Raw genomic sequence first — 70,544 nt, 5'->3', positions numbered from 1 at the left:
ATCTCCTTTCCTCAGGCACCAGTCCTTCTCCCTTGCTAGTCAGGGAGAGACTGCCTTCTCCTTTGCTAGGCAGCCTTTATATAGGACCCAGCACGACCCTGATTGGCTGCCTCTTCCTTGGCCCTGATTGGCTCTCCACAGGTCTTCACTGATTGGCTGCTGGTTTGTGCAGCCTCTCTGGCCTGTCCCAGCCCTTTTCCTCATGGAGTGGGGCAGGCGCCCCACTACAGATTAAAACTGCGATTAATTTTTAAATTGTGATTAACTTTTTTGTGTTGATCGCGTGAGTTAACTGCGATTAATCAACAGCCCTAGTTTGAAATAAAATGTTTCAGGTATTCCGCACATTCTGAGAATGTCATTTCCTCGAACCTCCTCTAGCCTTTCTGTTTCTGGTGTTGACGCTCACTTACCTCCTCACTGCTGGAGAAACACAGGCCCAGCACCAGACACCACCCGTAACTGCCGACAGTGGGCAGGGGGCGGGAATGAACATGCTAGCTATAAGCCAAGCAGCAGCTCGGGGGTGGGGATGGGGGGCATATGACCCTGCACCCAGATGGATCAAGTATCATGGGGTAGCTGTGTTAGTCTGTATCCTCAAAAAAAACAAGGAATCGGGTGGCACATTAACCCCTAAAATATTTTTTGGGGCATAAAAAAATTATCACAAAATAAATCTTTTTTTCTTTACGGTGCCACCAGACTCCAGACTGAGTTAACTGTGATTAATTGACAGCCCTAGTGGGGAGTGAACCCCTAACGGGCAGTTGCAGAGGTTATTCAGACCTGTCATTGGGAGGCACTACATTCCCCAGTGTCAATAGTGATCAGATGCACAGGAATCTCCCTGAGTGTTTATTCCCTTTGGGCTTTGCAGATTCTGGGATCTCAGAAGTGGCTCAGCTCCGACTGGTGAATGGCCTGAGTCGCTGCGCTGGGAGAGTCGAGGTGCTTCACAACCAGCAGTGGGGAACCGTGAGTGATCACGACTGGGACTTACAGGATGCTGGAGTCGTGTGCAGGCAGCTGGGCTGCGGGTCAGTGTTATCAGCCCCAGGAGGGTCTCAGTTTGGGCGAGGATCTGATCCCATCTGGCTGGCTGATGTGCACTGCACAGGGACAGAAGCTGCCCTCTCCGAATGCAGGGCTCAGCCTTGGGGAGAGAATAATTGTAACCACAGAGAAGATGCCAGTGTTGTGTGTTCAGGTAACTTGCATCCATCATGTCGCTGTGGGTGGTGCTGGGAAGCTTTCAGCACAGACCCAGCTCTCCTGTCTGAGCTGACCCCATTTCCCCACCACAGTTCTACAGGCCTGTGCTACAAGGAGCAGGCTGAGGGTTCAGTAGGGCGCTCTCCTCTCGCAGTCAGTGCAGGCCTCAGTGCCCCACGACACCACTTAGGGCCTGCGCCGCGGGAGCAGTGCGTGCGCCTCAGTGAGAGACCCTCCCGTCACTGATTGCTCTGATCCTCCTGCCCCACTACAGCACAATGGGGCGGAGGGTAACTGTAGATCCCATTTGTGGGATTTAGGGTCAAATGGAGCCTGCAGCTGCTCGAGGGCAGTAGAAACCTGGGATCCCTTTATGAAGTGTGGGGCTCCTACCCCCGTCACTCCAGGTGATTTCCAACTCAGCTAATTACCCCTGAACCTGTAAGATCCCCCACTGCTGTGACTGGAGACAGGGTTCTTCCTCATTTCCTCTCCTACACTCATGAGTTTCTGTGCCTGGTTTCTCAGCTGCCCTGTTCCACTCTAGAGGTGGCTGCATGTCAGTTGTGGGGAGTAAACAGGCAGTTGCAGAGGCTGTTCAGACCTCTCAATGGGAGCCGCTACATTCCCCATGGTCACTAGTGATCAGATGCACAGGAATCTCCCTAAGTGTTTATTCCCTTGGGGCATTTGCAGACTCAGACATTCCAGAGTTGACTCCGCTCCGACTGGTGAATGGCCCGAGTCGCTGTGCTGGGATGGTCGAGGTGCTTCACAACCAGCTCTGGGGAACCGTGTGTGATGACAGCTGGGACTTACAGGATGCCAGAGTCGTGTGCAGGCAGCTGGGCTGTGGGACGGCGTTATCAGCCCCAGGTGGAGCTCGATTTGGGCAAGGGTCAGACCGAATCTGGCTGGATGATGTTCACTGCACAGGGACAGAAGCTGACCTCACTGAGTGCAGGGCTCGGCCTTGGGGAGACAATAACTGTAACCACGGAGAAGATGCCAGTGTTGTGTGCTCAGGTAACTCTCCATGATGTCACTGTGGCTGGTGCAGGGATCGGGCTGGGAATCTTTCAGCACAGATCCAGCTCTTCTGTCTGATCCAGTGCTGTGCAGTTGCTGTGCGGAACCCATTCAGACCCCTCAGTGGAAGGCGCTATGTTCCCCAGCATCTCTAGCAACCAGAGGCACAGGAACCTCCCTGAGTGTTTATTCCCTTGGGTGTTTGAAGGCTCAGGCATCTCAGAAGTGTCTTTGCTCCAGCAAGTGAATGGCCACAATCGCTGCGTTGGGAGAGTTGAGGTGTTTCATAACCAGTAGTGGGGAACTGGGTGTGATGGCAACTGGGTCTTACATGATGCTGGAGTTGTGTGCTTGGCTGTGGGACAGCATTATCAGCGCCACATGGGGCTTGGTTTGGACGAGGATCTGACAATCCCTGGCTGGCTGATATTAACTGTAGAGGGGCAGAAGCTGCTGTCTCCAAATGCAGGGCTAGGCCTTGGGAGACCATAACAACAATTATGCGGAAGATGCCGGTGTTGTGTGCTCAGGTAACTCCAACCTCCATTACACTGTTGATGCTGCAGAGATCCTGTCGATAAGCTCCACAGAGCATGCTTTCCTGTCTAAGGCCTGGTCGGCGAGGTCGATGTAAGATCGCAACTTCAGCTACAGGAATAGCGTAGCTGAAGTCGATGTATCTTATTTCGACTGACCTCCCGTCCTCACGCGCGGGATCGGCGGCCGTGGCTCCCCTGTCAACCGCTACCGCTGCTTGCCCTGGTGGAGTTCGGTCGGCGGAGCACGTTCGGGGATCGATCTATCGCGTCTAGATGAGACGTGATAGATCGATCCCCAATAAACCGATCGCTACCCGCCGATCCGGCGGGAAATGTAGAAATACCCTAAGTTAGTGCTGACCCCAGCGCCTCATCACTGTGCTATGGGTCTCTACTGCAGAGAGGGGTATGTGTGCTGTGGTGAGAGGCCTTAATCTGTGCTTGATTGTTCTAGTTTTTAGAAAATTGATAAGGGAAGCAAAGGGACACAATAAGAACTCTATGGCCAGCAAAGTTAATGGCAACAAGAAGGAGTTTTTAAATTATATTAAGATCCAAAAGTATCCTGACAATGATATCGGTCCATGCTTGGATGGAAATGGTAGAAATATCAATAACAATGTAGGAAGAGCAGAAGTGTTTAATAAATATTTTTGTTTTGTATTTGGGAAAAACAGATCATATAGTCTCACCCTATGGTGATGGTAACACTCTGTTCATTCCTCTAGTGTATCAGGAGGATGTTAAACAAAAGCTACGGAAGTTAGATCCTTTAAAATCAGCAGGTCCAGATAACTTGTATCCAAGGATTTTAAAGCAGCCATGTAAGGAGCATGCTGGACCATTAATGTTGATTTTCAATAACTCTTGGAGCGCTAGGAAAGTCCTAGCAGCCTGGAAGAAAGCTCATGTTGTGCCAATTTTTAAAAAGGGTAAAAGGGATAACTCGGGTAATTACAGCTAATTACAAGCCTGTCAGCCTGACACAGGGGCAGCTCCAGGCCCCAGCACGCCAAGCGCGTGCTTGGGGCAGCAAGCTGCAGGGGGCGCTCTGCCGGCGCCGCGAGGGCAGCAGGCAGGCTGCCTTCGGCGGTTTGCCTGCGGAGGGTCCGCTGGTCCCGCGGCTTCGGGGGACCTCCCACAGGCGTGCCTGTGGGAGGTCCCCGAGCCAGCGGGACCCCTCGCAGGCAAGCCGCCAAAGGAGCCTGCCTGCCGTGCTTGGGGTGGCAAAATTCCTAGAGCCGCCCCTGGCCTGACATTAATCCCAGGCAAGACAATGGGCGACTGATATGGGAGTCGATCAATAAAGAATTAAAGGAGGATAATGTAATTGAACATGGGTTTATAGAAATTATTTACAATTATTTTTGCTGTCTGTTGGCCACTTTTTAATCCATTGGATCTGGGCTATGTTGGTTCTATGCAGTGTTAATGTTTCTTATCAGAATTTCAATCTCCTTACAGAGTCTAAGTATGTGCAATCTTCTGGCAGGTGGAGCCGGCAGCAAGGGTCAGGGTCCATACAAAACAGAAGAAACACAATACAAAACAGAACCAGGCTCGAGCCCCACAGATTGGGAAAATTAAACACCACCCGGGCACCTTGCAAAGGCAATATTTGCCAACTTGCAAGCATTGACTCTGCCTATAGCAAAGGAAATATCTAATAAAAGGCAAAAGGATCCTCGTTAATTTGGGAAAACACTACAACCACCATTCGCAAGCATATGTCCACAAGCAAATACCACCCCAGAGTATGTTGGGCAAGTGTCCTTTGCCTCATTCAGGTTGTGCTTATGTATAGTACATAAATACTGTTATATTTATCCACCTAATCTGTAATCCTGCTTCTTCCCAAAGGCAAAACAGAAATATTCATCTCCCATGTCTGCCTTTTTGCATCCTTACTGACAATTTTAGGCCATTCCTAGGATTTCTGTTTGTTCCTGATACATTACAAATACTACTTTTACCGTAGTCACTCCTTTTGATCTGAGCCGTTAGCTAATTTTCAGGGTCAAGTGGATTGCTTCTGTTCAATGGAGAGATTGAAGATTCTGTAGCTAAGTGGGCAAACGTGATCCTGCGATGTATACATGGGGAATATCAAATGGAGGGAGACAGTTATGGACATTGCTGGATTTCGGCAACACAGTCCTGGTTATTTACAAAGCATGTCCAAAGTCCCGTCTGGCTGAACACAGCAGAAATCAAACAAAAGGAGAGTGTTTCGTTGCTCACAGTTCAAACTCTCTTTCAGCCCATCCTGACCCCAAAGCGCTTAGCATTTTTCCGAAGGTCACATGATCAGCGATTCTCTGGCTGTGTCTGGGCTTCTTTGCTCCTTCTCTGAATCATTCTCTGTAGCTTAAGACTAAGATAAAGATTCAGCATCAGCTGCATCTGTTTGTATTGGTGCTGTCTGCACTGATCACTAGAGCTTTCACCTCCCCCATGCCAGTTAAATGAGAATTTAAAACAATAACTTCCTAGGAACCCAAGTACTCTGCCATCCAGACAGGTTTCCTTGTCACTCTGCATGCTCGAGTCCTATATTCACTCATGGAGACATCAGTCATAGTTGGATCTAGATTATCAGTGAGTTCAGGGTTCATGCCCTGTTGGTGAGGCCTATCTGTTGTGGACAGGCTGTCTGTAGAAGATGGCAATGTGCTGAGGTAAGCTGCATGCACTTGCTTTTGGTATCAGCAAGGATAAGTTGTTCAGCTTTTAATAACCATGTAAAGTCCCCTCCAAAAAGGAGTAAGTTTGGGATTCTTTTCCAGGATGCTTTTTCCAGTTGTGTAGCCGCTGCTGCAGCTTCTGTCCTTCCTGCGCGGGCATTCCATTCTCCTTTCTCCTGGCGTCTCATGTCTGGCACACTCCCTTCCGGCTCATCTTTTCCTCCACCTGCTGGAATGCTGTCCTCAGGCACTGAGATACGGCCAGGGTTACGCTACACAATTACTTCGGTATAACTACGTTGCTCAGGGCTGTGAAAAATCCGCACCCCTGAGTGACGTAGTTATACCGACCTCAACTCCGTATGTAGAAAGACCTATGCTGGCAGGAGAGCGTCTCCCGTGGACATGGCTCCCCACCTCCATTCGAAATATCTCAAGGTCCACAAATGAAAAAAGTTTGAAACCCGCTGGCTTAGAGCTTCTTCATCAGAAGCGTTATGGCAGCAAGTTGATAGTGTCACCTGCCCTAAGACTGCAGTGTATCTCTGACCTCTACCTGTGCAGGGGCCCTGGCCAGGTCTTGCTGCTGAACATCAAGTCACTGGGAGGCCTGGTGGGAAGTGGCCTGGGGTGGACTAGCTATATTCCTGTGGGAAGTTGGTGTGTTTCGCTTGGAGCCCTGCTGACTCAGTGGCGGAGTGCTCCTCCACTGTTAGGGCCCTGGTCTGGGACCCAGTGGAGCATGGTGGGCACAGGTCCCCCTACTCCAGCCACCCCTTCCCCTCAGGTGGCGGCCCATTGGCTCTGGCTGCAAATCCTAACACCCCCCCACCCCCGGATAAGAGCAACTCTGCTGACTCTGGCCATTGGGCCACACAGCCCTGAGGGAGAGGGCATCCGTATCAACCCTTACCATTAGGTTTTCTACTCCTGAGAATGAGGGCCGCCGAATTGACTCTGACCACTAGGCGGTACAGTCCTGGAGGCCAAGGCACTTATATTGACTCTAGCCATTTGGCCTCACTGCCCTGAGGCAGAGGGCGGCTCAGAGTATGGGGTGCACTCACCCCACACTGGATGGGGTTCCCTCACCCCATCACGGGTGACTTGATCACAGGCTATAAGTACCTATATAGGGAATAAACTGTCCAGCTGAGAAGGGTATAGTATGATCCAATGGCTGAAAGTTTCAGCTGTACAAATTCAGACTGGAAATAAGATGTACATTTGTAACGGTGAGAGTAATTAAGCATTGGAACAATTTTCCAAGCATCGTGATGGATTCTCCATCGCTGGCGATTTTTGACTCAAGATTGGATGTTTTTCTAAACCATCTGCTCTAGGAATTGTTTCCGGGCAATTCGGTCTTGTGAGATTAGAAAGTTGGCAACCCTGCCCTCTTGCCATGGCTCAATGGGAACAGTGTTCTCTACGCTTTCCGTGTCCGACACTGCTGAGTGCTCACTAACTGTAAAGCAAGTCAGGCTCCCCCCCACCCCCGCTGTGTGCCCACTCTGCTCTTCCTAAATGAAGAGTGTTGCCTGATTGTTGCATTAGCCATAGTGGGGCCTAGAGGGGTGTTTCTGGGAAGAGGAGGAATTGATTACACAAGTCAAGCATTTCTTTGGTGCGATCTGGTTTATTTACAAAGTCCTGTTTCCCTGAACACAGTAGAAACAAGCAACAGCTGGCAGTTTCCTTGCTTTCAGTTTCCAGAGTCTGCCCCTCCAGCCAGTCCTGTGTCTCAAGGTGTTACGTTTCCTGTGTCACTAGAGATCAGATGCACAGGAACCTGCCTGAGTGTTTATTCCCTTGGGTGTTTGCAGGCTCAAGCATCTCAGAAGTGGCTCCGCTTCGAGTGGTGAATGGCCCTAATCGCTGCGCTGGGAGAGTCGAGGTGTTTCACAACCAGCAGTGGGGAACCGTGTGTGATGGCAGCTGGGACTTGTCTGAGGCTGAAGTCGTGTGCAGGCAGCTGGGCTGTGGGACGGCGCTATCAGCACCACGTGGGGCTCGGTTTGGACAAGGATCTGACCGTGTGTGGCTGGATGAGGTTCAGTGCACAGGGGCAGAAGCTGCCCTCACCGAATGCAGGGCTAAGCCCTGGGGAGAGCATGGCTGTAACCCCGGAGAAGATGCCAGTGGTGTGTGCTCAGGTAACAAACAGGGTGGCAGGAGCCTGTGCTGCTGGAAGTGGGGGCTCTGCAGAGGGTGCTAACCCCTGGGAGTCAGCCTAGGTGTGTTGGGGTGTGTGTGTATTTCGGGGTTTGTGTGTGATTGTCTCTGTACCTGTTTCTGGCAGTGTCAGGATTCCCTCCCCACTCTGAATTCTGGGAAGCCACGTGAAAGACCCCCTAAGATTATATTCTAGTATCTTAGGTTAAAAACTTCCCCAAGGCACAAATTCCTTTCCTTGTCCTTGGACAGTATTGCTGCCACCACCAAGTGATTTAACCAAAAATTCGGAGATGGGTCACCTGGAATCCCTATTCCCCCAAAATATCCCCCCAAGCCCTTTCACTCCCTTTCCTGGGGAGGCTTGAGAATAATATACCATGTAAGTACAGACCAGGCCCTTTATCTTTAGAACACTAAAATCAATCAGGTTCTTAAAAGAAGAACTTTATTTTAAAGAAAGAAGTAAAAGAATCACACCTACAAAATCAGAATGGAAGGTAACTTTACAGGGTAATAAAAGGATTTAAAACACAGAGGACTCCCCACTGGACTCAGCTTCACAGTTACAAAAACAGAAATAAAACTATCTCTTAGCATAGGGAATAGTCACAAGCTAAAACAAAAGATAACCTAACGCACTTCCTTGCCTTACTTACATTTTTTGTAATCTTAGATTATTTGTTTCCGGTAGGTTTTCAGGAGATGTTGTACCTGCCTGGTCTCTCTCTCCATCTGGAGAGGGAACAAACAAAGAGAGCACAAACAACCCCCCACCCCATTTGAAAGTATCTTCTTTACTTATTGGTCCTTCTGGTCAGGTGCAAACAAGGTTATTTGAGCTTCTTAACCCCTTACAGGTGGAGTGATTCAGTATAGCTGCCCAGGAGGAATTTTATGCTACTCTTTCCTTTATATTTATGACAGGCAGTGTTTGTGCAGGTGTATGTGTGAAGGGGTGCACATGGGACAGTCTATGAATATTTGCATACATGTGCGGCAGTGCATGTGCATGCGGCAGTGTGTGTGTTTCAGGCAATGTGTGGGTGTGCACAGGGACGTATGGGGGTTGTGCATGGGATTTTGTGTGTATGTGTGTCTGCTTTTGTGGCATTGCGTGTAGGGGGGTGCAGTGTGTGTGTGTGTTTGTGAGTGAGTGTGCACACACAGGGGTGGGGTGATATAGAAAAGGCTCCTCTCTGCTCTGTGCAGAACCCCCCATCCCCCCATGTGCGGTGCTGTGTATCCGGGCGCCTGGCAGCAGGGAACAGCCTCTCACGCCCTGTGCTTTGTGTTTCAGATCAGGGCCAGCTGAGACTGCGGCTGACGAGTGGCCCAAGCCCCTGCTCCGGGCGAGTGGAGGTGCTGATTAACAACACCTGGGGTGCCGTGTGTGACGCCGGCTGGGGCCTGCCAGAGGCGGGGGTGGTGTGCAAGCAGCTGGGCTGCGGCACGGCGCTGTCAGCCCCGGGGGTTGCTCAGTTCGGCCACGTGGCCAGCGACGTCTGGCTGGAGGGTGTGAGCTGCTCGGGCCAGGAGTCTCTCATCAGCGAGTGCCAACTGAGCCGGCTGGGTCCCGGGCTGTGTGGCCGTGGCTCCGAGGCCAGTGTGGTGTGTGCCGGGCAGGCAGGTGAGTGACCAGCGCCGTAGCCATGCCCATGTTCCTGCATTCAGGATGGGTGGGAGTGACATCCTGATTGTCCCAGCAGTTCCCACAGCCTTGCTCAGCCTGGAGCACCACTCCTGGATCTCTGAGCAGCCTCCTCCACCACGGGGCTCCCTCTCCTGCCAGCCATGGCTCTGATGCTGGAGGCTGTTACCCCTGCAGGCAAAGCCAGAGCACAGATCTAGGGGGCAGAGAGCCTGTGGGGTCTGGAGTCAGCTCTGCGTGGGACTGTGGGATGGGGCAGGGAGGTGGCCTCAGGGTGGGGCTGTGGGTGGGGTCAGAGTAGGCCCCATAGGGGCGGTGGGGCAGGGAGGAGTCAGCCATGGGAAGTGGTGGATTATCAATGGACCTTCTGGGGCCCGTGCCCAGGGCCCCAGCCAATTGGGGGCCCCAGAAAAATGGGTGCCCCACCCCAGCAGAAATCCACCGCGGGGCAACAGAAGCCCAGAGGCCTAGCAGAAGCACCAGGTGAGAGGGGCGGGGGAAGCCCCTGTGCCCTGAGTTCAATCCCCGGCAGAATCCACCATGGCAGGTGGGTGGGACGGGGGAAGCCCCAGCTTGGGTGACCAGGTGTTCAGTTTTTGACCAGAACATCTGGTCGAAAAGGGATCCTGGGGCTACAGTCAGCACTGCTAACCGGGCCATTGACTGTCCGGTTGGCGTCGCTGTGCAGCAGGGCTGGCAGGCTCGTGCAGCTCCCAGGAAGCAGCTGACATGTCCCCTCTCCAGCTCCTGCACGTGGGGCGGCCGGGGGTCTCCACGCTACCCCTGCCCCAAGCACTGCCTCTGCAGCCCCATTGTCCAGGAACCAAGGGCGATGGGAGCTGCAGGGCTGGTGCCTGTGGACCGGGCAGCATGCAGAGCCTCCTGGCCACACCTCCGTAGCAGCTGAATGGGGACATGCCGCTGCTTCTGAGAGCAGCTTGAGGAAAGTGCCACCTGGAGCCTGCTCCTGACCCCTCCCAGGCCCCAACCCCTGCCCCAGCCCCAGCCCCAGCACTGGTCCCCTTCCTGGCCTCCAAACTGCTCAATCCAGCCTAGAGCACCCTTCTACACCCCAAACCCCTCATCCCCCGCTCCACCGCAGAGCCCCCACCCCGAGGCGCCGCCCGCATCGCCCGCACCATGGCCCAACTCCTGCCCCAGCCCTGATCTCCCTCCCACCGTCCAAACCTCTCGGTCCCAGCCTGGAGAACCCTCCTACACCCCCAACCCCTCAACCCCAGCCTCACCCCAGAACCTGCAACCCCCGCCCGAGCCCTCACATCCCCGGACCCCAACCCCCTGTCCCTGCCCAGAGCCCTCTCCTACCCTCTGAACCCCTGAGCACAAGCACAGAGCCTCCTCCTGCACCCGAAACCCCTCATCCGTAGCACCCCCCCAGAGCCCGCACCCCCAGCTGGAGCCTGCACCCCTTCCCACACCCCAACACCTTGCCTCAGCCCAGAGCCCCTACCTGCACCCTATATCCCTCATCCCTGGCCACATCAGAGTCTGCACCCCCAGCAAGAGCCCGTACCCCCCCCCCAACCCCCGAGCCCCCTGAGCAAGCCCGGTGAAAATGAGTGAGGGAGGGAGGGAGGGAAGAGCGAGCAATGGAGGGAGGGAGGATGGAGTGAGCAGGGGTGGGTCCCCAGAGAAGGGGCGGGGCATGGGCAGGGCCCCAGAGGATGGGCGGGGCAGGGGGCGGGGCAGGGATGTTCAGTTTTGTGGGAGTAGGAAGTTGGCAACCGCTGCGGATCCGGGACTGGAGGATGCTCGTTTCCCACTGCAGCCCCGGGACTGTGGCAGGGGGGACAGAGCTTCTCCGGCCTTGGGGCTGCAGTGCGGCGGGGAGGCAGAGAGGAGCAAATGGACGGTGAAATGGATTGTGGGGCCGCAGTGGGGGTGGACTGGGTCAGGACTGTGGGTGGAACAGGGGCAGGGCTGCAGGGGAAGGGGCAGAACAGGATGGGGCCCTGGGCAGGGTTGCAGGCTGAAGAGGTAGGGAGGGGCCCCCACTTCCTCTGGCCCAGGGTGCCAGGAAACATTAACCTGCCTCTGGCTGTGGGGAGACCTGTGGGGTAGGGTGACCATATTTTCCAGAGGGAAAACAGAACATCACATGGGGCTAACCCAAGCCCTCCTCCCGCGCTGTGCAGGGCTGGTCCAAGCCACTCACCCGAGTCCTGCCAGCCCCCTCATGCCAGGCTGGGGCTGGCGTCGCTCCTCACCCAACTCATGCCTGCCCCCCACCCGACCCCTGCCTCTCCCCCTGCACGGCGCTGGCATCGCCACCTGCCCCCCATAGCGTTCCTCTGCACCCCACTTTGTGACAAATGCCCACGTTTGCCAAAAAGATCGGGACGGCTGGGACAGGGCTTAAGAAAGGGACTGTCCTGGGCAAAACGGGATGTCTGGTCACCCAGGGGGGCTATGGGGCAGGGAAGGGAGTCGGCCTTGGCAGGGGGCTGTGGGTGGAGATGGAGTCGGTCTCAGGGGCTGTGGGGCAGAGATTGGGCACAGCTCATTGCCTGGCTCTCTCCCCAGGCCCTGGGCTACTTTCCTCTGTGCTCCTTGGCCTGGGTGCCCTCGTGGTGCTGATCTGTGGGGCCCTGCTCTGCTGGAGGATGCATCGGAACAGAGCTGCTGGGAACCCTCTGGGTAAGAGCCCTGGACCCCCGCAGGGGAGGGGAAGTGGGGGGCTGGGACAAGGGCTGCCCTGCCATCCTGACCCAAGAATCCAGCTCCAGCTGCAGCCCAGTGCCCTGTCCATGTCCTGGGCTGCCTCCCTGCATGGGAACCTGCTGCTCTCACAGCTACTGGGGTCTCTGGTCTAACTGCCATGCACAGGCCCACTGTCCCGGCCTGCGGATGCCCTGTCCCTACACCCCTGCCCTGGCATTGGGGTCCCATTCACAAGGAACCCTGGAATGCTGGGTGGGCAGGGGCTGGGGGCTAGGGTTGCCAGGCGTGCGTTTTTGACTGGGCGCCTGGTCGAAAAAGGACCCTGTTGGCTCCAGTCAGCACTGCTGACTGGGCCATTAAAAATCCGATTGGTGATGCAGCAGGGCTAAGGCAGGCTCCTTCCCTGCCTTGGATCTGTGCAGCTCCCCGGAAGTGGCCGCCATGTCCCTACGACCTCTAGGTGCAGGGGTAATCAGGGAAGCTCTTCATGCTGTCCCTGCCCTCAGCACCGGCTCCGCAGCTCTCATTGGCCAGGAACCAAGGTCTCTGGGAGATGTGGGGGCAGTGCCTGCTGGCGCAGGCAGCACACACTGTGCAGAGCCCCCTGGTGGCTGCGCTTCTGCCTCAGGGCTGGACATGCCGGCTGCTTCCAGGAGCAGCGTGGAGCCAGGACAGGCAGGGAGCCTGCCTTAAGCCCACAGCGCTGCCAGCTGGGAACTGCCTGTCCGGAGCCCACACCCCAGGTCAAAAACCCCTCCTGCACCCTGCCTCCCAGAGCCTGCACCCACACCCCAACTCCTTGTCCCAGACGCAACCCCTCCTGCACCTTAACTCCCTCCCAGACCCCGCACCTCAACCCCCTGCCCCAAGTCAAAAACCCCTCCTGTACCCTCCCTCCCAGACACTGCGCCCTCACCCCAACCCCCTGCCCCAGGTCGGAACCCTCTCCTGTACCCTCCCTCCCAGACCCCGCAACCACCACCTCACCCCCCTGCCCCAGCCCTGAGCCCGTCCTGCACTCCAAATCCCTTGGCCCCAGTCTGGAGCCCCCTCTTGAACTTCAAACCCCAGAGCCCACACCCCCAGCCAGAGCCCTCACCCACTCCCACACCCTGCCGCAGCCTGGAGCCCCCTCCGGCACCCTGAACCCCTCATTTCTGGCCCCACCCCAGAGCCTGCACCCCCACCCGCAGCCCAGCCCCCTGCCCGACCCCCGTGAAAGTGAGTGAGGGTGGGGGAGCGCAAGCGATGGAGGAGGTGGGGTGGAGCCTCAGAGGAGGGCAGGGGTGGGACCTGAGGGCAGGGGATGGGAAAGAGTGTTCAGGTTTTGTGCAATTAGAAAGTTGGCAACCCTAGACTGAGCACTTCACCCTGTCCTCTTGCTTGCAGGCCATGTGCAACTGGAGGAGGTGAGGGCTCCAGGGACCCCACCCTGGTCCCAGGGAGCGGCGAATCCAAAGCCCTCCGAGGAGCCCGACAGCGAGATGACCTGGCTTGTGAGGAAGGCGCGGTGCTGTGAGAGCCGCGTGCCACCGGGCTGGGCTGGGCTCAGCCTGCAGTGAGCGGGCCAGTGGGATCCTGCACAGAGCTCCCCATTACCATCCCCAACTGCCTTGGAAGCCTCCTCTGCTCCATCCCCTGCCCCCGCCCCAAAGCTTTCCTGGTGCAGGGCCCACGCCCATCCCTGAGCAGCCTGTGCCCAGCCATGCAGACAGCATGTGGTGCGCCCTGCAGAACCATTGTCAGGTGCACAGGGACAGCCGGCTCCTTCCCACAAAGCAACCACCCCACATGCAGACGAGCTATGGGGAGAGACTGACTATGGGTGTCTGTCTGCGCCCAATGTGCCAGGCCCTGTCTGTCTGTGCCTGCTGCTCCAGGCCCTGTCTGTCTGTCTGTGCCTGCTGCTCCAGGCCCTGTCTGTCTGTGCCCGATGCCCCCTGAGCTCAGGGTGCTAGGCCCAGTTTGTCTGTGCCCAATGCACTCTGAGCTTGGGGCACCAGGCCCATCTCTCAGTGCAGCAGCCAGCCCAGGCCCCCAGTAAATGATCGTTACTGTTTCTAGTATGTAGATAAGGTGCAGAACTAAATGCAGCTGCATGATGGTGCCTTGCTTATTGGAAAGGAATGGGCCAGGTTACAGATCCAGAGAGCTCCCCTCTAACCTTCCCACCGCCACCCTGTCCTTGTGCTGCATAAACACCCGGCATTGATATTACACAGCTAGACTCGGAGACAGCAGCTGCATCCAGGCACCAGCCCTGTTGTGCATTTCACTGCAATGTGCAGGTCAGCCTAAATCATCATGATGGTCCCTTCTGGCCTTAACGTCTATAGCTCGACTGAATTGTGTGTCTAATGATAATGTAGCACTATCAGCAAGTCATCCTCTTCCTTCACTGGGGGTGAAATTAGCAGAGCCCTGCATGGATACAAAATTTGTATCTGCATCCGAGCCGCAACCCGCAAAAATGATCCAGGGCTCTCGGTGGCTATAAAGCAGATATCCGTGAGCGAGCATTAGGTACGTCCATCTTTCCACAAGGGGCCAACACTTGTGAGACACTTTCTTAGCAGATCGTCAAAGTCTATTGGCCTCTGCCTAGGTAGGGTGACCATAGTTCAGGTTCCCCCAAGGAGGACACTATTGTGGGGGAAAGGGGGGATCTGGGGGGAAGAGGAGGGAGTACCTGGGAGGTGCTGGGGGGATGTTTGGGGGGTACTGGAGGGGTGTGTGTGTACTGGGAGGGTACCTGGGGGAATGTTGGAGGGGGTAATGCAGCCTCCCTATCGCGTTGGCGCCAGTGAAACGCTCTGTCATGGTGGCAGGGTGGCTGGTGCAGACCCAGGACACAGCACCAACTGTTAGCGCCTCCCTGCAGGCTTCTCCCCTTCCCCAAGACTCTGTGTGTGGGGGTCACCACAATGCTTCCTAAGAGTGGGAGGGCCACCGGCGACTGAACAGTGGCCCCACCCCCCAGGCCCACCGTTTCCCCGGCCCCCCCGCAGCCCCTGCCCCTTGAACCCCCCCCCTCCCCTGGCCCCTGCCCCCCGAGCCCCGTCCCCCCCACCGCCCCTGCCCCCAGCCCTCTGCCCTAGCACCACCCCTTCTGTCAGAGCCCCCCGCCCTCACACAGCCCCTTCTCCCAGAGCCCCCTGCCATCACACAGCCCCTTCCCCTTGAACTCCATCCCTCGCACCACCCCTTCTCTCGGAGCCCCCTCCCTCACATAGCCCCTTCCCCTGAGTCCCTGCCCTTGCACTGCCCCTTCCCCTGGACTCCCCTCCCTCGCACCGCCCCTTCTCCCCAAGCCCCTGCCCGTGTGCCACCCCATCCCCGTTAGCCCACTCCCGCGCACTGCCCCAGCCCCCACTCACCAACACACATCCATAAGGCCCGGCAAAAGTGTCCCCCGCATTCTGCCATCCATGGTGGGATCCGGCTGCTGTGGCTGCAGGGAAGGGACCAATCAGAGATCCCTCTGAGTTGCGACCTTGACTCACAAATATTCCGGATATCGCCTCTTATTTGAGAAATCCGCTAGGACAGAGGGCAGAGGATCAAAAAAGAGGAAATATCCAGGAAAACCCGGACGTACGGTCACCCTATCGCTTGGTAAGGAGAAACTTCTGTCTGTGCTCCAGAGTCTGGGGAAGGGGGTGATCAGGAGGGCAGTCGGCCACACCCTTAGTTTTGTATTATTTTGATATTTTATGCTCGTTCAGTCACAGTGTGTCAACTACAAAAGGCCTGTGGACAGCCTGTTCCTCTAGCAAGGGGCCCCGTGTGCTTGTGGTTAGGAATATAGGTCGGAGGGTGGCTGGGCCATTGTATAAGTAAAATGTAAAGTGTTAAATAAAAACAGAAAAAAATCCTTTAGGGCCCCTTGACTGTGATGATGAACAAAAGTCAGAAACAGCAAAAAAGTAAGTAATTGTTGCTTTGCTGCTACATAATATCTCCAAGCGTGTAATCCCTCGATGTCTGTATTAATCTGGTGTAGTCCACTGAAAGGGGGAAAGGATGCCCCATAGCAGGGGAAGTGTTGCTGTATGACAAGCGCTTGCGCATGGCGCTAACAAGGAATGATGACGTACAAAACTGTCATTGAAAAAGCTTTCTTGGTTATCAATATTCCCCTGAAATCCAGGCCAGCTATCTTATCCCCCGTCTTGTTTTACATGTTAAACTTTTAAAAGTTTGGTTTTTAAACTTTATTTGATAGGATGAAAAGCTGTCTGTTTAGCAAAGGCGCATGAAAGGATAAACTAAAAAATTAAAGCAGGAAAGGGACAGTGGTGGGGGGGCTGGGGCTGTTGTTTCAGATAACCCAGTCAGAGGTTCACGTCTTTCCTCTGAACCTCAAGTAGTCACAAAGCTGCAGCTTTTGTCTTTTAAGAATTGTTTTTATTGTAAAATCTGTCAGTTGTAGGTTTTATCATGTACCCTCCATTTTAAATCTTTCTTTACAATTTACAAATGATAAGTCCTTAGAGCAGTTTTGTTCCCTTGTTTTGTTTTATATTCTGGTCAATTCATTTAGGCAAAACTTTAAAAGCAAACTAACGTTATTCTTTAGCGTTTCTTTAAACATTTAGAAAGCTATGACGGGCCTTTTGCTGCTTTTAAAATTGTAAACCCCTTCTTTACATGAGGTTTTGTATAATGTTGTTATTCCATAGGAACTTACTTCTTCGTAATTTACATTCCTGAAAACTATTTTTACAGGTTTTTTTCTTATTATGCAAGTCATTTAGACAAAAAAATTACTAAAATCTTTATTTAAGTTGTGTCGCAGGGATGCTAATTATTTAGTTGTGGAAATGAAATGCACTTATCTATTTCCTGCTCTTGGCATTTCTTTAGGCTGTAAAAACATGCTTACATTATTTTAAAAATTGATGATAATCTAGTTTTTAATCACTTTAGTTCAATTCTGATTTTACTTAATTTTAATCCTGTGGTTAAAAATTCTTTTGTTGCAGAAGTCAAGTTTTTTGTAAAGAGGAGAGTGGATGTTTGGGACATGTTTATTCAGATAACAAGGGTAAAAGGGGCCAATTTTTACCTCCCTCCTTCATGCAGTTACAAAAGTATGAATTTGTGACATTATTGACATAAACTGTGACCGTATAGATCATTGTTGCAACCACTGTTATATATTTGTGGCAAATATTGTACAAAGGTTGTCGAGTGAGGTGTCTATGAAGGGGTTATGATTTCCTGGTTATGATTATGCTGTCTGTATGTGTGTACCATTTTTATAGTTGAAGTTATGAACACTGGCTACGTAATTGTATCTCATGTGTTTGTGAAGCATTTGTTCCGCTTCTTGAGAAAGGAATTTGCAAATTATGTGCCCAATCACAAAACACTTAACTGACACTGGACCTTGGGAGACTCCAGTCCTCATAAGAGGTCTTCCTGGGAACCTTCAAGGTAGCATGTGAGCAGTGGTTGCCGACTGTAAAGAATTGAGTCATGCATGGACATGTGACTTGCCCATGTGACTCCAAACTCCATCTTGCTGCTGTGATTTTCCACAGTAAGAACAAAGGGGTGTCCTTCCACAGGGCAGAGGCTATAAAAGGCTCTAGAAACCCCTCCATTTTGTCTTCAATCCTGCTTCTTACTTCTGGAGGAACCTTGCTACAAACTGAACCTCTGAACAAAGGACTGGATGACCTATCCCAGCTGTGGATGTATTCCAGAGACTTGATTTGAACCTGCAGTTTATTCCATCACTGCTACAAGCCTGAACCAAGAACTTTGCCATTACTGTATGTAATTGATTCCATTTAACCAATTTTAACCCTCATCTATATTTCATTCTTTTTATAAATAAACCTTTAGATTTTAGATTCTAAAGAATTGGCAACAGTGTGATTTGTGGTACGATCTGACATATATTGACCTTGGTCTGTCGGTTGGTCCTTTGAGATTGGGAAAATCTTTTTTCTTTCACTGGGGTATTGGTTTTCATAACAATTTCTCCCCATAACGAGTGGGGCACTGGTGGTGATACTGGGAAACTGGAGCATCTAAGGGAATTGCTTGTGTGACTTATGGTTAGCCAGTGGGGCGAGACCGAAATCCTCTCTGTTTGGCTGGTTTGGTGCCTTAATAGTAAAGGACCCCCAGCCTTGGCCTGTAACTGCCCTGCTCTAAGCAATTTGTCCTGAATTGACACTCTCAGGTGTGTCCCACCAGAGGCAGCATCGTTACAGATTCTCTTTTTAAAATGTTATGTTTTGTTTGTAAAACTGCTCTGTAAATGACAGCGGGGAAACATGCTGCTTCAAATATGCCACATGCACCTCTCTCCCCTTACTAGTTACTCATTCATCCATGCTAACACCAGGCTTCTGTCTTTTTAACTTTACTTTTTATTGAAACACGCAGTAAATATGGGTCATCTATAGGGACATTTCCCCCTACGCTTTAAATGTTCAGAAAGTCTTAAGATAAATTATTCTTTTGCTGATGGGGGAGAGAGGCCAATCTGTACCTCCCTCCTTCATGCAGTAACAGAATTATTGCTTCTCTTTTTAAACTTTTTTTATTGTGAATGTTGGGGCGGGACATTATAAAAATCTTCATACGTTACAAAGTATATCCTGTACGTTTGTGTTTTAAATTAAAAGTCTCCTTATAGCTAAAGTCAATATGGTCTAATTTACCAATAAATATCAAAGGCTATAAAAATACATTACTTTAAGTTAATGGAATAAGGGGAATTGGTATAAAGGTTAGTCATAACTTTCATGAGGGGCTTTGTACCCTTTTTAAAGACAAATGCTAAAGGTTTTATGTAAAAAGCAGTAATTTAATTCTTGGTATAAAAGTCAAAAGAAATAATGATGTCTGCTAAATTTACATGCATTTGGGAAATAAAGAAATCTACACACATGCACCTTTTCACTGATGTTTTAAAACTTTATTTGTTAAAACTTTACTTGGTTTAATATCATTTCGATTGTAAAAAAAGTTAGGCAAGAGAAATGGTGTGGAGGAGAAATAGAATTTTTATCTCTGGTAAAATGTGTTATCAACTGTATACGCTAGTTTTTCTTTTAAGTGAGACTGTTTGTGTTTTGTATATAGTGTGTAAATCTAAACCTTTCCTTACAGTTTACAAGTAATACGTTTTTAGAGCAGGTTTCATTTAGGCAAAACTTTAGTGCTTGTTGTTTCATTCATTAAAGACTGGCTCAGCAGAAGAGGGAATGTTTTATCAATGACCGCACCTCTTGGCACATCCTGATTGGTTCAGGAAAATGCAATTCTGTGACATGTCTAAAGAAGAGCCTCTGACTGGCTATTCTTTAGCCCATAAGTGCGTGTGGCTTCCAGGCCTTCCAGTGTCCTCGCAGATCTGTTCTACCGCTCATGCTTATGGTGTGGCGGTGACACAGCTGCGTGGTGGCCCCGACACTGCCAAGGCCAAGATGGTGGCCCTGCCACTCTCTGGTGTTCAGGCAACAGGGACATCCTGGCTGGCCCCACACATGTTCCCTCACCCCGCAGCACTTGCCAGGAGTTTTGAGGCACCTGCGCTTCTTCGTTAGGTAGATCCCATCTCTTCATAGCAATCCTTCTTCCTGGAACAGCATCCCATGGTTGAGGAACCATGTGGTAAGTGATGGGAAGTTGAAGAACCTTGTGAGAAGGATTTTTAGCTTGTGTATGAAAATCTGGGAAAGCCAAGGCAACTTCTTCCTTAAGAATCTGCCAGCCTGTTTATCTCTCAGGGTAAGAATTTGCTAATTAATATCCTACCTATCTAGTGTGTTAAGCTCAGTTTGCGGTTTTTTTTGTTTATTAAATAAATTTGCTTTGATCTGTTTGCTATCTTATACAGGGCCGGCTCCAGACCCCAGCGCGCCAAGCGTGCACTTGGGGCAGCGTCCCGCGGGAGGGTGGCAGGCGGCTCCGGTGGACCTCCCGCAGGCGTGCCTGCAGAGGGTCTGCTGGTCACGCGGCTCCGGTGGACCTCCCGCAGACATGCCTGCGGAGAGTCCGCTGGTCACGCGGCTCCGGTGGAGCATCCGCAGACCGCCAGAGCACCCCCCCGCGGCGTCCCGTCCTGCTTGGGGCGGCGGAAATCCTAGAGCCGCCCCTGCTCTTATAAGCACTTAAAATCTGTCTTGTGTAGTTAATAAACTTGTTTTTGTTTTCTCTAAAACCAGTCTGTGGAATTCATAACTGGGGGTTGGGGGCAAAAAGCTGTGCATATCTTCCTCCACACTGAGGGAAGGAGCGAATTTCAATAAGCTTACGCTGTATAGTTCTCTGTGCAGCGCTCGGCGATATAATTTTGGGGTTACACGCCAGAGGGGGTGTGCACTTGAGGGGTGGGCAATTCCTTAGCTGAGCTGATCTCAGCCTCTGTGTGAAACTGCAGCTGGGCGTGTCCCTACCTATGTGTGTGCTGGTTAAGTGCAGTCTGAAGCCTCATGGCTTGGCTGGCTCGCCTCGGCAATACAGCGTAAAGGGAGCCCAGGCTGGTGGGACAGGTGGGTTCTGTGGTACCCCAGTTCCAAGTAGCACCCCAGGTATGACATTATCTGATTCAAATGTGACCGTGTAGATCATTTTTGCTACCATTGTTATATAACTGCAACAGTTCTCATACAAGGGATGTCAAGTAAATTGTCAATAGAAAAGTTATGATTTGCTGAATATGCTGTTTGTATGCATGTATCATTTTTGTATCTGAAGTTATGAATTTTGACTATGTGCCTGTATTTCAAATGTTTGCTCCTGTGGTAGCACTCACAAGGTGTTTAGCGAGGACATTGTGAAGGGACTATTTAAGTTTAATGGCCCATCAAGGAACACTTGACTCACAATGGAAGATGCCTATCTACACCAAATGGACTTTCCTGTGAACGTTTTATCTGGAGTACAGGTTATGGCTTCTGCTTAGTATAAAAAAAAACATGCATGGCCATTTGTACTTCCCATGTGCCATAATGACCCCCCCCCCATGACCCAACCTGCAGGCGCAGGGTCCATCCCACTGTCCCCCCCTCCGCGCCGGACTGGCAGGAGCTGCTGCGAGGAAGAGGGAAATGACTATAATATTTTTACAAACAGGGTCAGTGCCACAGTTTCTCCTATATTTTGCAGTTGCCCAGAGTGTGTATGTGAAGGTCTAAGGACACGGTGTGTGTGTGTGTGTGTGTGTGTGTGTGTGTGTGTGTGTGTGTGTGTGAAACTCCCAATCTGGGAGGAATGACTAGAATCCCCGTTCAGCCAGGGGGCCAAAGAGACAATGTGGCAGTGCCAATGACTCCTGCATTGATGGTCTCAGCAGGAAAGCTGGGCACAGACCCCAGCGGGAGAACAAAGGATGGGGAATGGGGGGATACGTGTTGGCTTCTGGAGGAAGAGCTCTCACACTTGGGAACTGAACAAGGCAGTCGGACAGAGTGAGACAGAGCCGAACATGGGGTTCGCTCCAGCTCGGCTGGGCTTGGGGCTGACCAGAACAGGCTCCTCTGGACCCTTCCTCTCTCTCGCTGCCCCAAGGACTCCTGTGCTGCGTGCCAGAGCCTAACAAACCCAGCTGCTCTGAAAACGCCACCGGGAGTCACTGTCAATCCCGGCTGAGGAGCAGGAATCCCTGCAGGGCGCCAAGGCTCTCCCAGGTGTCCCTCAGCTGGACATACTGGGCAGAGCTCGCGGGGAGGAGAAGGAGGCTGCAGCACAGAGACTCAGTCTCAGCGGTGGTGAGGCTGAAGGACGAGGGGGACCCCTCTGGGGCTGGCACATGAAGGGTTCCTCCAAGGGCGGTTCCAAAGCTGATCCTGGGGCTCCAAGACAGCTGTTTCCATCCCCTTTGCTCCATATCACCAGTAGAAACATGTGGCATTGCTCAGGAATGAGGAGCAGGCTGGCCCACTGTGGGTACGTGAGAGGGGGGCCTTAGGCCGCACCGTGCGGACAGGCAGAAGAGGGGCTCAGGCCCAGCACAGGGTGGGCAGAGGGGAACCTTAGGCTGGCACAGGCAGGAGGCAGGAAGGGCTCGGGCAGGCCCTGTGGGGTGTCCCATTTCCATTTAGGAAAAATATGGTCATGCTAGTAGCAAGGCACAGTGCAGAAGTAGTGAAACCAGCCAACAAGTGAGGAAAAGAGTTATTGTGACTGCTAGTGATCTCCACGGGGGAGGAGGGGCAGAAGCCAGGACTCCTGGGTTCTAGCCTCAATCTGGGAGGGGAGTGGGGTCTCGTGGTTACAATGTGCAGGGATACAGGATGGCCTCAGAGGCAGCTCCCACCCCCTGACTCTGCTGCAGTCTCCACAGCTGGTTTCGCTTTCTCTTCCTAGGCTGAACTGCCACTTTGGGTGTGAAGGAGACTGTAGAGGGGACATCACCCCACTCTGGCCCTGAGAGGGTTAAAAGCCAGCCCTTGGAGAGGGCTGTGTCTGAGAACCAATAGGAATAGGCTGGGAGGCAGCCAATCAGGGCCAGGCTATGCCCTATAAAAGAGCTGCAGGGCTGGAAGGAAAAAAGTCCCACTCCAGCCCTGGAGTGAGAAGGACCTAGCTGCCTGAGAATACAGGGTACCTAAAGCAGAGTGGTGCTGGAGAGCTCTAGCCTGGCTACTCTCCAGGCTGAGGCCTTGGTAAAGGCCTATGAAGGTACTGGGGCTGCAGAGGTGCAGCCTGGGGATAGGCAGAGGCAGCTGGTCCGTCCTCCTTGCCAATGATGAGTGGCCATTACAGACTGCAGTCTGCCCCAGAGAAAGGGGGCTAGTTGATAACTGGCAGTAGCCCCTGAGGTGAGGTGGGCTTAGAGGGTTGGGGGTTCCCCTGAGAGGGGGGACCCAGAGTGTGGGGGGTACTGTGGTGGGCAGAACCCCAAAGGAAAGGGGCAATGGGGTCTGAGGCAGGAGAGACACCAGCTGGCAGGAGGTGCTCTGAGGGCTGGAATTGAGCTAATTCCCAGATGACCTGCAGGAGGCTCCATGGGGGTGAGTGCTCGGTCTGCTACAGGGACTTCCCCTAGCCCCAGCCTGGGGGTGCGGCTGACCTTATAGGGCCCTGTTCCTGACCCCCCCCCCCCATCCCTAGCTCTGGGAGGGGTGGGTGTTGTTAGAGCAGCAGTGATCTCTATGCTCTGTCTAACCTGTATGCTGAAAAGGTCTGTTACACTTCCCCCTCCTTTTGTCTCTTCTCCCTCTCTGAATACCTGTGAAGTGGCTTTTCCCCCTCCCCCTCCGTGCTGGAATGCTTGTGGGATCAATGGGCTGATTAAACAGCTGGAAGATGCTAAGAGCTCCCAGGTAGACAAGGTGTATGTGAGTGTGAACCTCCCCCGCCCCCAACCTTCTTTTGAGCTTAGCTAACAGTATAATAAATGTGCTGCTTTTTGCCAAACTCTGGTGGGTCATTAGTCCTCTCAAAGCTTACTAGCTGGCCCAATTTTGGGTAACAGTGGGGTCTAGTGGTTAGAGCAGGGGTGTGGGGAGACAGTCTACTCCCTGCTCTGCACAAGGCTCACTGTGTGTCCTGTCTCTGTGCCTCAGTTTCTTCTCTGTAAAGCAGGAGCACTGATGCTGCGCCATTTCCTTGGCTCCGTGACCTGTCTATGCAGCATGTGGCAGGAGGGAGGTTTGGGAGAAGGGCCCAGGGTTAATGTCGCAGGAAAGCCCATTCTGCACTCGCTGGCAATGCCTCGCACTGAGCTGGGCCTTCAGTCCCTGCAGGCCCTGGAGCAGGCGTCTCAGCAGCTGCGTTTGCTTTGCCAGAGGTGAGGCTGGTAGGTGGCCCCCACCGCTGCGCCGGGCGGGTGGAGGTGCGTCTGGATGGGCGCTGGGGCACCGTGTGTGAAGACGGCTGGGACCTGGGCGACGTGGCCGTGCTGTGCAGGCAGCTGGGCTGTGGGCGGCCATGGACGCATTGAGTGGCAGGGTGTTTGTTGTGTATTTGGTTGTCATGGTTTTGGTTCCTATGGTAACTGAGTTAGATTATTAGGGGATAGATCAGCCAGCTTCAGCCGGCTGGGTGAGTTCTCTGAGTCTGTAAATAAAATGGTGGTTTTGTTAGCTGTCTGCTGTCTGGCCTCAAGTGATTCTTCCTAAACCGGCTGCCCCAAAGGATATAACAAGTGGCGACGAGGGTGACATCCTGGTGCTGCTCCAGTAACAGAAGGAAGTAGAAGTCAAGGTACAAAACAAACAAATAAAAATACTGCTTGTTTGCACTGACTGTGAAAGTGAAACTAAAATCATGGCTACTCTGACCAGGAGTACCTTTTGATGAGAATATAGAGCAGTGGCATGTGTATACTGAGCGTTTTGAGCTTTTTGGTATTGCAAATGACATTACAGAAGCGAAGAAGGTGCCAATATTCTTAAGTATTGTAGGGGCTAAAACCTACTCCCTGCTACGCAGCTTACTACACCCTGTTAAGCCTGAGACTAAATCTTACAGTGACATTGTGGAAATCCTGGGGTCCCATTTCTCCCCCAAACCAGTGGTAATTGCTGAAAGATATAGGTTCCACAAAAGAGACCAAAAGGAAGATGAAACAGTTGTACAATTTGTAGCCATTTTAAAAAAGCTAGCAGAACACTGTGAATTTAAAGAGCTGTTAAATGATGCCCTGTGTGACAGGTTAGTGTGTGGCCTGTACAGTGAAGCTATATGGAAGCACCTACTGACAGAGGCTCAGCTTACATTACAGAAGGCTGTTGATATTGCTGTCTCCATGGAACTGGCTACAAGGAGGCGCAATACATCGTGCATCCCTAGGGTGCAAAAGTGTCACAAGAACCGACCCACAAACGGTGCAGAGTCAAGAATGTTACCGCTGTGGTAAGCCGGGTCACCAGGCATCAGAATGCTGGTGTAAGGACCTGGTGTGTCGACACTGTGGCAAAGGGACACATTGAGTGTGCCTGTAAACAAAAGAAAAGGAGGCCTGTGGTCTGGCCGACAAAAGAGGAACCTTGCATACCCTAGAGCAGACCCAGGATGATCAAGGTGACACCTCAGCGCAAGAGAAAGTGCCACGGCATGTTTTGTCTTTGGCAGTGGGCTCACATGAATACTGGGTAACCCCGTTATTGGATGGCAAACGTATACGCATGGAACTGGACACCGGTGCAGCCATCTCACTGATCTCCAAGACTGTGTATAAAGAAAAGCTACAGCATTTTCCACTTAAGGCAACAAAAACTGTTCTGAAGACGTATACGGGAGAAGCTGTGCCCATGCTGGGCACTATTGATGTTAAGGTGGAGCTCAATGGACAGGTGGCTAAATTGCCACTGTTTGTGGTGAGGTAACTACCCAGCCTTAATGGGTAGGTCTTGGCTTGGGAAGATTCAACTGAACTGGGCAGAAGTGCACCGGATGACTAAAGAAGAAACCAGTCTAACCCCTATACTAAGGAAACATGCTGCTGTTTTTGGAGATGATTTGGGAAGTATGAAGGAAATCACTGTGACATTGAACATTAAACCTGACAGTCCACCAAAATATCCAAAAGCCCGAACTGTGCCATATGCCATCAGGCCAAAAGTTGAAGCAGACCTGGAGCGCCTGGTCACCAATGGAGTCCTAATATCAGTTACCCATAGCTCATGGGCCACTCCTATCGTTCCAATAGTGAAGAAAGATGGCTCTCTCCGGATTTGCGGTGATTTTAAAGTCACTGTCAACCCAGTGTTGTGTGCAGAGCAATACCCGCTTCCCCACATCGATGACCTCTTCGCAGGCCTGGCTGGGGGACAAAAGTTCAGTAAGATTGATCTGAGTCAAGCATATTTACAGATGCACGTCGATGAAAAGTCCCAAGAGCTGTTGACTATTGTGACTCATAAGGGGCTTTATCGATACTGCCGCCTACCCTTCGGAATAACATCTGCTCCCGCCCTGTTCCAGAGGGCTATGGACCAGATCTTGTGTGGCTTGTCAGGAGTTCAGTGCTATCTGGATGATATCCTGGTCACTGGAAGAAATGAAGAGGATCACTTAAAGAATTTAGAGGCTACCCTACAAAGACTGGAAGAGAATGGCCTACGAGTTCGCAAAGACAAGTGTGAATTCTTCAAGCCCTCTGTTGAATATTTGGGACACATCATTGACTCTGCAGGTCTTCATAAGTCCCTGCAAAAGTTAAAGCTATTGTGGAGGCTCCCCCACCTCGAAATGTAAGCCAGCTGCGCTCGTTTCTAGGACTACTGAACTACTATGGAAAGTTCATCTCACAGTTAGCCACACTGCTAAAACCACTTCATGAGCTCCTTGGGCAGAACAAGGCCTGGAAGTGGACTGAAGCCTGTGATGTTGCATTTAACAAAGCTAAGGATGCATTGCTAAATTCTGAAGTTCTAACGCACTTTGATCCATCCTTACCTCTACAATTGGTCTGCGATGCCTCCCCTTATGGAGTGGGAGCAGTCGTGTCGCACATTATGCCTTCGGGAGAAGAGAAACCTATTGCTTTTGCTTCACGCACTCTAAGCAAAGCAGAAACTAACTACGCCCAAATCGAACGTGAGGCATTAGGAATTGTTTTTTGAATTCGGAAGTTTCATCAGTTCCTGTTTGGGCGAAAGTTTACTCTTCTCACAGACCATCGACCTCTGACGTCGATTTTTGGACCCTACACAGGCATTCCCCCATTAGCTGCTAGTTGTATGCAACATTGGGCATTGTACTTTCAGCACACATATGAAATCAAATATCGGAAATCCACTCTGCACGGCAATGCAGATGGCCTCTCAAGGTTGCCTTTGCCGGTCAAACATCAAGATAGTGCCCAAAAGGAATTCAGTTCAGTTGTGGGTGAGCCCCTCTGTCAGAACAGGTTAAAGCCAGTTCTGCTGCCCTTTACTGAGACAATCAGGACAACAACATTTCACTACCCCTGCGTTTAAGTACTACAGTGATTCGTAACCCAGCACCAGCCAACACAGCTCCGTCTGCTGGATATTTAGGCAGCATGGGTGTGTTCATGTAAACACAGTCTGGTCCTGAAGCCTTTTCCTCTCTCCAGCTCATCACTATCTGTCAGGAGAGCTCATTCCCACCATGCTTACCTCAAGCTTGTTCAGCCACCTGACTGTGCATCCTTGAGGTCCAGACTGCTAATGATACTTTTCTCCTCCACAACATGTGACTGTCTGTATTACTGCCCCACAGGCACACTGAGAGGATTGGCCTAAGGCAAATCTCTGCATTGCAGCAGTCCCTCTGACCAGGCCAGTCAGGGGCCCATTAAGCCTAGCCTAGGATCTACATCCCAGGTTGCAAATAGGCAGATACAAGTTAGGGCTTCTGAAAATCCATCAGCACGGCAGTCTCTATCTCAGAGTTTCTGCCCCTCTGTGAGGAAACAACTGTCAGCCCAGCTATGTCATCATTCATCTGAGATTGGTACTGGGCTGGCAGCACTAGACACAAGTGCAGCAATGGCTGCCACAAAACGATGTTGCCAAGTCAGTCGTGGCAAGTCAGCAGGAAGCGCAGGGGCAGGGGTTTGCTTCAGGAGGGGGCCAATCTGCTTGTAGGAAGTGTGCATTGCCTCTGCACTGGTCGGAACCATTGTCAGCCTGGTGCGCAGCAGGTTCCTGCCAGGCGTCCCTGCGCTCCAGGCAGATCTACGGGGGATGGACTCTGGGTGAGGTTTTCAGGGAGCTATGGTGCCTACACATGTAAATTCGATGCTGATGTCATGCTAAGGCAACCACTAATGAGATGGGTGACTGTGTTCAGCTCCCAATCACCGAGATGCTTGTGCCAGCATCTGCCCCGCAGCCCTGCACAGTATCGCACTTTAGCGAATACCAGTGCCAGGAGTGAGGGTGTAAATCTGCTCCCCAGGAGGTTCCTGCCAGCAGTGCGGGGGGTGATCTTTTTAAGTGCTCTAGTGGGAGCAGTAGGACAGACTGCTGTCCAGTCTGCCTAGCTAGGTGAGAGCTGGCTGGGAGGGGAGTGGACAAACTTCAACACTGTCCAAGTGATTAGCTTGGTCAGTGTAGGGGAGCCCTTGACAGGCAGTTGCTGTGTGCAGAGACTGGTCAGATCCGTTTGTGAGAGGTGCTACGTTCCCCAGTGACACGCGAGCTCAGATGCACAGGAACCTCCTAAGTGTTTATTCCCTTGTGTTTTACAGGCTCCAACATGTCAGAAGTGGCTGAGCTCCAACTAGTGAACGGTTCAAGTCACTGCACTGGTAGAGTCGAGGTGTTTCACAACCTGCAGTGGGGAACCGTGTGTGATGATAGCTGGGACTTACAGGATGCTGGAGTTGTGTGCAGGCAGCTGGGCTGTGGGACGGCATTATCAGCCCCAGGTCAGGCTCAGTTTGGGCGAGGATCTGATCGTATTTGGCTGGGTAATGTCAGCTGCACAGGGACAGAAGCTGCCCTTTCCCAATGCAGGGCTCGTCCTTGGGGACACAGTAACTGTACCCATGGAGAAGTTGCTGGTGTTGTGTGCTCAGGTAAGTTGCATCCATCACGTGACTGTGGGTGGTGCAGGGATTGGGCTGGGAAGCTTTCAGCACAGACCCAGCTCTCCTGTCTGAGTCAGCGCTGACCCCGGTGCACCAGCATGGTGTTAAGGGCCTGTACTGCAGGGAGCCGATTCGGCATCACAGTAAGTGTTGCTCTTCCCATGGTGTCAGTGCTGACTGCATTTCCCCCACACAGTTCTTCAGTAGGCAGCTGTATTTGTGCTTCAGGCTGACCGGATGTAAATATACCACTTGAACCTGTGGATTGCCACGTACACGCAGGGGCGAAAGAAAATGCAGGCCTGTTATTTACCAGGCTGCACGTGGCAATAGACTATATTGGTAAGGGATGCAAGGAGAATATGGGTCACAATGCAAACTGCAGACACACACACAACTAAAGTTAATCAATTTAAAGTTTTATTGGGGATAATTACAAGGGGTAAGGGAGCAGCGTATGATTAGCTAATAGAGTTAATGAAACTTAAAACACACAATAACTAAAATATCTACTAACAATATTTATAAACAGAGATGCAGCATTTAGTAATAACCGATACTTACAAATACATACCAATGCATAACGACCGTGACGTAGAAACTCTGTTTGAAACATGTGAGCTGAGAGAGAGGCTTGAGGTGATCAGGCTCGGTTACGGGTGTACACAGGATACACAGGATTCGTTTTCATTCTCCTCTCCCTGCCTGCACATGGCAGGCAGGCCTAAAGTACCAACTATGACATCATAGAAGTGTCATAGAGGACGGGGCCCAAAACCTGTTTGTGTTCGTTTCTGATTGGCACAACCAAGTAGGGGAGCAGTTGCCTTAAAGTCTGGCTTTGCCCCCAAAAGGTGAGGAAATGCATATTGTTTTAGAATGCGTTCAACACTGAATGATAAAAGAAGAGGCCAGGGCAATACCGGTATGGGCAAGTTTTACAGGATGCAGACAGAAACTCATCTCAACAGAACCTTCAGATGACACGTTGATATATTCTTCGTTCTTGAAGTGTTCTTCACTTTGGTTGGCTTTTGAGGCCTTTGAGGAAAAATTGTTGCATTGTTTTTTGTCTTTTCATTTGCACTCTTACCTGCAACATATAAAAGAGATATCAATAAATTAAATGTTTTGTTAGAATAATGCAAATTTAACATAAGGATAATGCAAAGTACACCAAAACACATAACAGTTCCAGATTTCTAAAACAAATGTAATTTATTAAAAAAAAATTAATTTAAATTGACTTTAAAAAATTAAGCCATCATGGGATAAGAGGGAAGTCCTTTCATGGATCAGTAACTGGTTAAAAGATGGGAAACAAAAGGTTAGGAATAAATTATCATCAGTTTTCAGAATGGAGAGAGATAAATAGTGCTATCCCTGAGGGGTCGTCAGTACTGGGACCATTACTGTTCAACATATTCATAAGTTATCTGGAAAAATGGGTAAACAGTGAGCTGGCAAAATTTGCAGATGATATAAAATTATTCAAGATAGTTAAGTCCAAAGCAGACTGTGAAGAGCTACAAAGGGATTTCACAAAACTGGTTGACTAGGCAACAAAATAGCAGATGAAATTCAATATAAGGAAAATATAATGCAAAGTAATGCACATTGGAAAACATAATCACAACTATACATCCCAAATCGTGGGGTCTAAATTAGCTGTTAACACTCAAGAAAGAGATGTTGGAGTCATTGTGGATGGTCCTCCAAAAATATCCACTCAATGTGCAGCGGCAGTCAAAAAACCAAACAGAATGTTAGGAATCATTAAGAAAGGGATAGATAAGAAAGAAAATATCATATTGCCTCTATATAAATCCATGGTACGTGCACATCTTGAATGCTGTGTGCAGATCTGGTCACTCCATCCCCAAAAAGATCTATTGAAATTGGAAAAGGTATAAAGACTGGCAACTAACATGATTAGAGGTATGAAACAGGAGGAGAGATTAAAATGGCTGGGAATTTTCAGATTAGAAAAGAGACAACTAAGCGGGGATATGTTAGAGGTCTATAAAATCTTGACTGGTGTGAAGAAAGTGAATAAGGGAGTTTTATTTAATCTTCAAATAACACAAGAACTAGCAGTCACCCAATGAAATTAATAGGCAACAGGTTTAAAAAAAACAAAAGGAAGTACTTCTTCACACAACATAAAGTCAACCCATGGAACTTTTTACCAGGGGATGCTGTGAAGACCAAAAGTATAACAGGATTTCAAAAAAAAATCTAGATAAATTCCTGTAGAATAGGTCCATCAGTGGCTATTAGCCAGGATGGGGAGGGATGCAACGCCATGCTCTTAGTGTCCCTAGCCTGTTTGCCAGAAGCTGGGAATGGGCAACAGGGGATGGATCAATTGATAGTTACTTGTTCTGTTCATTCCTTCTGAAGCACCTGGCCTTGACCACTGTCGGAAGGCAGGATCCTGGACAATATGGACCATTGGTATGACCCAGTATGGCCGTTCTTATATAAAACTAATTATAATAATAAAAGTGTTCAGTACAGAAACTTCCCAACATAATGACCTCTCAAGATAACAACAATGTGAGATAACCCTGGCAAATAATGCATTTTAAAAATCTTGGCCTACTAGGAAACATATTTATATAAAGTATCAGAGGGGTAGCCGTGTTAGTCTGGTTCTGTAAAAGCAACAAAGAATCCTGTGGCACCTTATAGACTAACAGACGTTCTGCAGCATGAGCTTTCGTGGGTGAATACTTGCATCTTGCATCTGAAGAAGTGGGTATTCACCCACGAAAGCTCATGCTGCAGAACGTCTGTTAGTCTATAAGGTGCCACAGGATTCTTTGTTGCTTATATTTATATAAGTTTCCATTCCCAGTCACAAATCTAGCATTCTGGCGCGCAGTCACTAAAATATAGTCCAACAAACAAATGTTTATTTAACGTGCCCCTCACTTTTCCCTCCATTGCACCCCACTCACGGGTGTTGTCCTTGGTCAGTGGAGACTCAGATTGTTCAGAGGTGCTTTCACATGAGTTCACCTCCCAGTTAGGGGGCAGGAATGCACCTTGCTCGTTCCTCCAGCTGTTCACTGTTTGCTCTGGCCTCTGTTGTGCGTTGTGCTCTGTTGCCAATGGCCCTGCACCGTCACCTTCTGCTACCACCTGCCACTGTGACCTCTGCGAGTTGGTCTCTTGAGGTTCCACCAGCTCTCAGTGATTTCAGCTAAGCTCTCAGTGGGAGAACCTCACTGCTAGTGCAGGCTGGGCCGTCTCTTCCACAGAAACACAGGCCCCACAGCAGGACTAAGCATTTAGACCTGATTATCAGTGATTTCAGCTGCAGTGGTCACTTAACAGAACAAAACACTATCTATGGAGCTAATCAGCTCTGCCTTTAAACACTGGAGATGGGAGGTCAAATAATACTTGTGACTCAGACAGACCATCAAGCAAAACACCTGTCGCCACCCTCTCTCTCTCTCTCTCTCTCTGCCCTCAATCAGCACAGGCTAAGTACAGTTCTACTGTCCTTTACTCATACAATAAGAACAACAACATTTCATTACCCCCTTGCATTCAAGTGATTTGTAACGCCACCCCAGCCAAAATCTATCACTTGGGCAACACAGCTCTATTTGCTGGATACCTAGGTAGATTAGGTGTGAATGTAACTACAATCTGGTCCTGAAGCCTTTCCCCCCAGCCCCTAACTCATCACTAGCTGTCAGGGAGAGCTCAGTTAGATTTTGCGTACAAATCATCATTTGAAATTATTAGGTTGGCCAACATCACAGAAATGAATGCACTGACATTGTCATGAAAACAACAGCTGTATAAGGAAGCTAGTCTATGTTCATACTTTTCAAATCTATTGTACTTTTTCAGATACACATATTTTATCATACACTGTATATGCTTTTAAAGTTTGTATTTATGTTTCAATTTGAAATCAAATTTCCAAACAATCACTAAATTGGCAACACTGCATGTAACAAGTTCACAAAATTGTGGCGGGGGGTGTTGGTGAAATTCAGAGGGGGTGTAGGGAGATCCCCTCCCCAAGGTCACTAGCGCTCAGATGCACAGGAACCTCCCTGAATGTTTATTCCCTTGGGACATTTGTGGACTCAGCCATTTCAGAGCAGATTCCGCTCCGACTGGTGAATGGCCCGAGTCACTGCGCTGGGAGAGTCGAGGTGCTTCACAACCTGCAGTAGGGAACCGTGTGTGATGACGGCTGGGACGTAACTGATGCTGGAGTCGTGTGCAGGCAGCTGGGCTGTGGGACGGCGTTATCAGCCCCAGGCGGGGCTCGATTTGGGCAAGGATCAGGGAATATCTGGCTGGATGACGTCAACTGCAAAGGGACAGAAGCTGCCCTCTCCGATTGCATGGCTCGGCTTAGGGGAGACAATCGCTGTAACCATGGAAAAGATGCTGGTGTTGTGTGCTCAGGTAACCCTCCATGATATTACTGTGGGTGCTGTTGGGTTCGGACTGGGAAGCTTTCAGCACAGACCCTGCTCCCATCTGAGTCAGCGCTGACTCCAATGTCCCAGCATGGTGCTAAGGGCCTGTCCTGCGGGGAACCCATTGGGGGTCACAGTAAGCAGGGGCAGCTCTAGAAAATCCGCCGCCCCAAGCAGGGCGGCGCCGCGCCGCCCTTCCCGGTCCCGCGGCCGGTGCAGAAGTGGCTGCGGACCGTCCCGTGGTCCTGCGGCTCCGGTGGAGCATTGCAGGCATGCCTGCGGGAGCTCCGTCCGAGCCGCGGGACCAGCGCACCCACCGCAGTCATGCCTGCGGGAGCTCGAGCGGGCAGCGGGAAGAGGGGACCCTCCGCAGTCATGCCTGCGGCAGGTCCGCTCGTCCCGGGGCTCCGGTGGACCTCCCGCAGGCATGACTGTGGAAGGTCCGCCGGAGCCAAATGCCGCCCTGCAGGGACAATGCCACCCCACGCGCCTGCTTGGCGCGCTGGGGTCTGGAGCCGGCCCTGACTCTGGAACAGTTTATTAAGAAAAAAGTTAGCTAAGAATGGTGGTTTCTTGTCCGGGTTTCATTTAATATTATAGATGGTTGTGAAGTAAAACCCCTGCCCCAAACTTTGCTGCTCAGGACCATCTGTAGTATATCCTGGTAGGCCTTCATGGAATAAGGGGTGGAACCAAGTCAATTCACCCATGGCTGTCTTCTGTCCTTTGGATAAAGGAGGCAAATGTGAGTGATCACTAATGGTAAAATATCTAGGAATGTTAAGACAATGTGTATGCCCCTGTTTAAATGTAACTTGTAATAAACTGGAGAGAATCTAGAGGAAACCAACAAAAATGATAAAAGGTTTAGAAAAAGTGACCTATGAGGAAAAGATTGAAAGAACTGGGCATCTTTAATCTAGAGAAGAGAAAGCTGAGGATACACATAACAGTCTTCAAATATGTAAAAGGTTGTTAGTGGATGGTGATCAGTTGTTCTCCATGTCCACCAATTGCAGTTTGCAGCCAGGCAGATTTAGGTTGGATATTAGGAAAATCTCTAAGTATAGCTAAGCACTGGAAAAGGTCTTAGGGAGGCTGTGGAATTCCCATCCTTGGAGGTTTTTAAGAACAGTCTAGACCTGTCATGGGTGGCTAGAGTTTGACTCTTTGGGGCTAAGAGGAAAAAAAAAGTAGTAAAAGCTTATTTTTGACACTATCAGCAGATATGACTCAATGAAAAATAGAGAACAGCTCTGTTAAGTACCATAATGCAGTTTCTGCACAAACACTTTTTGAGTAGAGCAGCGCTTTAAATAAACTGGACCAAATTTGGCTCTGTGAGTTTTATCAGCTGTAAGTCAGTAACATCCATGTTTCCCCCTTTCCACATTGAATACACATGGAGTATGTTTTACACTTTGATTTTGGAAGTGGATCTATTTCACAAAATTGCAGTTGCTATTATCCACTACTCTTCAATCCTGACAGCAGTAGTGATACTAGTACCCTGTGCTAGATTCTTTCCATGTGTGTTGTGGGATCATATCTGGGATTTGTTGGCCTTGTTAACTCTGAGTTTGGAAACTATTACCACCTTTCTTGCAAGAATCATGCTTAAACATGGTTAACTACAGTGTTTCAGACCACTCATTTGGAACAATACACTGTAGTATTTTTTATATGGGTACATCTCTCGCTCCCCAGGTTAAAAGGTCTGTAAAGGCAAAGGGGTTAGCTCCTGGGATCAATAATGTTGCTCTTGAGTGACCTCTTTTGGCCAGTAAATGTAGCTCTGAAGAAAGTCGTATCCTGCCTATTCATCCTCATGGAGGAAGTGTTAGTGTTGCTGTGTGATGAAGCTACAGGAAATTAAAGATGGAATCCCAGAGGAACCTGGCCCCACTCAAACACCATTCCAGAACAGGCACAGGAATATGAAAGGGATCTCAAACACCTGTTCTGTTACGTCCAAGTTCATTGTGATTTTGCTGTGGCAGTCCTGCATCCTGCAAACATTTATGTGGTCATAGACGTTAGAAATGGAAAAGCCATGTTAGGTAATGCAGTCTTACTCCCTCCGCAAGTACAGGGTTTCTTTCTGAGTATGTTTTCTATTGTATTGCCTCATCTAGATTTAATCTTGTCAAGGGCAAGTGTGTATTAGTGGTGGTTCTGCTTGCTTCTTAACTTGGAAATATCAAGATGTAAAATAGGAGCCAATGAATGATACATTTAAAATTATTAGGTTTAGAATTATTATTAGGGTGCCCACCCATCCCTCATTTCAAGACACTGTCCCGTATGTCAATGATTTGTCCCGTACGATGCCGACCCATCCCTTATTTTAAGATGTACTGAAATGTATTAAAACTGATCACATTACATTTTAACCATTACATTGAAAGTTGATGACGATTGCATTGTATGCCTGAGGGTAGCAGAAATATAAACTGAGAGAACAATATGTGATACTTCACACCGTCCCTCAGCACCCCAAGGGCTTAATGGGGGACCGGCCCTGAGCTACAGCAGCCCCCTGGGGTTGCGGGCTCTGGGCACCTGAGCGCAACCCCCGGCAGGCGAGAGCAGACTAACTCCGAGCAGGCCCCAGGTCGTTCTGCTCCATCCCCATGCGGCGATGGCGGCGCCCGCCGAGCGCCCCGCCTCTCTCACGTGACAGCGGCCTGGCCCCGGCGCCCTGGTCAGAAGATGGCGGCGCCGGAGGCCAGCGACAGCGAGGAGGAGGAACTGGCGGGTTATGGTACCGCGCTGGAGCCCCTGCCGGAGGGTAAGGGAGCTCGGGGGACACAGCCGCCCCGATCCCGGCTTGCGCGGAGGCGTCCCCCTAAGTAGCCCGGCTAACGCCGCGGGCGGGCGGTGAGCGAGGGGCCTTGTCTCCCCGGAGCGCTCTGCCCACATGAGGCGGGGGGAGCCACCTTGAAGCAGGGCCTAGCGGCAGGGGCGGCTCTAGAAAAGAGGCTGCCCCAAGCAGCGCGGTGCGCTGCGCCGCCCTTCCCCGATCCCGCGGCGGGTCCCTTCTTCTCGCGGCTCCGGTTGAGCTCTGCAGGTCCACCGGAGCAAAATGCCGCCCCCCCAGGGAAAGGGCTGCCCCACGCGCCTGCTTGGCGCGCTGGGGTCTAGAGCCGCCCCTGACAGTAAGTGTCGTGCTTCCCATGGTGTCAGTGCCGACCCTATATCCCCTCCACAGTTCTACATGCCTGTGCTGCGGGGAGCAGGATGGGGGCTCGGTAGGGGATGCTCTCCCCTCGCAGTCAGTGTTGGCCCCAGTGCCCCAGCACAGCATTTAGCAGGTCTAAGCACCTAGGGAATGTCCAGACTATCTGCCGAATCAGCAGGTAGTAATCAATCTATCGGGGATCGCTATATTGTGTCTCATCTAGACACGATATATTGATCCCCGAACGTGCTCTCGTTGACTCCGAAACGCCACCAGGGTGAGCGGCGGTAGCGGAGTCGATGGGAGAGCCGCGACCATCGATTCCGTGCCGTGAGGACCAGAGGTCAGTCGAAATAAGATACATTGACTTCAGCTACGCTATTCCCGTAGCTGAAGTTGCATATCTTACATCGACACCCCCCTCCAGTGTAGACTAGCCGTTAGACGTGATTATCAGTGGTTTCAGCTGTAGTGATCACTTAACAAAACAAAACACTATCTATGGAGCCTAATCAGCTCTGCCTTTGAACAGTGGAGACAGGAGGTCAAATAATACTTGTGACTCAGACAGACCATCAAGCAAAACACTTGTCGCCACCCTCTCTCTTGATGCTCTCAATCAGCACAGGCTAAGTACAGTTCTACTGCCCTTTACTCATACAATAAGAACAACAACATTTCATTACCCCCCTGCATTCAAGTGATTTGTAACCCAACCCCAGGCAAAATCTATCACTTGGGCAACACAGCTCTATTTGCTGGATACTGAGGGTATGGCTACACTTACGGTTTGCAGCGCTGGTCATCCAGCTGTGTAGGAGCAGCGCTGGTGTGTGGCCACATTCATAGCTACCAGCGCTGGTGTGTGGCCACATTTGCAGCGCTGTTGGGAGTGCTGCATTATGGGCAGCTATCCCAGCATTCAAGTGCACCAACGTGCTTTTCAAAAGAGGGGGGTCGAGGGTGGTGTACTGTGACAGGGAGCGGGGAAGATAGAGAGTGTGGATTTTTGGAGCCAACACTGTGTGTTAGCTTCCTGGATTGGAAAAATCACAAAATGTTCATGAGCCCTTAGTCTTAACTCTAATTGCAAACAGCCTGCCTCCAACACGGACTCCCCCCCCCCGCCCGTTTCACTCACTCCCTGTGGTGTACTGTGACAGGGAGCGGGGAAGAGAGAGATTGGAAAAATCACAAAATGTTTGCGAACCCTAACAGCCTGCATCCAACACTGTTTGCCCTGCCTCTCATTTGATCGTTCACAGCCAGGTACAGATAGCTTCTGTTTGCTGTGATCAGTGTTTGTTTTTATAGATAAGCAGTTCAAACGGAGCTCCGCGATCGGCTCCGTTCTGTTTCATTCACTCTCCCTGCCTGATTTGATTGTTTACAGCCAGGTACAGAACGGAGCTCCGATCGGAGCTCGTTCACAACAAAACAAAGAGAGGCTGCATAACAAAACAAAGAGAGTAATTTATAAAAGCATTCTGGGATACACCTTATTCCCTGGAGGCCAATCACAGCGCTGGTGTGTGGCCACACTTGATGACCAGCGCTGCAGCACCAGCGCTGGAATCCTTATTCCCCATGCTGAGTGAGGTATACGGCCAGCGCTGCAGCCAGGGACTTGCAGCGCTGGAAGTGCCCTGCAGGTGTGGCCACTTACTAATTGCAGCGCTGGTGAGGCTTTCCAGCGCTGCAAATCGCCAGTGTAGCCATACCCTTAGGTAGATTAGGTGTGAATGTAACTACAATCTGGTCCTGAAGCCTTTCCCCCCAGCCCCTAACTCATCACTAGCTGTCAGGGAGAGCTCAGTTAGATTTTGCGTACAAATCATCATTTGAAATTATTAGGTTGGCCAACATCACAGAAATGAATGCACTGACATTGTCATGAAAACAACAGCTGTATAAGGAAGCTAGTCTATGTTCATACTTTTCAAATCTATTGTACTTTTTCAGATACACATATTTTATCATACACTGTATATGCTTTTAAAGTTTGTATTTATGTTTCAATTTGAAATCAAATTTCCAAACAATCACTAAATTGGCAACACTGCATGTAACAAGTTCACAAAATTGTGGCGGGGGGTGTTGGTGAAATTCAGAGGGGGTGTAGGGAGATCCCCTCCCCAAGGTCACTAGCGCTCAGATGCACAGGAACCTCCCTGAATGTTTATTCCCTTGGGGCATTTGTGGACTCAGCCATTTCAGAGCAGATTCCGCTCCGACTGGTGAATGGCCCGAGTCACTGCGCTGGGAGAATCGAGGTGCTTCACAACCTGCAGTGGGGAACCGTGTGTGATGACGGCTGGGACGTAACTGATGCTGGAGTCGTGTGCAGGCAGCTGGGCTGTGGGACGGCGTTATCAGCCCCAGGCGGGGCTCGATTTGGGCAAGGATCAGGGAATATCTGGCTGGATGACGTCAACTGCAAAGGGACAGAAGCTGCCCTCTCCGATTGCATGGCTCGGCTTAGGGGAGACAATCGCTGTAACCATGGAAAAGATGCTGGTGTTGTGTGCTCAGGTAACCCTCCATGATATTACTGTGGGTGCTGTTGGGTTCGGACTGGGAAGCTTTCAGCACAGACCCTGCTCCCATCTGAGTCAGCGCTGACTCCAATGTCCCAGCATGGTGCTAAGGGCCTGTCCTGCGGGGAACCCATTGGGGGTCACAGTAAGCAGGGGCAGCTCTAGAAAATCCGCCGCCCCAAGCAGGGCGGCGCCGCGCCGCCCTTCCCGGTCCCGCGGCCGGTGCAGAAGTGGCTGCGGACCGTCCCGTGGTCCTGCGGCTCCGGTGGAGCATTGCAGGCATGCCTGCGGGAGCTCCGTCCGAGCCGCGGGACCAGCGCACCCACCGCAGTCATGCCTGCGGGAGCTCGAGCGGAGCCGCGGGAAGAGGGGACCCTCCGCAGTCATGCCTGCGGCAGGTCCGCTCGTCCCGGGGCTCCGGTGGACCTCCCGCAGGCATGACTGCGGAAGGTCCGCCGGAGCCAAATGCCGCCCTGCAGGGACAATGCCGCTCCACGCGCCTGCTTGGCGCGCTGGGGTCTGGAGCCGGCCCTGACTCTGGAACAGTTTATTAAGAAAAAAGTTATCTAATAATGGTGGTTTCTTGTACGGGTTTCATTTAATATTATAGATGGTTGTGAAGTAAAACCCCTGCCCCAAACTTTGCTGCTCAGGACCATCTGTAGTATATCCTGGTAGGCCTTCATGGAATAAGGGGTGGAACCAAGTCAATTCACCCATGGCTGTCTTCTGTCCTTTGGATAAAGGAGGCAAATGTGAGTGATCACTAATGGTAAAATATCTAGGAATGTTAAGACAATGTGTATGCCCCTGTTTAAATGTAACTTGTAATAAACTGGAGAGAATCTAGAGGAAACCAACAAAAATGATAAAAGGTTTAGAAAAAGTGACCTATGAGGAAAAGATTGAAAGAACTGGGCATCTTTAATCTAGAGAAGAGAAAGCTGAGGATACACATAACAGTCTTCAAATATGTAAAAGGTTGTTAGTGGATGGTGATCAGTTGTTCTCCATGTCCACCAATTGCAGTTTGCAGCCAGGCAGATTTAGGTTGGATATTAGGAAAATCTCTAAGTATAGCTAAGCACTGGAAAAGGTCTTAGGGAGGCTGTGGAATTCCCATCCTTGGAGGTTTTTAAGAACAGTCTAGACCTGTCATGGGTGGCTAGAGTTTGACTCTTTGGGGCTAAGAGGAAAAAAAAAGTAGTAAAAGCTTATTTTTGACACTATCAGCAGATATGACTCAATGAAAAATAGAGAAGAGCTCTGTTAAGTACCATAATGCAGTTTCTGCACAAACACTTTTTGAGTAGAGCAGCGCTTTAAATAAACTGGACCAAATTTGGCTCTGTGAGTTTTATCAGCTGTAAGTCAGTAACATCCATGTTTCCCCTTCCACATTGAATACACATGGAGTATGTTTTACACTTTGATTTTGGAAGTGGATCTATTTCACAAAATTGCAGTTGCTATTATCCACTACTCTTCAATCCTGACAGCAGTAGTGATACTAGTACCCTGTGCTAGATTCTTTCCATGTGTGTTGTGGGATCATATCTGGGATTTGTTGGCCTTGTTAACTCTGAGTTTGGAAACTATTACCACCTTTCTTGCAAGAATCATGTTTAAACATGGTTAACTACAGTGTTTCAGACCACTCATTTGGAACAATACACTGTAGTATTTTTTATATGGGTACATCTCGCTCCCCAGGTTAAAAGGTCTGTAAAGGCAAAGGGGTTAGCTCCTGGGATCAATAATGTTGCTCTTGAGTGACCTCTTTTGGCCAGTAAATGTAGCTCTGAAGAAAGTCGTATCCTGCCTATTCATCCTCATGGAGGAAGTGTTAGTGTTGCTGTGTGATGAAGCTACAGGAAATTAAAGATGGAATCCCAGAGGAACCTGGCCCCACTCAAACACCATTCCAGAACAGGCACAGGAATATGAAAGGGATCTCAAACACCTGTTCTGTTACGTCCAAGTTCATTGTGATTTTGCTGTGGCAGTCCTGCATCCTGCAAACATTTATGTGGTCATAGACGTTAGAAATGGAAAAGCCATGTTAGGTAATGCAGTCTTACTCCCTCCGCAAGTACAGGGTTTCTTTCTGAGTATGTTTTCTATTGTATTGCCTCATCTAGATTTAATCTTGTCAAGGGCAAGTGTGTATTAGTGGTGGTTCTGCTTGCTTCTTAACTTGGAAATATCAAGATGTAAAATAGGAGCCAATGAATGATACATTTAAAATTATTAGGTTTAGAATTATTATTAGGGTGCCCACCCATCCCTCATTTCAAGACACTGTCCCGTATGTCAATGATTTGTCCCGTACGATGCCGACCCATCCCTTATTTTAAGATGTACTGTAATGTATTAAAACTGATCACGTTACATTTTAACCATTATATTGAAAGTTGATGACGATTGCATTGTATGCCTGAGGGTAGCAGAAATATAAACTGAGAGAACAATATGTGATACTTCACACCGTCCCTCAGCACCCCAAGGGCTTAATGGGGGACCGGCCCTGAGCTACAGCAGCCCCCTGGGGTTGCGGGCTCTGGGCACCATTGCAGACAATTGTTGAGTCAAGAATGGATGTTTCTGTAAAAGCTCTGCTCTCGGAATTATTTTGGGAGAAGTTCTCTGCCCTATGCTGGAGATCAGACTAGATGTTTACAAAGGTACGTTCTAGCCTTGAAGTCGATGAATCTATGATTGCCTGCCCCGCTATGGCACAACGGGGCACTGTGTAATCACAGGCCTCATTGGTTGGATATGGTATCAAATTGAGCCCATAGCCAATTACATGGACTAGAAACGAGGGTCACTTTGTCAAGAGTAGGTCTGGTATCCCCATTCTTGTGGCCAATTTTCATCTTAGTTAATTAATCCTGAACCTGTAATGTTCTTTGGGAGCTATGATTGGACACAGGCTGCTTCCTCGCTTCCTGTTCTAAACAGCTGGGCCATTTTTCCCTGTCCTGTTTCTCAGCTGCCTGGCCCACCCAAGAGGTGGCTTCATTTCAGTGGTGAGGAGAGAGCCTGTTCTCCCATTCTCATGCTGTCTCTGTGCGTGGAGCCTGTTTAGAACATAAGAACATAAGAACATAAGAAAGGCCGTACCGGGTCAGACCAAAGGTCCATCTAGCCCAGTATCTGTCCACCGACAGTGGCCAATGCCAGGTGCCCCCGAGGGAGTGAACCTAACAGGCAACGATCAAGTGATCTCTCTCCTGCCATCCATCTCCATCCTCTGACGAACAGAGGCTAGGGACACCATTCTTACCCATCCTGGCTAATAGCCATTTATGGACTTAGCCACCATGAATTTATCCAGTCCCCTTTTAAACATTGTTATAGTCCTAGCCTTCACAACCTCCTCAGGTAAGGAGTTCCACAAGTTGACTGTGCGCTGCGTGAAGAAGAACTTCCTTTTATTTGTTTTAAACCTGCTGCCTATTAATTTCATTTGGTGACCCCTAGTTCTTGTATTACCCTAGTTCTTGTATTAGGGTAATAGAGTTTAAGGCTGGAAGGGAGCGTTTTGAGCATTGAGTCAGGCCATCGGCAAAACTCGGCAAGAGAATCTCTCTTGAGCCAAGGCCACAACTTCTGTTTGAGTTATCAGAGAAAGACACCCAGTCTTCTTCCTGTATAGACTTAAAATGCCAGAGTCTCTGCACGCTGCCCCGTCCTGAGCGCTGACTCCGCAGCTCCCATTGGCTGCAGCTCCCATCTGCCTCCTGCACTCCAACCGCCTACCCGAGCCCTAAGCCCCCTCCCGCACCCAAACTACTTCCCAAAGCCTGCACCCCGCACCTCCTCCTGCACCCCAACCGTCTGCCCCAACTGGATGAAAGTGGGGGTGGGAGAGAGCAAGCGACAGAGGGAGGGAGGCTGGAGTGAGCGGGGGCGTGGCCTCAGAGAAGTGGGCGGGGCAAGAGTGTTTGGGTTTGTGTGATTAGACGGTTGGCAACCCTAATGGCAGTATGTGTGCGTGTGACAGTGTGTGTATTTGAGGCAATGTGTGTGTGAGCATAACAACGAATGGGGGTTGTGCATGGGACTGTGTGTGTGTCTGCTTGTGTAGCAGCGTGTGTTTGAGTGTGTGTGTGTGTTTGTGTGTGTGTGTGCGCACACATGCACACACGCAGGTGGGATGAAATAGAAACGGCTCCTCTCTGCTCTGTGCAGACACACACACCCCATCCGCGAGCCGTGTCGGGTATCTGGGCGCCTGTATCTCACGCCCTGTGCTTTGTGTTTCAGATCAGGGCCCGCTGAGGCTGCGGCTGACGAATGGCTCAAACTCCTGCTCCGGGCGAGTGGAGGTGCTGATTAACAACACCTGGGGAGCTGTGTGTGACGCCGGCTGGGGCCTGCCGGAGGCAGGGGTGTTGTGCAAGCAGCTGGGCTGCGGCACGGCACAGTCAGCCCTGGGAGTTCAGTTTGGTCAAGGGGCCGGTGACGTCTGGCTGGACAGCGTGAGATGCTCAGGCCAGGAGTCTCTCATCAGCGAGTGCCAGCTGAGCCAGCTGGATCCCGGGCAGTGTGGCCGTGGCTACAAGGCCAGCGTGGTGTGTGCCAGGCAGGCCGGTGAGTGCCCAGCACCGTAGCCGTGCCCACGTTCCTGCAGACACGGGGTGGGCGGGAGTGACACTCTGGCCATGCCAGGGGGAGGCCGGTCTCCAAGGGGCAGTGCCAGGGCTCCTGCCCACCACACCAAGGTTACTGGCTGTCCCAGCAGTTCCCACAGCCCTGCTCAGCCTGGGGCACCACTCCTGGGTCTCTGAGCAGCCTTCTCCACCATGGGGCTTCCTCTCCTGCCAGCCCTGGCTCCGGCGCTGGAGGCTGCTACCCCCGCAGGCAAACCCAGAGCACAGATCTGGGGGGCAGAGAGCCTGTGGGGTCTGGGGGAGAAGTCTAGGGGGCAGGGCCTTTAGAAGCAGCTGGGGAGGGGCCTCTGGGAGCTGGTGCCCCACCACCAGCAAAAATCCACCCTGGGGAAGCAGAAGCCCAGAGCTCTAGCAGAAGTGTCAGGTGAGAGGGGTGGGGAAAGCCCCTGTGCCCTGAACTCAGTCCCTGGCAGAAGCACTGGGTAGGCGGGATGGGGGATGTCCCATATTGGGTGACCAGATGTCCAGTTTTTGACTGGAACACCTGGTTGAAAAGGGATCCTGGTGGCTGCGGTCAGCACCGCTGACCGGGCCGTTGACTGTCTGGTTGGCGGTTCCATGCAGCTGGGCTGGCAGGCTCCCTGAGGCTCCCGGGAAGCAGTGGCGTGTCTTCCCTCTGGCTCCTAAGCATAGGGCAGCCAGGGGGCTCCACACGCTACCCCCACTCCAGTCACCGCCTCCGCAGTTCCCATTGGTCAGGAACCACAGGCAATAGGATCTGTGGGGGCTGTGCCTGTGGACCGGGTAGCACGTAGAGCCTCCTGTTCGCACCTCCTCATAAGAGCCGCAGAGGGGACAAGCTGCTGCTTCTGGGAGCTGCTTGAGATTAGCGCCAGCTGGAGCCTGCACCCCTGAGTCCCTCCCGGGCCCCAACCCCCTGCCCTGATCCCCCTCCTACCCTCTGAATCCCTCAATCCCAGCCTGGAGCACCCACCTACACCCCAAACCCCTCATCCCCAGCTCCACCCCAGAGCCTGCATCCCCAGCCGGAGCCCTCACTCTCCCCGCCGTGCCTCAACCCCCTTCCCCAGCCTCCTGATCCCCCTCCTGCCCTCTGAGTCTCTCGATCCCAGCCTGGAGCACCCGCCTACACCCCAAACCCCTCATGCCCAGCCCCACCCCAGAACCCACACACCCAGCTAGAGCCCGCACCCCACCCCTGCATTCCAACCCCCGCTGCCCAAAGCCCCCACCTGCATCCCAAATCCCTCATCCCCAGCCACACATCAGAGTCTGCACTTCCAGCCAGAGCCCAGAGCCCCCCAGCCTCCTGAGCCAGCCTGGAGAAAGTGAGTGAGTGAGGGCGGGGAAAGCGAGCGACAGGGGGGAAGTAATGGAGTGAGCAGGGGCAGGGACTTGGAGAAGGGGCGGGGCAGGGGGCAGGGCCTCAGAGGAGGAGTGGGGCAGGGGGCAGGGCAAGGGTGTTTGGTTTTCTGCGAGTAGGAAGTTGGCAACCGCTGCGGCCCCGGGACTGGAGGATGCTTGCTCCCCACTGCAGCCCCGGGACTGTGGCAGGGGGGACAGAGTTTCTCCGGCCTTGGGGCTGAAGTGGGGGGCACAGAAAGGAACAAATGGATTGTGGGGCCCCAGTGGGGGTGGAACAGGGTCAGGGCTGCAGGGGAAGGGGCAGAACAGGATGGGGCCCTGGGCGGGGTTGCAGGCGGAAGAGGTAGGGAGGGGCCCCCACTTGCTCTGGCCCAGGGTGCCAGGAAACATTAACCTGCCTCTGGCTGGGGGGGGGGACCTGTGGGGTAGGGTGACCATATTTCCCAGAGGGAAAATGGAACATCATATGGGGCTAGCCCAAGCCCTCCTCCCCCACCCTGTGGGGCTGGTCTGAGCCGCTCACCCGAGTCCTGCCAGCCCCCTCATGCCAGGCTGGGGCTGGTGTCGCTCCTGACCCGACCCCTGCCTGCCCCCCACCCGACCCCTGTCTCTCCCCCTGCACGGTGCTGGCATCGCCACCTGCCCCCCCCCAATGTTCCTCTGCCCCCCACTTTGTGACAAATGCCCATGTTTGCCAAAAAATTCAGGACGGTTGTGACAGGGTTTAAAAAAGGGACTGTCCTGGCCAAAACGGGATGTCTGGTCACCCTACTGTGCGCGGGGGACAGAGTCGGGCCCTGGGGCATTATGGGGCAGGGGAGGGAGTCAGCCTTGGTAGGCGGCTGTGGGTGGAGATGGAGTCGGTCTCAGGGGCTGTGGGGCAGAGATGGGCAGAGCTCATTGTCTCATGGGCTCTCTCCCCAGGCCTCGAGATACTCTATGTGCTCATCGGCCTCGTGGTGCTGATCTTCGTGGCCCTGTTCTGCTGGAGGATGCGTCGGAGGATGCGTCGGAACAGAGCCTCTGGGAACTCCCTGGGTAAGAGCCCTGGACCCCGCAGAGGGGAAGGGGCTGGGACAAGGGCTGCCCTGCCGTCCTGACCCAGGAATCCAGCCCCAGCGGCAGCCCAGTGCCCTGTCCATGCCCTGGGCTGCCTCCCTGCATGGGGACCTGCTGTTCTCACAGCTACTGGGGACCCTGCACTAGCTGCCACGCACAGGCCCACTGTCCTGGCCTGCGGGTGCCCCCTCCCTACACCCCTGCCCTGGCAGTGGGGTTCCATTCACAAGGCACCCTGGAATGCTGGGTGACGGCGGCTGAGGTGGCTAGGGTTGCCAGGTGTCCATTTTTTGACTGTAACGCCCGGTTGAAAAGGGTCCTTGGTGGCTCCAGTCAGCACCGCTGACCGGGCCGTTAAAAGTCCAGTCTGTGGCACAGCAGGGCTAAGGCAGGCTCCCTCCCTGCCTTGGATCTGTGCAGCTCCCCAGAAGTGGCCGCCATGTCCCTGTGACCTCTAGAGGCAGGGATGATCAGGGAAGCTCTTCATGCTGCCCCTGCCCCCAGCACCAGCTCCACAGCTCTCATTGGCTGGGAGCAAAGGTCTATGGGAGATGTGGGGGGCAGTGCGCTTCTGGTGGCTGCGCTTCTGCCTTGGAGACGGACATGCCGGCCACTTCCAGGATCAGTGTGGAGCCAGGACAGGCAGGGAGCCTGCCTTAAGCCCACAGCGCTGCCGACTGGGAGCTGCCTGAGGTAAGCTCTGCCTGGCAGGAGCCCGCACCCTGAACCCTTTGTCCCAGGTCAAAATCCCCACCCGCACCCTCCTTTCCTGCCAGAGCCTGCACCCGCACCCCAACCCCCTGCCCCAGGTCGGAACCCCCTCCCGCACTCCAAATCCCTTGGCTGCAGCCTGGAGCCCCCTCTTGAACTTCAAACCCCCAGCCAGAGCCCTCACCCACTCCAACACCCCACATCCTGCCCCTGCCTCGAGCCCCCTCCCACACCCGGAACCCCTCATTTCTGGCCCCACCCCAGAGCCTACACCCCAGCTGGAACCCTCACCCCCTCCCGCAGCCCAGCCCCCTGCCTGAGCCCAGTGAAAGTGAGTGAGGGTGGAGGAAATCAAGCGATGGAGGGAGGGGGACTGGAGGGAGTGGGGGGGTGGAGCCTCAGAGGAAGGGCAGGGGTGGGGCCTTGGAGCAGGGGATGGGGGAAGGGTGTTCAATTTTGTGAAATTAGAAAGCCGGCAACCTTCGCCTGGGCACTTCATCCTGTCCTCTTGCTTGCAGGCCACGTGAACATGGAGGAGCTGGGGGCTCCATAGGAACTTACTTCTTCGCAATTTACATTCCTGAAAGCTATTTTACAGGGTTTTTTCTTACTATGCAAGTCATTTAGACAAAAAATTACTAAAATCTTTTCTTTAAGTTGTGTCGCAGGGATGCTAATTATTTAGTTGTGGAAATGAAATGCACTTATCTATTTCCTGCTCTTGGCATTTCTTTAGGCTGTGAAAACATGATTACATTATTTTAAAAATTTATGATAATCTAGTTTTCAATCACTTTAGTTCAGTTCTGATTTTACTTAATTTTAATCCTGTGATTAAAAATGCTTTTGTTGCAAAAATCAAGTGTTTTGTAAAGAGGGGAGTGGATGTGTGGGACATGTTTATTCAGATAACAGGAGCAAAAGGGGCCAATTTTACCTCCCTTCTTTGTGCAATTACAAAAGTATGACTTCTCTTTACAAAAAAAAAATTTTTTTGATTGTAAAACTGCTCTGTAAATGACAGCGGGGAAACATGCTGCTTCAAATATGCCACATGCTCATCTCTCTCCTTACTAATTACTCATTGGTTCATGTTGACACAGGGCTTCTGTCCTTTTAAACTTCACTTCTTATTGAAACGGGCACTTATGTAAATATGGTTCATCTATAGTGACATTTCCCCTATGCTTTAAATGTTCAGAAAGTCTTAAAATAAATTATGCTTTTGCTGACGGGAGAGAAAGGCCAATCTGTACCTCCTTCCTTCATGCAGTTACAGAATTATTGCTTCTCTTTTTTATTGTAAATGTTGGGGCAGGGTATTATATTGACCGCAAAAATCTTCATACTTTACAAAGGCTATCCTGCAAGACTGTGTTTTTAAAAAGTTTAAATTAAAAGTCTCCTTATAGCTAAAGTCACTATGGTCTAATTTCCAATAAATATCAAAGGCTATAAAGATACATTAAGTTAATGGAATAAGGGGAATTGGTATAAAGGTTAGGCATAACTTTCATGAGGGGCTTTCTACCCTTTTTAAAGACAAATGCTAGAGGTTTTATGTAAAAAGCAATAATTTAATTCTTGTTATAAAAGTCAAAAGAAATAAGGCTGCCTGCTAAATTTACATACATTTGGGAAATAAAGAAATCTACACACATGCACCTTTTCATTGATGTTTTAAAAGTTTATTTGTTAAAACTTTACTTGGTTTAATAGCATTTAGATTTTTTTAAAAGTTAGGCAAGAGAAATGGTGTGGAGGAGAACTAGCATTCTTATCTCTGGTAAAATGTGTTATCAACTGTTTTATATACACTGGGTTTCTTTTAAGTGAGACTGTTTGTGTTTTGTATATAGTGTGTAAATCTAAAGCTTTCTTTGCAGTTTACAAGTAATACGTTTTTAGAGCAGGTTTCATTTAGGCAACACTTTAAAAAGCAAGCGAACACAATTGGTTTAGAGCCAGGCCTGTTTCTACAAGAGCTTATGTACAGCGCTTGTTGTTTCATTCGTTAAAGACTGGCTCAGCAGAAGAGGGGAATGTTTTATCAATAACCGCACCTCTTGGCACATCCTGATTGGTTCAGGAAAATGAAATTCTATGACATATCTAAAGAAGAGCCTCTGACCGGCTATTCTTTAGCCCATAAAGTGCGTGTGCAGCCCTCCAGGCCTTCCGGTGTCCTCGTGGATCTGTTCTACTGCTCATGCTTATGGTGTGGCCGGTGACCCAGCTGCATGGTGGCCAGTTCCCCAGCCCACAACACTGCCAAGGCTAAGACGGTGGCCCTGCCACCCTCTGGTGTTCAGGCAGTGGGAACATCCTGGCTGGCCCCACATATGTTCCCTCACCCCCACTTGCCAGGAGTTTTGAGGCACCTGCTGCTAGAGCAAGGGAGCCTTGTCTCTGCCCACTGAGGGTCCCTGACTCCACCAGTCTCTGGCGTCTCAAGCATGGTTCTCTCTCTACGGGCTAGTGATAGGCACCCAGAACTCGTGTGCCCTCTGAGCATCCCCTGGCAGTGGCACTCACTGCATTCCTAGCTCTGCCCTTCCCAAAGGATCAGAGCACCCAGCAGGCCAGTTCCACCTCCCCCACTGCCCAGCACATGGCCCTGAGAGACGTCTCTAGTAAAAACAAGAGGAAATTTATTTAACAAAGAGCAGCGATTCCAGTAATGGCAGGTAGCACAGATGCCGACCACACAGGTGCTCTGGGGCTGGAGCAGCCACAGGGGGAAAAAAGTGGTTGCTCAGTACCCATCGTCAGCCCTGTGGATCAGCACCTCCCACTCCCCCACAGTGCCTCCTGGGACAGAGCAAGTGCAGGGCCTGCAATGGAGTGGGGGTGGGAAGATGTGGGGTCTTGGGGGTGGAGTGGAGTGGGGGCAGGGCCTGGGGTAGAGCGGGGTGGGAAGATGTGGGAAGGGGCAGAGCTGGGGTTGAAAACCCCCCGGGAACAAAGGAAGTCGGTGCCTATGGCAGGTAGAGAGAAGTATTGGAAACAAAGGGATATGTATCGAATGAAATCAGAACCCGCTCCTAGAACCTGGTATTGCTCATGGTGTTTTTCAGCCTAGTGGGCTGGGATCCATTTTTCATGAAACCAGCCGTGCTCTCAGCTTGTCCCCTTAGTAAAGGACGCAGCGTGTAGCTCTACCTAGTTATAGCCCAGCAAATCCATCATCTTCTCTTGGAAACAGGACCCCTCCTGCTGGTTCATGTCTTCCTGCCAATTCCCTCTCTAGACGGTCTCACAACCCCTTGGTCAGCATTCAGCTCAGTGGGTGCCCACTGCGAGCCCTACAATACTTCCTGGACATGTAGCCTAACAGATAGATAAACCCCCTGGCCTGAAAGAAAGCTGTGTCTCGCCGTTTGGTGACCGGCCCCACGTCACATACCTTAAGAACACGCTGTTGGGTGTAGATCCATAACGCCTTACCTATGACCCGTACATACATCGCACAGTGAGCACTGTGACACAGGCTTTCCCTATGGTGACGCTCTTTGGTGAACTAGTATGTAGATCCCAGACCCAGGGGCTGAGCAGATCCAGGGGCCGGGGTGAGCCGGGGGTCTGCTGTTTACCCTGTGCCCAGGGAACTAACCTGGCTCTGCAGCTCCCCCCACACTGCTCCCTTTCAGCTCAACTTGAGTCCTGAGCCTGGACACCAGAAAGCCCCTTGCCAAGGGTTTCCATAAGGCCTAGGCTGCCCCCACCCCAGGGTGCCCGCTACTCTCCATGCTGGTGATGGGGAGCAGGCCAAATGTGACCCAGGCTCAGACTTGCATTGGGTGTTCAGAACTGGTGCGCGGGGATGTCAGGAGCCCATGCTGCTACAACCCGCTCCTCTCTTGCAGCAGAGCAGCTGTGTAGGCGCGGGTCCAAACCCCCTGGCTTTCATGGAGCATTGGTGTCTGGCACAGGGCCTGTGTGGGCTAAACTCCTCCAGTGATTGGTCACCTAACTGTGTCTGTCACCGGGGGGCTAGCAGCGAGCCCAGATGTGCCGAAATGTGTGGCACTCAGCCAGCGAGGGGTTCCCAGAGAGGTTCCCCTTCACAGGGGGGTTCCCAAGCCGCGGGATCTCTTTGTAACACTGTGTGAGGCCCTGATGGAGCGGTGGGGTTCCTTGCTGGGTGGGTGGGTGTCCCGGGGCTCTGTCCGGCTGGGAGCCCTGTTTTCCCAGCGGAAGTGCTGAGCGTTGTGGCTGCCCTTCCGTGGTGTTCTGTGGGAGCTGTGTGTGGAGGGGGCTCAGGGCAGGATGGCAAGGGTGCATTGCTGGCATGTGGGCTGCGTATGTGTGTGCAGGGGGTGGGGGTCTGCGCTAACATTCCCACAGGCTATGGGTGATCCTGGAGCCTGGGTGTGTTTCAGCGGAGGAAGGCGTTCACAGGGGGTATCCAGCGGGGAGCAGACGCACGCACATGCACTTGGATTATCATGTCCTCTAGAGAGGCAACTAGGCCCAGGGGGAGGGCAGCCCCTCTTGCACTCCCGTGGTAGGAGAGGTCTCCCCTCCAGGTGTGGACCAGCCCGAGGGGAAACCTAGAGCTCTATCGCATAGAGCCGTGGTCCTAAGGTGCAGGGCATTCCTGGAGTTCACTGGCATGTGACTGAGTGACTGCCGCTAGGGTGTCCCTTGGCTGTGCTGTGCCAGGGGGTGGAGCCTGTGGGAAAGGCATTTGTGTCTGTGTGACCAGGCAGTTCAGCTCACCCCCCCTTCTGCTCTGCCGCGCCACCCTCCTCCCTGTGTATGGAATGGATCACAAGTCCCGGCAGCGTTTTGGAAGGATTTTTAAGTGTGGAGGCTGCGGCCTGTGTGTCCAGCGTCCTGGAGGGGCAATGCTGGGTGCATGCAGGCCCACGCAGATGGTGCAGGTTGAGCGAAATGATGTATTTGTAGAGGAGTGGGAGCCCCACCCTCCCGGGACAATCCGTGTCACTCGGCTTGTCTGTGTGTTTCGGGGAGAGGCTGTCTAGTCCCTGCCAGTTTCAAAGCTGCCATGTGTGGGCCTGGCCGTGTCCCCAGGCGAGCCTGGGCCGGTGGAACCCTAACAGGGAGTTCTTTGAGCCTGGCTGCATGGGGCGCCTCTGGCTCTCCATTCGTTGTGTAGGTGCGTTGGGCACCTAACTCAGGCTGTGAGCAGCTCTGTGATTTTTTTAGCAGCCACCGAACTCCTTGTGAGCAGCGAGCCCTTTCACAGAATCATAGACTAGCAGGGTTGGAAGGGACCTCAGGAGGTATCTAGTCCAACCCCCTGCTCAAAGCAGGAACAGTTACCAACTAAATCATCCCAGCCAGGGCTTTGTCAAGCCTGACCTTAAAAACCTCTAAGAATGGAGATACCATCATTTCCTTAGGTAACCCATTCCAGTGCTTCACCACCCTCCTAATGAAATAGTGTTTCCTAATATCCAACCTAGACCTCCCCCACTGCAACTTGAGACCATTACTCCTTGTTCTGTCATCTGTCGCCAATGAGAACAGCCGAGCCCCATCCTTTCTTCTGCAAACTAGATAAGCCCAATTCCCTCAGCCTCTCCTCATAAGTCATGTGCCCCAGCCTCCTAATCATTTTCATTGCCCTCCACTGGACTCTCTCCAATATGTCCACATCCTTTCTGTAGTGTGGGGCCAGATGCTGAATAGAGGGGAATAATCATGTCCCTCGATCTGCTGGCAATGCTCCTACTTATACAGCCCAAAATGCCGTTAGTCTTCTTGGCAACAAGGGCACACTGTTGACTCATATTCAGCTTCTCATCCACTGTAATTCCCAGGTCCTTTTCTGCAGAACTGCCACTTAGCCAGTCGGTCTCCAGCCTGTAGCGGTGCATGGGATTCTTCCGTCCTAAGTGCAGGACTCTGCACTTGTCCTTGTTGAATCTCATCAGATTGCTTTTGGCTCAGTCCTGCATGCTGGCACTCAGCCAGTGTGAAGGAGGAAGCATGGGGGCTCAGAGCCCCACATCCGACTCTGAGCTCCTGTGCTCCCTCCTTCACACTGCCTGGGTGCCAGCATGCAGGTCCTGAGAGCACAGACGGGACAAGCTCCCTGTCGCAATCCGTGTTCCTGGCCACCATGGGGCCATTTGCCCTGATATTCTATGATTTTATCTGCTGGCTATGGGTGTCCAGATTGTGAGCCTCAGCAGCAGAGCATTTAAGGCACCCAGAGTTACAGGGCAGGCCGTGGTGACACAACCCCTCACCCCCAGAACGTGACCGAGCATAAGGGCCTCAGTCTATGTAGCGGTTGCGGAGAAGGTTCAGGGGGCTATCACAGGGCCAAGGGATCTTTAATCCAGAAGACACGGACAGAGCAAGCTGCATTGGCTGGCGGCTACAGCTGAACACCTTCACGGGGGCAATCGGATATGCAACGGGCCCCAGGAGGCTAGGGCCAAGCTGACTCGAGCGCCTGGTGGGATGAAGGAGTGTGGGAGGCAGTGCTGGCAGAGGACACTCATGCCAGGCAATGCTCCTGGCACTGGTCCATCCCGCTAGGCCGGAGCCATGCCCTTCCACGGTCTGTGTGAACCACTGCAGACACTTGTCCCTACTAACTCAGCCCAGCTCCCTGCGGTTCCATGCTCTGCTTTATTCCTGCCGTTCACTCCTAGCGTGCATCCCATGGGAACGCCTCCGGCAGCCCCCTCATCCGGTCCTGGTAGATCCTGTCGAAGGCCTCGCTCTGTGCCACCGTGAAATGGTTCTTCCAGTCCCCACAGATGCCTGTGAAATCGGGAGAGGCGTCAACTCAGGATTTGCACCGTGGCCATTGAGGGGGTTGGGTCAGCGTGTCTCTCCCCTCACCCTGTGCGTCAAGGGGAGCTTGCTCACAGAAGGAGGAGCTGAGCCCACTCAGTTCCCAGCAAGCACTCCTGGCTCTGCTCCCTGGCTCCCCACAGATGGGGTCAACCTTGTTGGACTGGCTCACAGCAGCTCCCCTCACTGTCGCTACTGGGGGGCCAAGACTCGCCATACCCAGCAGCTTGGGGGGCAGTGCCCCAGGGCACCCATCTCCTCACCCTTCCTCAGGAACGTGCCCTTGTCCTGATCCATGATGTCCCTGGGGAGCAGCGTCGAGTTGCACATCTTGTTCTCTTTCATGGCCCTGAAGGAGGCATTCTCCACCACCGAGTTGATAGCTCCATCATCCAGCTCCTGCTCCAGGAACTGGCAAAGTCGTCGCACGCTGCCCCTCAGGTCCTGGGGGGAAAACAACAGCCTCAGTAACCATGGCATGGCTTGGCGGAGCCCCCCGTGCTGCCCTGCCCTGGGCAGGTGGTGCATAGGGTTGTCAATCCTCCCGATTTTGCCGGGAGTCTCCCGGAATTGGGCTCTATCTCCCGGAGGCTACGGAAGCCAAACCGGGAGATTTTAGGCCACTAAAAGTCCGGCGGTGCAGTGGGGTAAGGCAGTCTCCCTGCCTGCCCTGGCCCCACGCCATTCCCAGGAGCGGCGACATGTCCCTGCACCCACAGGGGAGGGGCGGGTAATGGGGTCTCCACGTACTGCCTGTGCCCTGAGCGCCAACTCTGTAGCTCCCATTGGTCGGGAACTACACCAATGGGAGCTGTGGAGGTGGTGCCTGCAGAATGCAGAGCCCCCTGCCTCCCCAATGGGCCGCAGGGACATGCTGGCTGCTTCCGGGAGCAGCACAGGCCAGGGCAGGCAGGGAGCCTGCTTTGCCCCACTGCCCCCCAACTGGGAGCCACCTGAGGTAAGTGCCGCCTGGCCGGACCCTGCACTCTGCACCCCCTCCTGCACCCCAACCCTCTGTCCCAATCTGGAGCCCCCCCTGCACCCACCTCCCTCCCAGAGCCCATACTCCTCCCCCGCTCCCACACCACAACCCCCTCCCCCAGCCCTGAGCCCCCTCCAGCACCCAAATTCCCTCCCAGAGCTTGCACCCTGCATCCCCTCCTGCACCCCAACGCTCTGCCCCAGGCACGCCTGGACCTCCCCTCACACTCTGAACCCCTTGGCCCAAGCCCAGAGCCCTCACCCTCACCCCCTCCCACACCCCAACCCCCTGACACCTGATTTACATCATGATGAATTAGGGGAATCAGCCTCATTGACTCTAGTTCAGTTACTCCTGATTTACCCCAGCCAGGGAGCTCGCTGATTGACTCCAGTGGATCCACGGCCAGTCTACAACAGAGGGGATGTGGCTGGGTCACTTTACCTGCTGCAGCTCCTCATAAGTGATGAAGAAGAAATTCTCTTTGCCCTTCATTTCCATCCAGCCTCTGACATGATCAAACCAGGACCCGTGGGGCACTGCAGGGGCAGAGAGCAGAGCAGCCTGTGAGTGTCAGTCAGAGAGTCAGCACAGAGGGGACTTTCATGTGGGCAGGGAACGCTCCTGCTAGGCTGCAAGAAGACACCCCAATGGAGACTCCTAGAAACGTGGGGCTGGAGGGACCCTCAAGAGGTCATCACGTCCATCCCTCTGCGGCAAGGCAGGGCCGAGTCACCCTAGATCAGCCCTGGCAGGGGTTTGTTCAACTTGTTCTTGGAAACCTCCAGTGACGGGATCCCACAACCTCCCTAGGTCACCTGTTCCAGAGCTGAGCTACCCTTAAGAACATAAGAATGGCCATATTGGGTCACACCAAAGGTCCATCCAGCCCAGTATCCTGTCTACCGACAGTGGCCAATGCCAAGTGCCCCAGAGGGAGTGAACCTAACAGGCAATGATCAAGTGATCTCTCTCCTGCCATCCATCTCCACCCTCTGACAAACAGAGGCTAGGGACACTATTCCTTACCCATCCTGGCTAATAGCCATTTATGGACTTAACCTCCATGAATTTTTCTAGTTCTTTTTTAAACCCCGTTATAGTCCTAACCTTCACAACCTCCTCAGGCAAGGAGTGCCACAGGATGACTGTGCGCTGTGTGAAGAAGAACTTCCTTTTATTTGTTTTAAACCTGCTGCCCATTAATTTCATTTGGTGGTCCCTAGTTCTTATATTATGGGAACAAGTAAATAACCTTTCCTTATTCACTTTCTCCACACTCTTGGAAAGTTTGTCCTACTATCTAACCTACATCTCCCTTGTCCTCCCCTGGATGAACATGCAGAACAATTAATCCCCATCCTCTTTACAGCAACCTTTCCCGTATTTGCAGACTGTTCTCCGGTCTCCCTCAGCCCCCTCCTCCCTGGACTAAACACGCCCTATTCTTCCAACCTCTCCTCATAGGTCAGGGTTGCCAAACCTCTTAGAAGTTTTGTTGCTCTTCTCTGGCCTCTCCCCAGCTTCTTCCCGTCTTTCCTGAAGACACTGTCCCCCCAGTTGAGGCCTCATCAGTGCCTAGAGTGGGGCAATGTCCTGGCAGACCAACACTCCTGTTAACACCCCCCAGAACAATAGCAGCCTTTTGTGCAGCTGTCCCATTGCTGACTTACGTTGAATGTGCGAGCCACTCTAACCCACAGATCCTTTGCAGTAGTGCCACCCCCTAGCCAGTTATTCCCCACTATGTAGCTGTGCGGTTAGTCTGACATGGGTGATGGACTCACTGCTTGCGTCACCCTAATGGGATGAGACTAAAGAGCCCCAATACCATGACCCCCATGCCCTGGGACACAAGTAGAGACCCCCCAGGGATTGGCTAGGGACAGGAGCTGGGACTGGAGAGCTCTGGTGAATACCTCCACCCCCGATACACACACACCACTGCCCAAGGCTGCAGAGTGATGGGATTGTGGAGTCAGTGGGATGGTAATGTGGGGCAGACTGCATCTGTGGCTGGCCAGGCTTGGATCAGGTATTGCACCTCCCATGTCCCGAGACGTCCCAGGCCCTGAAGCCGCACTCACCGTCCCCACTAAGAAAGTCCCCCAGGAACTGCTCGAAGGACTCGGGGTCCTCGTATGAGCTGCACATCTTGGAGAAATAGAAATAGGAGACCAGGACGTCCTTGGGATTGCGGAGTGTGTAGATCACCTGGAGGGGAGCGCAGGCAGGGGTCAGACCAAGTCATAGGCTGAGGGGCGAAGGGTAGGGACTGGTACAGGAAATGCTGTTCTGCTGTTATCTCTCCTACAGGTCAGGGAGCCCCTGAAGTGCTCTGCAGAGCAGAGCTGCCAGCATCACTCTCCCGGTCTGACTGTCCGTGGGTGTCCAGCCACTGGCCCCAGAGCCAGGTAAACACCCGTGGCTCCACGGGGGCAGGGTTAAAGCACTTGGAATTCAGGGACAAGCTTAAGACTGTCCTTTGCTGCACATGCCCCAAACCCTACTCTCTATGTGTGACACTCTGTGCCCCACAGAGACACTCTGTACCCATATGCACCATGGTGATAGGATTAGGATAGGTTTTGTACAGAGCATGCCTTGTGGGGTGTCATTCTAAAAGTCTTAATATGTTGAACATTAATATCCTGTTAAATGTTATGTGCTATGATTGTATGTGAAGTTATGAAGTTTGGCTACATATGTGCTACTGAAACATGTTGTGAGGTTGGGGACACCCACCAGCAGCATTTGAGGTAGAACAATAAAAAGGCCAAACAACGCTGATGGCCTATTGAGGCAATACCCAATATATTACCCCAGGAAGTGGGTAGAATAGAAACCTCAAAGAGGTAGCACCACAAAATGGGAACTGTTTGACCCAGGTCACAGTAAAAGAGCTTTCCAGCAAGTTGGAGGAAGATATAAAAGGGGGAAGTGACATCATGACTGGACCTCACTCTCCCTGCAACCAAACAGCTGAGAATACCAGAGGAAAAGACTGAATTGGGAGGCACGTGCTGGTGCCAGGCAGGAAAGAAGAAAGCCCTGTCTGTGTAGGAAACATCAGCAAATTGCTTGGTCTATGTAACAGGGTGAGACACTGCTGGATTCAAATCCTAGTTAGTATATTAGGCTTAGATTGTTTTATTTCTTATGGTAACTATCTTTGATCTGTTTGCTATCACTTATAATCACTTCAAATCTATCTTTCTGTGGTTAATAAATCGATTTTATATTTTTTATCGTGACGTGGTTTAAGTGACGTGCTCGGGGAAAAATCTCAGCTCAGTTAACAACGGCTTTGTTCATATTCCTCTCCACATCGAGGGAGGGGGCAGACTGGATAAGAACTAATAGACTGTTCACGTTTTTGACCAGGATCCTAGGCGGGAGAGTACTTTGGCTGAAGCCTCTCTATTGTTGGCTGGTAGAGCATTCATGAGCACAGCTGGGTGTGGCCACTGCCTGTGGATGTTGCTGTGAGTGCAAGCTTGGAGGGCTTTGCAGCTTGCCACAACTTCACCGTGTGAGAGGGAACCCAGACTGGTAGAACAGAGGGCTCAGCAGTACTCCAGTTCCAGGTGGCACCCTGTGGGGGACCTGTCACACTATGGATCTGCACCTTAGCCCCTGCCCCTCCCCGGCTCTGCATCATAACCTTGACCCCTCCCCCGGCTCTGCACGAGAACCTGACCCTCCCGCCCCCCGGCTCTGTACTGTAACCCCCATGCACAGCCTGCCTGGCCCACCTTGGCCCTGGAGCCAAAGAAGGATGTGGGGAAGAGGTGGATGGGGAGGTGGCAGGTCAGCAGGCGAGGTCGGGGGTAGCTCAGTGCAGACTCCAGCCCCAGGCGGGTAGTGAACCAGGGCACGCGGGTGGAGTTGAGGACGGTTCGGTTCCAGGCTGGGTCCCCGCCGCTGCGGATCAGGCTCAAGATCTCGGTCATCCACACTGTGCCTGGGGGACAGGGGGCTCTGTCACAGGTGCCTAGCGGGATGTGGAGCTGTCTCTGAGCACAGTGTGCCTTCCTGGGCCAGTGGGGCCCACAGGGCTGAGCCCCACCACTGCCCCTATAGCCTTCCCAGCCTTCTCCTATAGCCCTCCCCTATAGGCATCCAAGCCTCATCATTCCATCCTCTATAGCCATCCCAGCCCTCCCTGCCGTCCTCCCCTAGAGCCATCTCAGCCTTCTCCTATAGCCCTCCCCACCATCCTCCCCAAAGCCATCCAAGCCTCCTCACCCCATCCCCAAAAGCCACCTCAGTGCCCCCTAGCCATCTCCAACCCCCAATAGACACCCCAGCCCCATTGAGCCCTCCCCAGCCCCTCCCCGATAGCTGCACTGGCCACACCCAGCCCTCCCCATGCCCCACATAATGGGGTTCAGGATAACAGGGCCCTCTCCCACCACCCTGACCTGGGATGTTCCCCCCATCCATGCCCGCAGAGCCCTACCTGATTTGGGGTAGGTGACGTTGAAGACATCATCGTCCTGCACCTGGAACTCCTTGTGGGCGAAGTGCAGGCTCCGCTCAGAGTTATACGCAGGGGGGAATTTGATGCCCTGATATGTGACATACTCCACTGCCATTGCCTGGCCTCGCAGAGCCTGAGATGACCAGCCCTGCAGGGAGACGCAGGAGCCTATCACCATGCGCAAGGGCCGGCATCTATCTGACTGCAGATCTAACTCCCGCCCAGCACTGTGCAACCCGCCGATGGGGAATGGGTCTGTGTCTATCTAACTGCAGGCCCATTGCTTCCTCCTCCCCCTTCACTGCCTGGGCAGCGCTGGTATGCAGCCCCGGTAGTGGGGCAGCGCCCCATCCCTGTAGGGGTTAAAAGCAGCCCTGGAGAGGGCTGTGGCTGGGAAAAGGAGTGAAAGCAGCTGAGGGAGTAGCTGATCACAGGTGTGGCCAGCCCAGTCAGGCCACAGCTGGCCCTATAAAGGGGCTGTGAGCCAGGAGCTAGAGGCATCTGACTCTGGCCCTGGAGTGGGAAGGGTTAGCTGCCTGGGAGCAAGGTACAGATACTCCCTGATCTATGCAAACATTCTGTAAGTGGAATTTTGCGTAAGCTGGGAATGTCTACCCGGCAATTACACCAAAAAAAGAAAGGCGGGGGGGAGAACAAGAAAAAGCTTATGGAACTTTTTCTGTAAGTTGGGTTTGCATAACCAGGGAGTGTCTGTACCTGAAGCAGAGCAGTGCAGGGGAAAGGCAAGGGGAGCTCCAGCCTGATAAAATCCCAGGCTGCAGGCCTTGTTCAAGGCCCACAAAGGTACTGGGGCTGAGAGGGGCAGGCGAGACACCAGCCAGAAGGAGGCGCTCCAGATCTGGGCAAGAGTTAATTCCCAGATGACCAGCAGGAGGTGCTGCACGGGTGAGTCATCACTTTGCTACAAATTCCCATCCCTTTGGCATCTCCTACCCATCCCTGAGTGTGCCTCACCACTGCAGTGGGTGCCCCATGCACATCTCCCTGCTGGGCCCCCTCCCCCTGGTTACCCTCTGCCCGGTCCCCTTCCTGCTGGGCCCCCCTCCTCCAGGCATCCCCTGCCCTGCCTCTCCCCAGAGATGAGCTTTCCCTGTCACAGGGATTAATGGTTCACTGCACTGGGGAGTGCTTGCTCCAGCCCTGCCAGCCCCCTGTTTATAGCCTCCCTTCCCCTGCAAGCCATGTACCCACCTGCCCAGATCGCTCCGCCTGGGGGTATGGGAGGCAGCAGTCAGAGTGTGAGGTCCCTGGGAGCTCAGGGGATTGACCTCCGCCAGGGAAGAGAGGCCAGACCAGGAGCTCTCTCTGCAGCACCCCAAGCCCTGGCCTGGCACAGCTCTTGGAGATGTGGGGACGAAGCTCTGCCACAGGGAGGGATCAGGGAGCCAGGCCCTGCCCAGCCCCCGAGGCCAATGATTTCCAGGAGAGACAAAGTCCAGGTGGTCAGCCCCTTCCGGAGCAAGAGGTGGAGACACACACAGGGACAGAGTCCCCACCCCGTTCTCAGCCTATGGACCACAGCCTGCCCACTAAACCAGCTGAGGGGGGGGGATGGAGAGATAGAAGGGGTGTGTGGGGAGAGAGAGATAAGATGGAGCGGAGGGACACAGTCAGTGGGAGACGGCAATAGACAGGCAAACGTAGACTGGAGCTGCTGTGGCTGTGGTGGAGGGCTGGGCTGCTGTTCCCATTCGGAGCTAGCAGGAAGGGCCCGGAGAAGATGGGCACACTCACACCTGCATGTGTGCTCAAAGGGGTTTCCATGGTGATTCTTCTCAGGGGACTCGGCAGGACATCCCAGACCACACTGAATGGGTTATTGTTGTTACAGTGAGCGACCACAGATTGGTTACCCCTGTAACCCTCCTTGGCCCTGGGACACGCCTGTATCGACACAGCCGGCCCCCCTCTCTCAGGCCCCTTTATGCTGCCAGAGGCACTGAGTGTCACCAAGAAGGCGCCCTGGGTGTCCGGTGCTAAATTAGGAACCCGTCACTTGCTCCCCGGCTGGGGTGAGTCTGGGAGAAGCAGGAGGATCCGGATGCTGCAGAGGCAGGGACGAGCCAGGCATGGCACAAGCAGGTGGCCATGCCAAGCTGGAGAGCAGTGAGGCCCGGTGGGGCCCAGACACCTCTGCCCCACTCTCGTCTAAACCAATCCTCCTAGTGGGGATTCGCTGCCGGTGTCAGGACAGCTGTCTGCAGCCATAGGGCAGGGTGAGAGGGGCTAAGGGCTGGATTTTCAAGGGTATTTTGGTGGCCAAAGATGCAGATAGGTTCCTTGCGAGATTTTCAAAAGCACCTTGGCACAACTGGGCTCCGCTCTGCATCTTCAGGTGCCTAAAAATCAGGCCCAAGGTGCTTTGCTTTGTTTGTGTAGGGTCTGTGTAGGGTCTTGGCCACATGCAGGTGTGAGTGTGCACACGTCCAGCACCTGGCACCACGGGCACACAGCCGCTAGTGCTACTGCCAAGTAAGTATTAAATAACAATAAATGAGCCTTGCTCAAAGGATGGAATCGGGAGCCCTGGCCTGTCCCTGAGCACGAAGGCTCCTCCAAGTGTGGAGGAGACAGAGAAAAAGGGGACCCCTGGCTGTGAGCAGTGGTGGATTAGCTTCTGGACCAATGGGGCCCCCGGAAAAAATCCGCCAGCAAGCAGTGGAAGCCTGGAGCCCTGACCACCTGGCAGGCAGGGCAGGGGAAGCCCCACACCCCGACCCCGCTCTGCAGTAGCAGACCAGGGCAGGGGAAGCCTCCCCCCGGCCCCAGCGGCCCCCAACCCCATCAGAAGCCACGGGGTGGGTGAAAGCCCCCACTTTTGGCTCCCTACCCATCCCCAGTGGAAGCCGGAGGGTGGCAGGGCAAGCCCCCACGCCCGACCCGCTCTCTGGCAAAAATGCCAAGCAGGTGAAGCGGGAGAAGTTCCAGCTCCCCAACCCTGGTCCCCTGCAGAAGCGCAGGGGTAGCAGTGAAGGCCCAGCACCCAGACCCCACTACAGGAGCTCTCACTCCCTGCTGCGGCCTGGGCCGTGGTGCAGGGACAGAGCTCTCGGTCTTGGGGCCACAGTGGAGGGTGGGGCAGAAAGGAGCAAAAGGGGTTGCAAGGCTGCAGTGGGAGGGGTGGAATGGGGCCAGTGTTCCTCGAATTGTTCCCACACGTGTGGCCTGCTGATTGTTGCGGGCCCACGTCACCTCCATAGTGGTGCACATAGCAAAGTTCAGGTGGCGGGGCGGGGGCGGCGGGGGGTGGAGTGGGGGAGGGGGAACAGGGATGGGGCAAGGGGTTGGGGTGCGGGGGGGGGGGTAAGGGCTCCAGCTGGGGGTGTGGGCTCTGGGGTGTGGGCTCTGGGGTGGGGCTGAGGATGAGGGGTTTAGGGCGTAGGCTGCCCCGGTGCTGCAGCAGGGAGAAAGGATCCCCCCAGCTCTCTCTCCCCTCAGCAGCACCTGTGCTGGGGTGGGAGCGGCACCTCTCCCTGCTGCGGCAGGTCCAGGCTGGGGCTGGGTTGTGGCCGGGGGAGGGGCACATCTTCCCGCTGCGGCAGGTCCAGGCTGGGGCTGGGTTGTGGCCGGGGGAGGGGCACATCTTCCCGCTGTGGCAGGTCCAGGGATGGGGAAGAGGCATCTCTCCCCATCTCAGCCCTGAGCGCCCGTGCGACATTTAATAGGCTACTGTGCGGCCAAGCAGCTTAGAGGGAATTTAGGGGGGGACCCTGGGTGGAACAGGGGCGGGCCTGAGGAAGGGGCAGAAAAGGGTTGGGTATGGGTAGGATCACAGGCAGAAGGGGCTGAACTTGGGAAGGGTGGCAGGCAGAAGGGATTGGGAGGGGCTCCACTTTCTCTGGCCGAGGGCTCCAGGAAACTTCATCCGCCTCTGGCTGTGGGGGCCAGGATCTCCGGAAGGGCTCAGCACAGAAGGAGCCCTGTGGATAAAGCCATACCTGCGGGTGCTGAGCCCTTCTGGAGTTCCAGGTCTCTCTCTCACCAGTTCTGCTCCCCCACCAGCAAAGCTGGCTGGCCATGCCCAGGGACCTGTTCAGGAGCCCCAAGGATGAGCTTGCTGCTGCGTCTGGAGCACGGCCATTCCCCAGGTTCCGGTCCATCGCACCGCCCACCTCCCAGCTCCTTGGGAGAACCGGCCCCTGGAGACACTTAGTACAATGCTGGTGATGGGGAACCTCTGCCTCCCTGCAGCCGGAGTCTGGGCATCATCAGAAGCCACTGCCAAAAGTCACGCTTCTTACAGCGAGGAAACGAGCACCAGCGACCCAGCTCGGCCCCCAGCACAGCCAGGGATGAACTTGGCAAGGGAGAGAGGCTGAAAAGTTGTTTCACCAGGCACCCATAGGTGCAGTGTCCAGCCAGGATTGTCCCAGTGTTGTGCAGAGGAAGCATGTTTCTGTGTGAAATGCTCCAGGAAGTGCAGTGGGTGGGGTCTTTAAACAGCCTTGTTGTTGTTTAATTCTGCTGTTGGCAGCTGTGCAGGAAGCCAGGGGAGGTGCCCGAAAAGCAAGGACTTCACCTAGAATCTGCTCAGCCCAGAGCAGCAAACCACAGCGCATGCAATAGAGCAGCATTGCACTACAACCCCCGCACTCCCTGGCATAGACTCAGCTATGTCTGCACACCTCTGTCAGCGTCCTTAATGCTGTAAGGGGCAGGGGTGTAGCTATGGCGGCAGAGCAATGCCCTCTGTCAGCTCACACTGCATCTCCACTGGCGTGTGTTGCCGGCTTAGCTATACCATCCAAGGCTGGGTAGTGGAGACAAGCCCTCTGATTGTAAGCAGGGAGGATATGCTCCCCCAGCCTACAGAGCCCCTGCTGCTGGGGCTAGTGAGTCCCAGATGCTGGGATCCCCGGAGGGACGTAGGCGCTGTGACGCTGAGGGTTGCAATGCCAGCCTTTAAGGTGCCTAGAAAATCACAGGCACACACTGCGATTCCCAAAGGCTAGTCAGCCATTTTCCAGTAATAGTGTGCTGGGACACTTTTGTATTTCTATGTCTGATTTTGTAAGTAAATAGTTTTTAAGTGAGGGGTACACAAGACAAATCAGACTCCTGAAAGGGGTATACTAGTCTGGAAAGATTGAGAGACACTGGTGTTAGGTAAAAAGCAAGTCCTACTCACCTCTCCAGCACCCGAGTTTGTGCGGAGTTGGTATAAGGCTCAGAAATCTGTCAGAGACCAGACAACAATTCGTTGATCAACGGGCTCACACCATCCTTAGCTTAAGAGCCAAGCTTTGGAGTAAGTGTGGCAAGTATAATAGTGGTGAGCATCAATGTTTATACACAGAAGTAAACAAAGTGATTAACAGATCATAATGGTCATGCATAATCAATCAAGATTCTACAGGATAAAACAGGTTAAAATGTAAATTAGAAAAGACAAAGGAAGAGATGGCTACTTATTGGGAGGGGGGGTGTCATGAGTAGTTCGCAGGTCAAAGCTTTTGATTAAAAGTTTCAGACAGAGACATGTAGTCTGAGTTAAGTTTCAGTTCATAAAGAGTTCAGACTCAACATTCCTCCATTTGTAGCTATTGGGATAACTATTTACCAACAGCTACACCCCATTTTAAGGAGCCAAGGGCCGCTTGGCAATTTCAGCCTAGGCCAACTCGAAGAGAGTAAGGCCTTTGGCTGAAGTAGAAAAAGAATAAACTGACCCACATGAGTTTATGAGGGAGGGAACACACTGAATACAGCAACACAGTATTATAAGGATTACTATGGCCCCAACAATACCCACCAAGAGGTTTTTAACCCACCCAAATCCAGGCAACCAATTCCATAAGGCTCCCCACCAATCATAAGGTGGCTGGCCAGAGGAGTAGTTCTTAGCCATTTCCCTTAGATGTTGCATTTACTGGTTCCCACAAAAGTTGACCCTTTTCTTTAACAAAACACAGTGATCCTGTCTGATTTGTTACCCTGAGATATCTGTTAATTGGCACTCCTGTTTTGTCCCATGTAAGATTGTGTTGGACTGGATCTTTTATTCTAGCGGTGGCATCCAAGTCATATTAGCAGTGGTCAGGGAATGGGTGTGAAGGGAGTCCCTGTTCTGCATTTACTGGAAATTGAGTACATACCCAGCAATTACTTCTATTTCCTAAAATACGAGTTTTAACCTCGTGGGAATATCTAATAAAAGCATTATCTTCATAAGCAGAAAATAAACTAAAAAGGCATAATAAAAAACATACAGTTGTCAGAATAAAAGGTCCTCTCATTTTTTCCGAGTCAATTTAAGTCTGATGTCTGAAAGAGGTAAGCTGGTCCACTGGTCAGAGGCAGTGTCCTCAGTGGTGGCAAGAGCTGCTGGTCCGTCACTGTGGTCCACTACGGCTGGCTTGACGTGGGAGTGGTGGATCCAGGATTTGCGTCCTTCCAGGAACACTGCAGTCTGGGTTGTTAAAAGAACCTGGTGGGGTCCAGTAAACCTCGGCTGGAGGGTGTCACCACGAACGAACTTTTTGGCCCAGACGAAGTCCCCTGGTTGGAACAGGTGGATCTGTTCTTCCAGCGGCACGGTCTGGGAAAACTGTGAGGCTTTCCAAAGGGTACGGAGGCGAGCCTGTAGGGAGAGAAACTGGCACGCGGTCATATGATCCCCTCCCAATAGTGAAACATCAGCACGTGGTAGCACCCGCCTTTGAAAGGGGATGTCCATAGAGCAGTTCAAAGGGGGATAATCCCAATACACGGGTTGGGCGAGTGCGAAGGTGAAACAGGACCAAGGGAAGTACCTGAGGCCACTTTAACCCTGTTTCCTGACAGTATTTAGCCAATGTAAGCTTAAGCTCCCTATTCATACGCTCAACTTTCCCGCTAGACTGGGGGTGGTAGGGTGTATGAAAGGAGTGTGAAATGCCCAGTCCTTGTTCTAAATGGCCAAGGACATTACCAGTAAAGTGGGGTCCGCGATCTGAATCAAGTATGAGAGGGATGCCAAAATGGGGTACAATGTCTCTAAGGAGGATCTTCGCCACTGTGGCAGCAGTACAATTAGCAGTAGGAAAAGCTTCGACCCATGAAGTCAGAGGGCAAACCAAAACAAGGAGGTGCTTTTTCCCAAAAGCCTTTGGCATATTTGCAAAGTCAATTTGAAGATGTTGAAATGGAGCAGCAGGCGGAGGTCTTTTACCCTTAATTTTGTTAAGAGGCGGAGCAGGTTTATTACGCTGACATGTGCTGCATGCTTTCACTATTGACAGGCAGTAGGGTTGAATGCCTGGAACATACCAAAAGCGAGCGATGGTGTCCACAAGGGCGTGCGTGCCGTAGTGACCCCCCTTATCATGGTGCCAGCGAACTGCCACGGGGTATGTGGAGCGAGGGAGGCAGGCTCGGCCATCCGGCATAAGCCAGGTCCCTTTGACCAGAGTGGCTCCGAGGCTCTCCCACGACTGTAGTTCAGCAGCGGGTACTGGTACGGGGTAAAAGCATACTTGCTATCAGTAAAAATGGTAACGGTCTTACCAGCGGCCAACTGGCAAGCTCGGGCCAGGGCGTAGAGTTCGGCGGCTTGGGCTCCCCAGTTGCCTGGCAGTGAGGCGGCCTCTTGAATGTCCCATTCAGAGGTGACTGCATAACCGGTGAAATGCTTGCCATCAACATAGAAGGAGCTTCCGTCCGAGAAGAGGATGCTATCAGGGTTGTCCAGTGGCACGTCAAACAGGTTGTTCCTTATCTGTAATATGCTATGAACTACTTCCACACAGTCGTGCTGATCCTGGAGGACTGGCAGGTCAGGAAGCAAGGTAGCTGGATTAAGGGGCCCACACCTTTTAAAAATTAGGTTAGTGTCTTTTAGGAGTTCGGCCTTTAGCTGCTGCTGACGATGGGCCGAAAAGACTTGGGTCGTGCCCTTACGCAGAAGGGCTGACAAGGCATGAGAGGTCCAGACCGTGGTAAAATGACCCAGGGTCAGGCTCTTTGCCTTTGTGATCAGCAGGGCAGCTGCTGCCAGAGTCCGGGTGCAGGATGGGGTTCCCTGAGCGACAGGGTTGATCTGCTGGGAGTAAAAAGCAAGCGGGAAATGGTGTGGCCCGCTCAGCTGGGTAAGGACGCCACTAGCAATTCCGCCCCTCTCGTGGACAAAAAGGTGAAAGGGTTTGCTGTAATTGGGGGGGCGGAGAGACATGGAGGAGGCCACACTGTCCTTGAGTAACTGAAAGGCTTGGATCGTGTCTGGGGACCACTGCAAAGGGTCAGGAGCAAGGTTAGCAGTGAGTCGGTGGAGCGGTTTGCTCAACTCCCCGCAGGACGGCAACCAAGGGCGGCAGAAGCCAATTAATCCTAAGAAACCTCAAAGTTGTTTCTTGGTGTTTGGCAGAGGGCAGTTTTGGATAGTCTTTATGCGGACTGGGTCCATTTGTCTCCCCTCTGGGGTTAACAGGAAGCCCAGATATCAGACCTTCTGTGAGACCCACTGAATCTTGTTAGGGTCTACCTTGTGGCCTCTGGTGTGTAGGTATAATAAAAGTGCCTTACCATCGATGCGGAGGGCGGCTTCTTCGCGGTTACCTAGTAAGGATGTCATCTACGTATAGGACTAACGTGGATCCCTGTGGACTGGTGAAGCCTTCCAAGTCGTGGCGGAGGCATTGGCTGAAAATCGTGGGGCTGTCTCTGTAGCCTTGAGGAAGTCGTTGCCAGACATAACTTTGTCCCTTCCAGGTGAAACCAAAGAGATATTGAGAGTCTGGGTGCACAGGAATGCTGAAAAAGGCTGATTTTAAGTCAATAACAGTGAACCATTCAGCATCCCAGGGGATTTGGCTGATGATAGTAGCTGGATCAGGAACTACTGCATGAAGAGGGACCACATACTGATTAATAACCCGTAGATCCTGTACAAAGCGCCAACGAATAGGGTCTCCGTCCTTTTTAGGAGGCTTTTTGACAGGCAGTATAGGGGTATTACAGGGAGTGCGCTGAGGGCGGACTAGCTTTTTTGCAATGAATCCCTTGACAATGGGGCGGATGCCTTCCCGAGCTTCCAGCGACAGGGGGTATTGGGGGACTGATGGGGGGCTAAGGAGGGCTTCACTTGAATCCTTACTGGCTCTGCTGAAAGGAGCAGGCCAACATCAGTGTCAGAAATTCCCCAGAGGGTTGAAGGCAAGTCAGTGAGGTCAGGAGAGAGAGGGGTTTCCCAATTACCTGAGCTGGGGCCGAATCTCCTAACACTGTCATCAATAATCCTACCCCTTCAGGAGTGCAGGTTAAAGTAGCCTCAAGCTTACAGAGTAAATCCCGGCCCATCAAAGGGATCGGACAAGCTGGGGAAAAAAGAAAATGGTGAGAAAAACATTTATCAGCATAAATAACATTTAGAGGCAAAGTGAGTCCCAGAGACAGTGGATTGCCTTCCACCCCAGTTGCAGTTTTAACCTCAGAGGATAGCCAGGGAGAGGGGGCATGATTTAAAAGAGAGAAAGTAGCTCCAGTATCAATGAGGAAACAGACAGGCAGTCCCTGGACTGAAAGGGTTAGATGAGGCTCTTTGCTGGGAGGGGAGAAAGTGAGGAAAGAGCCGGCTAAAGACATTAAGGAAATAAGACCATCACATTGTTTGCCTTCGCCCCCGGGGTACCGTCATTGAGAAGGCTGAGTTTGCTGCAGCTGCTGCTGTTGCCCGTAGTTGATCCAGACCTGAGGAACGGGCTGGGCTGGTGGTGCAGGGGTGTATTAGTCCCTGGTGTAAGTATCTGCGGATGCGACCGGACCCTCTGGGCGTCCCCAGGGGCATTCACGTTTAAAGTGACCGGGCTGTCCGCACTGAAAACAATTTCCTGATGGCTGGGGTTGCCAGGACCCTCTTCCCCGAGCACCCTGAAATCCCCTGCCACGGCCACGGCTTCTGCCTCAAATACCACCGCAAAAAGCTAAAGCCATCAACTTATATTCTTCCTTTTTCTCTTTCTTTTTACTACTTTCCCTTTCTTTCTCCCATGCAAAATCAGCTACGTCCAACACTGAAGTGACTGACTCACCTCCCCAACCAGGGCGAAACTTTAAGAAATAATCCCTTACAGGGGGTACTGACTGATTCACAAAAAACGAAATAAGAGTAGTATGCATCCTGCTGCAGCTGCTTGATCTTTTGCCTAGTAATTACTTCTTCCGAGGTGTGCCCCTCCATTTCCTCCTTATCCCTCTGCAGAGATTCCAATCTGGAGTCCTGCAGATTCCCCTCTGCACTCTGGAGAGAGTCCCCTTGCGGAGGAATAGGGGCAGGTGCAGTGGGGACCAACTGACGAGTTAAAACACGCCGTGGTTTACACCCTTCATCGAAATAACATGGAGGGGGTTCACTCTCGGAAGAATACCTGACTGCCATAATTTTTAAAGATTTCCACAGCTCTGCTGCTGTGTCCCAACAAAACCAGTAACATAACTGTCCCGGATGGTCTTTTTCGATCTGGCTCCTTACTCCTCTTAAGGCAGCCTGTTCGAAAGAGCCATATGAAGGCCACCTCATCTCCGGGTCGGCCAATACCGCGGTATACCCAGTCCAATTCCTTACACACAGTGTGTACAACTTCCTCCTAGACATTCCTGTCTGTACTGGGAGTTTCCCTTCATTCCATAACTTATTTACAATCCCCAGCGGACTCTCAAGAGGCACGCTAGTCCCTTGACCCATGGTGTCTGACAGGAGCCCTCCAACTGGCGTTTATCCTGCTGTCCAGTACACGACCCCTCAATATTGAATTGGCTGGGAGAAATCTCCCATGGCGCCTGCCAATTCGTATATGAGTGGTCTGGCCACTGGACAGAGGCACCGCACCAGAAGAAATCCCGGACAAGCCCCCAAATTGTTAGGTAAAAAGCAAGTCCTACTCACCTCTCCAGCACCCGAGTTTGTGCGGAGTTGGTATAGGGCTCAGAGATCTGTCAGAGACCAGACAACAATTCGTTGATCAACGGGCTCACACCATCCTTAGCTTAAGAGCCAAGCTTTGGAGTAAGTGTGGCAAGTTTATTAGGGGTGAGCATCAATGTTTATACACAGAAGTAAACAAAGTGATTAACAGATCATAATGGTCATGCATAATCAATCAAGATTCTACAGGATAAAACAGGTTAAAATGTAAATTAGAAAAGACAAAGGAAGAGATGGCTACTTATTGGGAGGGGGGGTGTCATGAGTAGTTCGCAGGTCAAAGCTTTTGATTAAAAGTTTCAGACAGAGACATGTAGTCTGAGTTAAGTTTCAGTTCATAAAGAGTTCAGACTCAACACTGGCTTAGAGCCTCCTCCCCCGTTTGTGCCTTCCCCAAGTGCAGCATCACTGAGGGTCAAGGCATGGAGCCAGGCTGCCCTTCACCCAAGAAACCTGCCTCCACTGGACCCCATAGCGTGTGTCCACCAGCAAAGCCCCTCTGCATTCCCTAGCTGCTGGATCAGACCCTTCCCTCTTTGTGACAGCCCAGTCGCTGGGGTGTGGGACATTCCCAAGCCCTTTCCCCAGTGCTCAGCTGTCTTGCCGTGCCCCAGGGTGGTCAGATGCCTTGTCAGAGCTTCTCCTCTCAGCAGGCCGCCGATGGCTCCTGCCACAAATAACCCAGCCAGGCAGAGGAGCCGCTACAGCCATTAAAGGAGCCCCCCAGAGAGAGAGACAGTGCTAGGCACAGAGGCCTGGCAGTCTGGTTGATGTTTAAAGGTCTCTCTCTCCTTCAGCTTGTTTTTCCCACGAGGGCAGGACTTTTCTACCCGTCTGCATGTCTGGCAAGCTGCAGAGGTGGCAGGGTCGCCCCCACCACAGCCAGCTTGGAAGTGCCGCCAGGCCAGGGAGAGGGGTGTGGGTGTCACTGGATTCTTTAGAACGCGTTGGTCTGACTGGTGCCTATTTGACTCCGCCGCCCTGCAAA

General features: G+C 52.4%; 1 protein-coding gene and 1 pseudogene across 1 annotated transcript; one reads left to right on the top strand and one right to left on the bottom strand.

The window, feature by feature from the left end:
• Positions 1-22,552: 22,552 nt before the first annotated feature.
• On the top strand, positions 22,553-48,068 carry LOC120394937 (annotated as a pseudogene).
• Positions 48,069-52,418: 4,350 nt separating this feature from the next.
• On the bottom strand, positions 52,419-63,041 carry LOC120394934 (sulfotransferase 2B1-like). The gene is made up of 7 exons (XM_039519127.1): positions 62,598-63,041; positions 58,618-58,786; positions 57,911-58,119; positions 56,243-56,369; positions 54,600-54,694; positions 53,437-53,617; positions 52,419-53,140 (listed from the first exon to the last, which is right to left on the bottom strand). Exons 1-7 carry the CDS (start codon positions 62,757-62,759, stop codon positions 53,025-53,027), a joined length of 1,059 nt encoding a protein of 352 aa, XP_039375061.1. The 5' UTR covers positions 62,760-63,041; the 3' UTR covers positions 52,419-53,024.
• Between the last annotated feature and the right edge of the window lie 7,503 nt (positions 63,042-70,544).

This window comes from Mauremys reevesii, unplaced genomic scaffold, assembly GCF_016161935.1.
Source record: "Mauremys reevesii isolate NIE-2019 unplaced genomic scaffold, ASM1616193v1 Contig84, whole genome shotgun sequence".
NCBI lineage: Eukaryota > Metazoa > Chordata > Testudines > Geoemydidae > Mauremys > Mauremys reevesii.
This window is presented reverse-complemented; position numbering and strand designations above follow the sequence as displayed.

Bases quoted from the DNA above. Each gene is read 5' to 3' on its own strand.
- LOC120394934 (XM_039519127.1), bottom strand. From the start codon at position 62,759: ATGGACCGGAACCTGGGGAATGGCCGTGCTCCAGACGCAGCAGCAAGC. The intron at 54,695-56,242 runs GTGAGTGCGGCT...CTGCCCCTGCAG, and splicing joins GGACTTTCTTAGTGGGGACG to TGCCCCACGGGTCCTGGTTT. The intron at 53,141-53,436 runs GTGAGGAGATGG...CCGATTTCACAG, and splicing joins GGGCACGTTCCTGAGGAAGG to GCATCTGTGGGGACTGGAAG.